Source organism: Bidens hawaiensis, unplaced genomic scaffold (genome assembly GCF_021521415.1).
Source record: "Bidens hawaiensis isolate Kalapana, Puna unplaced genomic scaffold, B.hawaiensis_p1.1 tig00001920_1, whole genome shotgun sequence".
Taxonomy (NCBI): Eukaryota; Viridiplantae; Streptophyta; class Magnoliopsida; order Asterales; family Asteraceae; genus Bidens; species Bidens hawaiensis.
In genome coordinates, this window is record NW_027491107.1 from 1,044,706 (window position 1) to 1,105,653 (window position 60,948).

A 60,948-nucleotide genomic window follows, 5' to 3' on the forward strand; every position below is an offset into this window, starting at 1 on the left:
AAAAAATTGTGAAACAATAAAGCTCGTCAAACAATCCTAAGCACACATATGCATCGAATGAATAACAATAAACCTCTTACTTGATAATAAATCGATAAACGAAAACAAGAGCCAACCCAAAATCCAAAATCAACAATAGTTAATCATAAGCCTAGGTGGTCTAAGGGGTTTAGCCAACAACCATACTCAAGAATAAAAGAAAATAAATAGGTTCAAGAAGGAAACTGAGCACCGACCCGAGGTAATGATAGTATGATATTGTATAAACCCAAACCCGCAAGATTTAGTCGCGAAACAACGAGTCGACACCCTTAAACCGTTAAAGTCATGAGATCTGGGTGGAATCAGGTATAAACCGATCAAAAGATGAGCTTAGGGGTCACCCTAGCTCAGATCTGGATCGAACGGGACGAAAAACGGTGGAAAACAAGCGAGATCTCGCTTTTTGCGAGATCCCGGTTTTTCGGCGACTACGGCACCGGAAAGGCGGCGCCGGAAAGTGGTACAAGGTTAAGAGATGTCAGAGAATGTTCTGACATTCTCTGACCTAACCCTAATTCGTTAACGAAAGAATAATGAACTAGCCTTAATTCGTTAGCTAATTCGTTAAGGGAAGAATGATGAACTAGCCTTAATTCGTTAGCTAATTCGTTAAGGAAATAAGGACGAACTAGCTCATTGGTTAAGGCCATTCGTTAAAAGAGGGACGAATGATCCCCATTCGTTATAGGGTTAATTCATTGACCAGACAAGGAGAATGAGTTCAATTCATTTAAAAGATCAGTTCGTCATAGAGGTCAGTTCGTTATGCAGATCAGTTCGTTATAAGGGTTACTTCGCTACAGTAGTCAGTTCGTTATGAGGGCTCATTCATTAAGAATCCCCATTCGTTAAGGACTGAATAACGAACTAGATGTTTGGAAGAATGACAGAAAGGTCCCTGGACTTAAGATAAAATAGATTAATTACAAAGAAGCCCTCGAACTTTATGAGTTAGCCAATAAAATAATAATTAAGAATTCTAATGAAAAATATGTTAAGACAATTAATGGAAATAAAAATTTTCCAAGCTAACCCCAGCCAGGGACTCTGCCCCTAGGACCCTGCTAGGGGCTGCTACCCCTAGAACCCCGCTGCCCCCGGACCCCGTTCGTTGTGGGTTATATAAAGATAGAAATATGATATGAGTAGTAATAGTTAATTAATACATGTAATTATTACACAGTTAGCCGTGCACAGCACAAGAAAGGAATAACTATTAACGGTGAACGTAACCGCATTCAGGTGAGTTTTTAGCCCCACTTCCTTGTTATGTTTTCGGGGCTGTGTGCATACTCAATGTGAAGTGTGAATACACTTACCTTAAGTGGTAAGTGTATGATATAATGATTGATGTGATAGTGAGTATGAATGTTATGAACGAATGTTTGTCGGTGCGTGAACGATCTTCGGATATTGCACGTACTGCCAATGGGAATGATCTCTAAGTGGTTATTAGTGTGTGTAAATGTTATTATGTAACTTGGTTATTATGTAAATGATGTAATGATAGAAAGTGTGTTGAGGTAGAGTGTGATAGAAGTGGCAAGGGTCTAGTAAGGGTGTTAGTGTCATGACGATAGTACGTGGTAGGGTAAGCCTATACGTGCCTTCGTTATTAAAGTGGCATGACGTGAGTGCGTGGTAGGGTAAGCCTATACGTGCCTTCGTTATTAAGTGGCATAACGTAAGTGCGTCGGAAGGCAAGCCTCTATGTGCTTCCGTAAAACAAGTGGCTAAGACATAGGGGACAGTTAAGTGGTCAAGCGGTAAGGTGAACATGTTAGACAGCAGACTATGTGTCTTCGGATACGTATATAATGCATGTAATGGTTGTATGGTAAGTTGCTTGATTAACTAGAACTCAATCAGCGTAGATGACTTTTAGGAGGGTGGCACATGGCATGGATTGAATGGCTGGCATCTAATGATAAAAGAATGATGTTTTAACACGATGTTTTATGTTATGATTTAAAGACAAGTTTGTAATGTTTTGTAAAGAATGATTGAAGTTTTATATTCCGCGTAAAGTTATAATTAACTCTGATATTTAGAACTATGTTTATGAGTAAATCCAACGTCCAATGTAGGGCACCGGTAACGGGGTCTTACACATACTACCACGTGAATGTCAATTTAAGTAGACAAGTAGTTTGGTAAAGTAGAAAGATTAGGATTGACAACGATTTCTCAAATATCAATCTTAACAACTTCGGGTGATTGTAATTAACTCACACAACCTTGTGATTTAATTAGGTTATCGTTACACATTCCATTAAAATATGATTTCTTTAACTAGCATGATAACCTAAGCAATCGTGTTAACAATGTTATTTTAGAATGATCAAAACTAGAGAAATAGATCATAACTTATATCTCATCATTTCTAAGTACAATATAAGTATCCATGTTTTATCTTGAATAGGTTATCAAGGTGTTCTTTTTACCATTTCTAGTTTCCAAGAATATGATTGAACATGAATGATTTTTAGTCATCAACCTTGATGTATTGAGTTAAAGTGATAAAACATTTCTTCATCAAAGGATAATTGAAAAATAACCATGTACTTTACCAAACTAAATCATAAGTTCAACATAATCATCAAGTAAAATAAAGCTTGTTCATAGATTTTAGATGGTAAATGGAGTTTAGCTCATAATGAGCATACTTATGAACATTAAAAGAGATGAAGATAACAAACACATGATCAAACTAAAACAATCTAACCAAATGTTGGATGAATCTTACCTCTTCAAAGGTGATGGATGATGATTATGATGATGGATGATGGTAATCCTTCAAACTCTTCACAAGATCTTCAATATGAGTGTAATGTGAGTGTTTTTATAAGAGAAACACGTATGGAACTTTTCTTCAAGCACACTTGATCAATGCAACATGCTCCTCTACTTATAGGAAGTCTGGAGAGGTAAGCTCGGCCTCGTGCCTCAAGAGGAACGCCCCCGTGTCCACGTGTCCAGTCGCATTAAATGCTTTGTCAGATCTTACATTCTGACTCACCACGGGAGCATGCTTCCTGAGGCACGACCCCGTTCTTTTTGGTGATCTGTTAAATTTCATTTGTCTTTTCTTAAAGGTGACCACGGCCCCATGTTTCCTGGGGCACGATCCCGTGCCTGAGTGTCCAATATTTTGTCTTTTCTTGCGGATTTTTATCTTTTATTGCATAGAGAAGCATGAGGGCGTGTTCAGAGGTTTTCTTGGATTTTCTTTCATTTTTCTTTGGGTTTTTGCTTGTGTCTTTGTTTAAGGCTTGGGTTTACCTAAAATACATTTTAAAAAGATAAGTAGCTATTTGTGTTATATTATTTGATAGAAGTTGCAGTTTTTAGAGATTATTTGATGCTAAAAAGATGTATATTTTTATTTACATCAAACATCCCCACACTTGAACCTTGCTTGTCCTCAAGCAAGCTATTTATAAATATTCTCTAAAAAATGGCAAGTTCGAACCATCGCTTAACATCCCCAAAATTGTTCCAAGATAATGGGAACAAACTAACCAACTTTAAATCATAAGAATGTATGTAGCGATTATATAAAAAGATTATTTGTTTTTATGAGCTTCCATTTATGCAAAACGTCACGTTCTCACGATGTTCATTCACACTCGGTTTTATATCTGATCATACATGTGATGTATGTATGTGAACACTCTTAGTCAAGATGTAACCTGTGATAAATAAGCTTGTAACAAGTTCAAATCTCCACCTTTGTGAAGGGTTGCATAGATCATAAGGTAATCTCGGATGGTTTTGTTTAAGTAGGGATTGGTATTTGTCGGTTCAAGGGTTTAGGTTAATGAGGATGGTAAATACAACTTCTCCTAATTGTCGGGAGTCTTAAGATGTCTTTAATGGTTGGCTCTTTTCTCCCGATTGTTTGATTTTTTTTAGAGACCTGGTGACTCTTTTAAGTTCAGATCGTCAAGACCAGTTTTGTCGAGGATGTGGATCAGTTCTTCCTTAATCCTATTCTGAACATAACTCCCAACTCTAATGGATCGTTCGGCTTTGAGCCTAATAGCCCCCACCCTTATTAGTTCGGTATATTCATGTTAAGACTGAGTTTGACTTTTTCTACATCTTTCTACGTGGGACCAATTTCTGCATCCTAAGAATCGTTCATATCTTTTTGTTCTTCTTTTTATTGCGCTTTTGGAAACCCCACAAAATAGTGGCCTTTGTTCGTCTTGGCGCCACTTTTTCCTCACCTCATTGCTAAAGAGAAATATTCTCTCCCTAAGTTCTGGAGGCAACCTAGGTTTTGTGAAATGTATGCAGCAGAGAAAATTGAAATTGAAAGAATGCATTTCCAATTCTTTAGGGTCTGCCGGTAAAAGACCAGTGTTGTATTTTACCGGTGAGAGGGATAAAGTGGTAAGGTTTTTGGATAAGGTTTTTTTCTGGGTTTTGTGATTTGAAGAATGGTTTGAGGGAATGGTGACAGTATTACCTTTTTCTTTATACAACGCTTGGTGCAGTCTTGAAATGAATATTTGCGACAAGTTCTAAATCACACGAAACATATGACTCACTCAAAGCTTCCGAAAAAATATTTATATGGCATGAGGTTTATCTTACAATAACGGAGGAATTGGGTATAAACGTCATATTTTGCATAAAGTTCTTCTCAGTATTTCAACCATCTGATCCTAGTTGATGATGGAACCAGAAGAAGAGATTCTATCCATTCTAGGGCTTGACCCCTTAGAGAGAAAGGAAAGAGTTTGAGTTTGATCTAATCTTCTAAACAGTTTTGAATTTTAAAGGTTCCGCAGATTCGTAGGAATCGAGATATATGGAAAGAGGGTATTCGTCGAGGAGACCATGAAATTGAACTGAATTTTCCACTATATGAATGGTGCTTGATTTGATTTGGAAATGTTCGATGATATCGGATGGAGCCACTCCATTGACGTAGCCTTCGAGAGTTGGCTTGGCATATTGGCTCATGTTTGGTTCATTGTTTTGTGCTTCCATCATTTCTTCGGTTTGATTTCCTCCTGATGTCGTGGCGTCTACTGACTCCTCTTTGATTGTTTAAGCGGTTTTTATAGTCCGTTTACGTGCTCGTCGACGAAAAAGTCATCCCGGTTCAGAAATTGGAGAAACAAGCTCGGGTTCGAATGTAAAGGACATACATGGGACTAAACTATTAAACTACAGGTCAGTTAAAGTTAAGCTAAAAGTTAGGCTAAGCTATTTTAAAAACTACAGTAAGGTATAAGTTAATTAAGCTCAAGTAAAGGTATTTTAAAAAAATATCTATTCTAATAGTTAGTAAAAAGGAAATAAAATAAAAGTTAAAAATGTATACATTTATAAACAATGATTAAATTAAACTTGGATTGTTCTTATATACGTACCGTGTCCCCGGCAAAGGCGCCAAAAACTTGATGCGTGCGCACACTTATAATATTATGGATGGGGTTTTAGCTTTTGCACAAGATCGTGTTTTAAATTTATAAAAGTGATTTCTAGTAAGACTAAAGACACACAAAATAGGCAAGTGTACCTATCGTATATGTAGAATAGTATTGGTAAGAACCAAGTATCGATCCATGGACACAAATGTTTCCAATAAAGAATCTTCGTTTTAGTTTAATCAGAGAGTTTTAATCATTTTGGGGTTGATTTTTAAACTTTTTATAAAATAGAAATACTTATATATAATATATAGGTGACAAGAAGAGAAATTCTAAATAAGTAATTCAATTATATGAAGGGTACCATTTAAGATCAAGAATTCACTCCATTCTTTCTTGATGATTATTAAGTAAACATGTGATAAACTTGCCTTAATAATATATGATAGAATAGTCCCTCATTTCTAAGTGAATATATTCTATGACATAAAAGAAAGTAGTATGCGTATTTTCAAGTCCATACTTTGCTTAATATCATACTACCACGAGAATGTCAATTTAAGTAGACAAGTAGTTTGGTTATAAAGTAGAAAGATTAGGATTGACTTCTATTTCTCAAATACCAATCCTAACAACTTCGGGTGATTGTAGTTAACTCACACAACCTCCCCTTGGCTGATTTAATTAGGTTATAGTTACACATTCCATTAACATATGATTTCTTTAACTAGCATGATAACGTAAGCAATCGTGTTAACAATGTTATTTTAAAATGATCAAAACTAGAGAAATAGATCATAACTTATATCTAATCATTTCTAAGTACAATATAAGTATCCATGTTTTATCTTGAATAGGTTATCAAGGTGTTCTTTTTACCATTTCTAGTTTCCAAGAACATGATTGAACATGAATGATTTTTAGTCATCAACCTTGATGTATTGAGTTAAAGTGATAAAACATTTCTTCATCAAAGGATAATTGAAAAATAACCATGTACTTTACCAAACTAAATCATATGTTCAACATAATCATCAAGTAAAATAAAGCTTGTTCATAGATTTTAGATGGTAAATGGAGTTTAGCTTATAATGAGCATACTTATGAACATTAAAAGAGATGAAGATAACAAACACATGATCAAACTAGAACAATCTAACCAAATGTTGGATGAATCTTACCTCTTCAAAGGTGATGGATGATTATTATGATGATGATGGATGATGGTAACCTCCAAGCCTTCAAACTCTTCACAAGATCTTCAATATGAGTGTTTTTATAAGAGAAACCCGTATGGAACATTTCTTCAAGCACAGTTGATCAATGCAACATGCTCCTCTATTTATAGGCAGTCTGGAAAGGTAAGCCCGGCCCCGTGCCTCAAGAGGCACGCCCCCGTGTCCACGTGTCCAGTCGATTAAATGCTTTGTCAGATTGTACATGCTGACTCACCACGGGGGCGTTTTTCCTGAGGCACGGCCCCGTGCTTTTGGTGATTTGTTAAATTTCTTTTATCTTTTCTTAAAGGTGACCACGGCCCCATGCTTCTTGAGGCAATTCCCCGTGCCTGAGTGTTCAGTATTTTGTCTTTTCTTGCAGATATTTGCTTTTCTTGCATAGAGAAGCATGAGGGCGTGTCCAGGGGAGCATGGGGGCGTGTTAAGAGGTTTTCTTGGGTTTTCTTTCACTTTTCTTTGGCTTTTTGCTTGTTTCTTTATTTAAGGCTTGGGTTTACCTAAAAATACATTTTAATAAGATAAGTAGCTATTTGTGTTATATTATTTTATAGAAGTTGCAGTTTTTAGAGATTATTTGATGCTAAAAAGATGTATATTTTTATATACATCAATATCGAATCCTTTAAATTGTTGTTTTGATGACCGGGGTCATTAGCTGGGTCGAATTCTGGGTCAGTAGTGGGTTGGGTATGCCGGATCGTATCAATGCCCTCTCCTTGAGACACGACCTTGTCCTCAAGGTCGGCGATTGTAACCCCGGATAAAACGGTGTTAGAGGTCGGGTGAAGTTATTTCAAAGTGACGTTCTTATCCTTGTGACGGGATGGAATGGAGAAGTCAGCGGTAACCGGTCTTAAGGAACGCAGCCAATCAAAACCCAAGATGAGTTCGTATCCTTAGAAAGCTAACAAGATTAATGGAACCTGAAATAAAGTGCTCTCCAAAGTCACAGGAACAACGGGACAAAATCCTAAACACTAAATGGGTTCACCGTTTCCAACGAGAACCGGAAAAGGTGAAGTGTGCTGGATAGCTAAATGCAATAACGAGGAAACATGAGGCTGAATGAGGTTGTGAGTGCTACCTGAGTCGACCAGAATGCTAACCGGGTGATTGTGGATAAATCCAACGAGGCGTAAAGACGTAGTCGGTGCCAAACCCAAAAAAGTGATGGGGTTAAGCTAAGGAAACGGGGAACCGTAGAGTTATCCACGATCAATGGCAATTGAGTAGCGGGCGGAACATCATCAAAATTATCGGTGATAAGCAGAAATTGAGGTGGGTTGCACCGATGATCGGGAACGTACTTTTCAGAACAGCGAAAACAGAGCCATGCGGTTCGTTGTTGCTGCAGTTGTTCCGGTGAGAGTATGGCAGTGGGCAGAGTCGGTGCAGTGACAGTTGGTGCGGGTAACAAGGCCGGAGGTGATGGCGTTGGGGTTTGGGTCGCGGAAGTGGTGGTCGTGAGCATAACGGGTGGCGAAAGGGAAGAAGGGTCAGGTGAACCGGCATGTTTGTCTTCAATTAGTTTGGAAAAAGCCATAGGCTTGATGAAAGGAGGTGGGCATAAGTATGTCTAGTTCGGATTGGATCTCTAGTTTAAGGCCAAAGATATAATAGTTGAGGAGGGCCTCTTTAGGTAGCCCTACGACACAATTACTGAGTTTCTCAAACTCAGATTGGTATGCGGTGACAGTAGTGGTTAGGGTAAGCTTAAAGTGTGTGGCTTGATGGTTAGCATAGGTGGAGGGGCGAAATCGGAGGTGTAATTCCAGGGAAAATTCGGTCCATGACCCTTGGAGATCGTTGTTATCTAGATACTTGTACCAACTAAGAGCCTCCCCGGTGAAATAGAACTGTGTTAGTGCAACACGTTCTTTTTCTGGTATGTTGTAATACTTGAATAAGTTGTTTGCTTGAAAGATCTGGTCCAAGGGATTTAAACCGTCAAACATGGGCAAGGTTATTTTAGGATGGCGATTGTGGGTTGTGTCAGATAGGTTTGGGCCAAACAAACCAAAGGAAATGTTTTTCGGGATCGCCTTTTTTTTTATCTTGCAATAGAGTGGCGAGAAGCTTATTAGAAAGCTCCATTTGTTGTTGGAAGGCTGCTTGCAGTGATTGAAATTGGGCATCAGCCTTAGCAGTGGTGGTTGAATTGTGGGACATGAACTGGTCGAACTTTTCGCAAAGGGTTTGAATGGCATCCTCAGATGAGGAGTCTTTTCTAGGAAGCAAGGAGTAAGAGCAATGAAAGCACCAATGATACAACCCTTAGAGTGGGTTAATCTCCAAAGAAATTAGATTAAGGAAAGAACACAAATTTGGAACAATTTTCTTCATTGCTTTCTTTTCAATGTAAAAGTACAACTTAAATAGGAAATAATATGAAGTATAATAATGGTAAACATGGGTCCTAAACTTGTGCAACAGAGGTGGAAAATGCAGGTAATGGTGGGACCATTTTCCAGCCACACGCATGCAAAATAAAACATGCAGAAAATCAATAATAGTTTTGATAATATCCAGTCCTTTAAATTGTTATTTTGTTGACCGGGTCATTAGCTGGGTCGAATTCCGGGCCAGTAGCGGGTTGGGTCTACCAGGTCGTATCACAAACTAACACCAATATGTTTTAACCAATCTCTCTAGGTGCCAAAAACAATAGTCCGAAGATAAAGTGTAACAGTGGCGGTGAAAAAGAAAACGATAACTAGAAAACTGATGTTGGGGTGGTGGCGTCCGGTAGTGTGATGATGGTGAAATAATAGGGGTTCAAATTTTATATATTAAATAATCATAGGAATGCAAATAGCAAGGGCATAAGGGTCTTTTCATAGAAAAACTAACTTGGGTTCACGAAGAGGTTCCAGTTTCTAACAAATGCTTACCATAGGGGTGATACCTGAGAAAAATCCACAATGTGGTCGATTCCTGCGTTTTGGGTCTCACCACCTAATCAAAACTGCAATTAAGGCGTGAAATTAACTTGTGACTCAATGTAGTGATTTGGATGGATCGATTAGGTGTACAATATTCTATTAAGAACTCATATAATAATAACATCAACTATTCTTCTTCTTCTTCTTTTTCTTCTTCTTATTATTATTATTATATTAGGTTTATGCGTGAAAAAACGAAATTTCCCTTCGTTTTAACGACCAACCCACTGACTGACTTAACGACTGACCCAATTGCAAAAAAAGTGCTCATAATAGGGGTGATACATGCGAAAAATCCACCTCAAGGTTGGTTCTTGCGTTTTGGGACTCACCACGGCGGTCAAAACTGCAATTCAGTCTGATATTAATCATAAAAAAGTGATGATCATTCAATTCCTACTTGGTAATCAAACACGATACAGAATAATAACGAAATATAATTTATTCTTTTTCCTATTCTATTACCATATATATTCTATTCCCTTGTTTATTCCATTACTCCTAGCTAACAAACATACCCTAATAGTTTACCTTTAGCCACTTGGATCGTGCTAGATAACATATGGCCATGGACCTCTAAAATCTTTTCCATAAAAGAGTTAGGTAGGTAAAAGAACAGGCTAACCGAACTAAAAATCCAACCAAAACTGAACCGGCATGAAACTGATTTTGTAGGAACCGATTTGAAACCGAATGAAACTGTAGGTTTGGAATTGGTTTATAATTTTCTCTAATGAAACTTATTTCAAACCGTTAAATGAATCGAAACCAGCCAAAAGCTAGCTAAAACCCGAACCAAAACCGATCAAAATTCAAACCGAAACCGACCGTGACATGTCATGAAACATGGTTCAACCTGAATTGAAACCGATCATAAACTGGTTTTGACTTTATTGGCCAAGCCGGACTGATTTCAACCCAAACCAATTTTAAGTTTAAATCGGTTTATACACCTCTATTCCACAAATGTTAGAGATGCTCATACTTAAAAAAAGAAAAGGACTAAACTAACACGCATGCGCCTAAAACTTTGGTCAAACATATGCGAATCATTCAATTAATATATTAGGTAATAAAAAAAAATCCTTCTTTAGGTTGCAGAATCAATGTCTTTATTAACGTTGAACAAAAATCCAAAAATTAATGCTGACAAATAAATGATAACTACCTTTGGTGATGTTCATAAATAACGACTAGTTACAATATATAATTCTTCAATTCATAAGGTCCCCTAAGCAGATAGGATTGAGCCAGCAACCGGGCACCTTCCTCACTTGTTATTAGTCTTTTGTCTCTGACCAGATCATAGTCTTTTGTCTTAAATTGTTATGCCTAGATCTTAGTCTTTTCTGTAGTATATGCAACTACATATTGTGAATAAAATATTTAAGTTGGTTTGATAAACTTATTATATAGTAGGTGGTGATGGTTAGGCAATGTTTTGGGTTTTCATATTGTATTTTTTTTTTTGTTGGTGTTTTTCAAGAACGAAGGTTTTTCTTATGTGTCAGCAAACTAGACATGTTTTTTATGTTTTGTTAATGTCGACATGTTCATAAGTAACCGTTGAAACTGCCACTTTTGCTTTGCAGACTCGTGGCTGGAAGCAGTGGGAAGCGGAGACATCATCCCATGACTATGAATTTTCCAATGGTAATTTCATTTTCCCTTCAAATATTATGGTGTGCAAAGTAACTTTGGTCTTTGGTTGTGTACTTGTGTATAAATCACTTCACATTTTAATTACAAATATACCACTGCTGCGTACTTAACCCGTCAAATCTAAACAATGCATGGAAAATACAGACCCTTCCCGATTCAGGCTTACTCATGAGACGTCTTTCGTGAGAGCACACACCAGCTTTTGGACCAGAATCCCGATTTTCTTTTATATTGTAAGTTGTTAAAAGACTTTATCAAATGTTTATGGTTCATAATAACTTGTAATTCAAGTACTTTCTGTCATACAGGGATGCTTCTTCCGTCAGTTTTTCAGGTCGGTTAGCAAATCTGATTATATGACCTTGCGAAACGGGTTCATAAATGTGAGACCTCTTTTCGCTAATATTTTAGTTATTTATTGCCTTCATTCATGAAGTAATGGTTAGGGGTGTGAACTTCTAGCACAGCCTGAACCAAACACAATATTCATGGCTTCGTGTCGAATAAGCCAACATGTTTAGTTAACTATGCCGTGTTCGGATTGACCTAACAGGTTCGCAAGTTGACCTGTTTAACCTTTTTATGTCATAATTTAATGGACTGGGTATTTTATGACAATTTTTAAAAGATTAAACTTAAATGGAATATGAGCATTATGTTTTTTAGCTTAAACGTAGTTACTGTATATACAATTGTATTTTTGTTGTAAAATGTAGTTTTAGAGCATTAATATGCAGAAAAAAATGAAATAAAACTAAATTTCTGGGTCAATCGGTTCGTGTTCATGTCAGACAGACAATACAAGCTCATGTTGTGTTTGGGTTCATGTGCTTGACATAATGTTCAGGTTCACGTTGGGTTTGACCTGCCAACCCATAACAGGACTCATTTAACAACACTATTGTCCTATCCTTTCAGCTTCATTTAGCTCCAGGAACTAAATTCAACTTTCAAAAGTACATCAAACGGTCACTAGAGGATGATTTCCAAGTTGTTGTTGGAGTAAGGAACAAATCATTGTCGCCAGTACTGACGATTTGCATAAGATTACTTTGTCTATATTCACCTTAACTTTTCATAATTTTAAAAACTTTCAGTCCTATTTTATGGGCATCGTTTGTGATCTTCTTGCTTCTAAATGTCAAAGGTGTGTCACTATTACCTTCCATGTCAAACCTGGTATCTTCTTAACATAGAATTCATCTGAATTTGCTACTTTCGATCTGTAAAATCTTTACTCATATTTGTAGTATAATAATAACCTGCTCAATATCATTGTAATTATCAAACACTTCACAATAAATTCATTTTGAATTTCTAATTAGTGTTGAAACCGGTTTGGCCAAAGAAGTCAGGACTGATCTTTTTTTCTGTGTGCATTGGTACTTCTCATGCAGGCTGGCAGGCGATGTTATGGGCATCGATTCTGCCGTTAGTCGTAAGTTCCATTTATATATTTCTGTAATAAAATAATAAAATAGTATCCAAGTTTCAATATTGTTCCAGTAAAGTTACTCGTTTTTTTTAATTATCGATACCACTTAAGTTTCAACATTTTTCCATTGCTGTGAAAGTTTTCATAATCTTAAATTGAATTAGCAAAACGGAGCAGTTATGAAGCTTGTTGATTATTTAGTGACATTTATTTTTCAACGCTACTAAACTTGGAAAAGATAATCACTAAACAGTAAGAGAAAGTTTCATATATAGTTGCTATTTAGGTGACATAACTATGACAGTGAACACTAAAGAAACTTGGTTAATATTAGTTGATATATTCATGTATTCGGCGTTCTCTATATATTAATTACCAAGTACATACAGATTATCTTAGCTGTTGGAACAAAACTTCAAGCCATCTTGACAAAAATGGCTCTTGAAATAACAGAAAGACATGCGGTAGTCCAAGGGATTCCTCTTGTGCAAGCCTCGGATAAATACTTTTGGTTCTCGAAGCCGAGTCTAATGCTTCATCTCATACATTTTGTTTTGTTTCAGGTATTAGCAATACCCTCAGAATTTGATAAAATATTTCTTATTCTCATTTCACTAACTGTTTTCTGCATCATTTGTGCTCACAGAATGCTTTCCAGATAACTTACTTTCTTTGGATTTGGGTAACAAAACTGCTTCAATTTCTTTTTTTTTTTTGGAGAATGTGTTTCACTTCATTGAAAGACAGTGTTTACGAATTGCTATATTTTTATATACAGAGTTCTTTTGAACCATCGATAACATGCAACTGCTTCTTGTGCAGTATGAATTTAAGATCAATTCTTGCTTCCATGACGATACGAATCTTGTGATTCTAAAACTTGTTATTGGGTAAGAATTATCGCTAAACAAAAGTTATTATGTTACTGAGCCAGGGTTGGACTATTGTTGATTGACTAATCTCTAATTGTGTTTAATGTAGAGTTGGAGTTTTATTTTTGTGCAGCTACATAACGCTTCCGCTATATGCGCTTCTGTCACAGGTTAGAATGTTCCTACCCATTTTTGCACAACTTTGAGCATCGATGTGCCATTCATCTTGGCTTCGTTTTGGACACGATCTGGGAAGCTTTAACATACGATACCGAAAACTTAAAAGTACCTACGTAAATAACTTATATATAAATATAGTTATTTGTGTCCAAAGTTGATGAAAATCATATTTTCACTAATTATTTAAACACTGATCAGCTCACATTTTGAAGTATAAACACTAATTGGTGTCTCCTTAATTGTTTTGTTTCTATATCTCTTTTCCCGATTAACAAACTTGAGTCTATATGAGATCGGAAGAAGTGACTGAAAATGATTGGAAAATGAGTTGTTAGTCAACTAATTGTTGGAGGTAAAGGAGTTAATGAAAGTATTCAAAAGGGAAATTTCAATTTTAAAAGTTAATAGTTAGAGTAAAAAATTAAAATCAAAATATTAAACTTGGATTTTAACGTTTTTTATCTCTAAAATTGAGGTTTCAACTTTTTTAAAATCACTTAAACGGGTTAAGAGGTCAACTACCTTATTAAGCGGTTCGTGTCTGGGTTTATTAAGAGGGTCGTGTTTGGGTTGACTTGTTTAGTAAACGAGTCCAGTCAGCCAACCCAAAACTTGTTTTTCTTTTTTTACCGTGCTTAGGGTTGTGTCAGTACGATATAAACATGCTAAACACTTGATGCATGCATGTGTTGCACGTGTAGATGGGGTCGAACATGAAGAAATCCATATTTGACGAACAAACTGCTCGGGCACTCAAAAATTGGCGAATGGTGGTGAAGAACAAGCACGGGGGCATTGGTGGAAAGTCACCAGCCCAGTCAATAGCGAGTAGTCTTACTGCTAGCCCCGTTCATCCAAAGGCATCGACTGTCTACCCGACAACTACAAATGCAGCAACCCTCCACCGCTTCAAAACAACTGGGCACTCCACATATTCTGTCCCCTATGAGGACACTGATGCATCAGATATTGAAGCTGAGCCACCCTCTCCTGAATCATCTACTAGACACTTGATTAGCAAGCGGGTTGATTATGACAGTGATAACGAAATTAAGTTAGATGTACCAACTGAACAAGAACTTGAAACAAGACATGATGGTGAATTTTCATTCGGGAAATCCGGAAGGCCATTAGAATAGTTGAAAAACTTCATTAAACTTGATTCAGAGCCAAGATCTGTCCTGGCGGGAGATGTATGATTGATCTTCACAGTTTTTATGATTGCATTTGTTAGTTGTCTAATTTTACCATCTTGTGTAAATGTGTATAGCACAAATTTGATAAAAACTGATACGGAGTAATCATTTGTTTATAGGCAAATAATATGTAGATCTTTGGTAGGAAAACAAGATCACGTTGATGAGTTATTTGTAACACCTTGCTTGTTTTGTCGAAGAATTGTCATAAACTTTTAACCCATGATACAAGCAAGTCCCATGTAACACCATAGGAAAATCCCACATCAACCGTGTCCATGTGAGATTCATGGTTCATAAGGAATGTTGCAACTCAAATATCACCAATGCGTTTTGGGCTTAATGTTGTGGAGAAGACGAAAACTTCATAGTCAACCGTGCTCAGGTGGAAGCTGTAATGACATCCTGTGAATTCTCCACCGAGATAATATACTAGATAATTTCTAGTATTATTATCAAAGAAATATAACTCAAAAACCTTTGATTAGAACTCTCCTACATAACCCTAAGCACGATTATGTTAAGTACAAGAAAGAATTTAACTGAAATGTTTATTGCTTATCTGTTTTACAATGAGAAATAAAGCCATAATTTACAGACATATACAAAAAGTAATACATGGAAACAATGAACGTTCATCGTTAACTACTATGGGTTGTCAATTAACTGATCCCACTAATTTCTCAATTAAAGATTGTTTCTCTGCTTTTTAAAACTCTCTCTCGAGTTGAATAGTAGGATCTCCAAAATTCAACTTAACCAACAATCGTTGAAAATTTTCTCATTAATGCCCTTTGTTATAATGTTGGCAACCTAGTCTGTTGATCGAACAAATGGCAGTTCAATGATCCTTCCTTCCAGTTTTTCTTTTATGAAATTTCTGTCAACTTCTACATGTCACTACTACATAATCGTCTATAAACACGGTGAAAAATAAATATTACAATGGTGTGAATTCCAACCGTTATAAACATGTTAAACAACGTTGTAAAATGAAGAATTTTCCAAACCCGTTACAAATTATAAGGATACTAGCGTTGTTTATTAAACAAAAGTTTATATACCGGTGTTTTACTAGTATTTAAAACGGTGAGGAGTACAGCCGTTACAATAATATGTGAAGAACCGTTTTAAATGCAGAATTTTCCAAAGCCGTTGTAACTTAAAAAACAATAAGCGTTGTAAATGAACAAAAAGTTTATAACACCAGTTTTTGGCGAGTACTTTAAAGCGGTTAACAGTTTCAACATAATGAAACATTCATGTTTACAAATAGACGGTTTCAAATATTCATACATTGTAGCAAAAATTGTAAAACTAAACGGCTAACTATACTAAATATGCATCTTTCATTTCATATAATTAAATATATGCATCTAAACATAGATAATACAAGAAAAAACAATCTCCATTTCATAGTTTATCCAGGAAATCGGTCTTCATAACTGTGATTTTTTTGACACCCATGTTAACTTCGTCCATAGCCTTGTAAATCTTCTCATCTTGTTGGATATGGGATCTGTAGTAAGCCAAATTTGGAAGGTCAACAATGTTGTTAAGTTGCACTATTGACCGATCAAGGTGTTCCTTGTAGGCATCGAGGCTTGAACAGGCGCTCTCAAAGGTGAACTTTGTAAGACTTTGTATTGCTGTTGTGGTCTTCGTATCATCGTCAACAACCCTGATGAGGTAATCCCTCATCATGTTCTTAGTTTTTGCATCAAAATTTTTTGATGAGTCATTTTTGGTAATATTATGATTTTGTGGGTAGATACATGAGATGTATTTTATATATAGACGTGCTATTTAATTCATGTCAGGCAATCGATAAGGCTACTAATAGTAAATCTTTTGAGTTGTCAAAATTAATTACAAAAATCTTTGATTCAAAAACTTAACAGAGACTATAATTGTCTTATGCTTTGACGATTAACTATTTAGCGCGAACTATTAAAAAATGTATTTTATATCGGGAGTGTAAAGTTGTTTATATATTATTTTTTATACCGGTTACATGTAAACCGTGTTTAAAAGTTCAACAATTTACACCGTTTTTTTTTAATTTACCCGTTCTATTTCCTATTTAAAGTTTACAAATACACTGGTTTTTTTATAAACCATTATACTTAGTTTTAAAAATACTCACTAAATATAGCGGTTTCTTGTAACCATTTTAAAGTTTAACATACTTACACCGGTTTTTATGTAACTCGTTGTAACTATGAATTCGATGGTTCATATTCTTTTTTTGAAAATGTTGTATTTTTCAAGTTAATTATTTAAAAGCATTTGAGACGGTGCATTTATGATATAAATATGTTATTTAGCTCTATAAAAGGATACTACCAAACCAGATCAATTTCACACTTTTCAAACTTTTCATTCAATTGAACAAAAATGCTTTCGCCCTCTTCTTCGTCGTCCTCTATTTCCAAAAAAGAAATAATTGATAAAGTGAGAGAGCAAGTTTTTAAAAATAATTTCACCCTAGATGTTCTTGACCTGAATATGAAGCAGATTTTGGAAGGGAAAGCTAAGAGGGATGGAATATATAATGAACTCAAGAAACTTCCAGAATCTGATGTCCGTGATATTTCAAAATTGTTTTGTGTTGATTCTGAGGTGGCTGATCTTGAATTGATCAAGGTCATTACCCATGCAATGCATTTAGTGCAATCCTGTATGGATCATAAGATGGATTTTATAAAATCATTTGTAGAAAAATGATTTTATGTTTCCTATAACAAGATCTGTCATCCCAATGATATGGATGGCAGATTTTTAGGTTAAATTAGTAGATACGAAGATTTGTCACCCGAGTGAATTTGGGAGGCGTACAAATCTTTGTAATCTACCCTAATTGAGGTGGTATGTAGATCTTCGTAATTCACCCTAATTGAGGTGGTATGCAGATTTTCGTAATCCATCCTAAATGAGGTGGTATGCAGATATTTGTATCTTATTTATCTACTAGTTTATGCAATGGTCATGTAATGGTTATATACTAGTTTATGCAACACTTTTAATGGTTATCTACTAGTTTATAAAATGTAATCGTTAACTACCAATGTTTATAATCTAATGGTCATATTTGTGTTATTTATGCATGTTTGTTTGTGTTTGTTGAAGCGATGTAATCGTTCATTTGTCAACTACTAGCTAGCAATAATAACAAACAAATGTGTTAGTTTAACCATAACCAAAATATCTATAAAATGTTATCCAATCTTTTCACGTCAAAATCATAACCATATACGTCAGATTAACTCCAAAACCACCTAACGGTTTGTTTTCTGAACACGTAGTACATTTTTAGGCTAAAATCATTGTTGATTTTAAAAGAAAATCACTAAGGAATGGTGATTTAACCGGTTTTCTTTACTTATTAACCGTTGTTAAGATTGATGTGTTTCATTTTAACCAATGTTTTGGTTGTCCATTTTAAAGAAGTTTTAAAAATACTCACTAAATATAGCGGTTTCTTGTAACCATTTTAAAGTTTAACATACTTACACCGGTTTTTATGTTACTCGTTGTAACTATGAATTCGATGGTTCATATTCTTTTTTTGAAAATGTTGTATTTTTCAAGTTAATTATTTAAAAGCATTTGAGACGGTGCATTTATGATATAAATATGTTATTTAGCTCTATAAAAGGATACTACCAAACCAGATCAATTTCACACTTTTCAAACTTTTCATTCAATTGAACAAAAATGCCTTCGCACTCTTCTTCGTCGTCCTTTATTTCCCAAAAAGAAATAATCGATAAAGTGAGAGAGCAAGTTTTTAAAAATAATTTCACCCTAGATGTTCTTGACCTGAATATGAAGCAGATTTTGGAAGGGAAAGCTAAGAGGGATGGAATATATAATGAACTCAAGAAACTTCCAGAATCTGATGTCCGTGATATTTCAAAATTGTTTTGTGTTGATTCTGAGGTGGCTGATCTTGAATTGATCAAGGTCATTACCCATGCAATGCATTTAGTGCAATCCTGTATGGATCATAAGATGGATTTTATAAAATCATTTGTAGAAAAATGATTTTATGTTTCCTATACCAAGATCTGTCATCACAATGATATGGATGGCAGATTTTTGGGTTAAATTAGTAGATACGAAGATTTGTCACCCGAGTGAATTTGGGAGGCGTACAAATCTTTGTAATCTACCCTAATTGAGGTGGTATGTAGATCTTCGTAATTCACCCTAATTGAGGTGGTATGCAGATTTTCGTAATCCATCCTAAATGAGGTGGTATGCAGATATTTGTATCTTATTTATCTACTAGTTTATGCAATGGTCATGTAATGGTTATATACTAGTTTATGCAACACTTTTAATGGTTATCTACTAGTTTATAAAATGTAATCGTTAACTACCAATGTTTATAATCTAATGGTCATATTTGTGTTGTTTATGCATGTTTGTTTGTGTTTGTTGAAGCGATGTAATCGTTCATTTGTCAACTACTAGCTAGCAATAATAACAAACAAATGTGTTAGTTTAACCATAACCAAAATATCTATAAAATGTTATCCAATCTTTTCACGTCAAAATCATAACCATATACGTCAGATTAACTCCAAAACCACCTAACGGTTTGTTTTCTGAAAACGTAGTACATTTTTAGGCTAAAATCATTGTTGATTTTAAAAAGAAAATCACTAAGGAATGGTGATTTAACCGGTTTTCTTTACTTGTTAACCGTTGTTAAGATTGATGTGTTTCATTTTAACCAATGTTTTGGTTTTTAATTCATTAGAACAACGGTTTGTTTTTCACCGGTGTACCAACTGATTTACACTGGTTAGTTGTCCATTTTAAAACGGTTTTGCATTGATAAAAAAACCCTATTTCACATTAGGTGTGCATACTGTACATCAAGAATTATTTTGAAGAAGCTCATTCATAGCGGTGCACCATTAATATCTAGATTGATTAGATAAATGACGCAATCTCATTTACTTCTTAGACCTACTCTGCTTCAGCCGTCAAGTAGATATTTACAAATTTGTATATATTTGTACATTTACTTCTTAGAGTTACTCTGTTTGGATCTATTACAGATTTAATAAAATTTATATGATTAGCAAAATGTTGTTTTAGTCATTCATTTATGATACAGATTTGATAAAATGTTACACTTTTGTTATAGATTACACATGGAATATTTGAAGAATGATCGTTATCGTTCAATGTATGAAGTTGGGCATTTTCATTCGGCCTTTATAAGTGTCATAAATAGTTTTATTAAGGTTGCTGAAGAGTATCGAGTAAAAAATTCTAAGGAAAAAATTACTTGTCCTTGTATGAAATGCAAAAATGTCAATGAATTAGAATTAAAAGAGGTCCGGTATCATTTGTTGTCAAGGGGTTTTATGTTAAACTACACTTGTTGGTCAACATGGTGATCCAAAACGAAGACCAACATCGACAAATATTAGAGGAGATGATGATCATCATCATCATCATCATTGTGGCGATGTCAACAATTTTACATTTCCTGATAATTTAAATGAAAATGAGATGTTCAATGATATTGAAAATGATGTTGGTGTCACTAATGATATTATTGGTGACAAATACCAAGAAAAACTAAAGCAAGTTTTGGTTCATTTGGAGAAGCCGTTATATGTTGGGTGTGGGAAATATTCTAAGCTTAGTGTTGTGCTAAAACAGTTTAACATAAAGGCAAACTTCGGATAGAGCGATAAGAGCTTTACAGTTCTATTAGTGTTTTCACATGATACGCTCCCGAATGACAATGAGCTACCTTTAACAATATACCAAGCTAAAAAGTTAACGAGATCGATGGGATTGAAAGTCGAACAAATACACGCATGTCGGAATGATTGTGTGTTGTTTAAAAAGGAGTATGAAAATATTCAAAAATGTGTCATATGCAGTGCATCAAGGTACAAGCGAGGAAGTGATCAAACCGATGATGATCAATACGATGACAATGTAAAGAAAAATGGCTCACCAGTTAAATTATTGTGGTATTTTCCCATAATACCCAGACGGAGACGTTTATTTTCCAACACTGAAGAAGCAAAACTGATGCGTTGGCATTCCGAAGAGTGTAAAGAAGATGGAAATTTAAGACGTTTGGCCGACTCACCTCAATGGAGAAATATTGATTACAAGTATAAAGACTTTAGTAAAGAGATTAGGAACATACGATTTAGTATAAGTTCAAATGGTATCAATCCCATTGGGAACATGAGTAGTCTTCATAGTACTTGGCCGGTTCAGCTATGCATGCACAATTGTCCTCCTAGGTTATGAATGAAAAGGAAATACATAATGATGACGTTGTTAACTCAGGATCCCAAATAACCTTGTAATGACATTGACATTTATTTGCAACCTCTTATTGATGACATGAAAACACTATGGAGTGAAGGTGTTGATGTTTATGATGCTTATAAACAGGAGAACTTTAACTTGAAAGTCATGATCTTTTGAACAATTAATGATTTTCCAGCGTATGGTAATCTCTCAGAGTATACTAAAAACGGTAGAAAAGCTTGTCATGTATGTGAAGAGAAAACAGATTCGATATGGTATTTAATTGCAATATAATGGTGTACATGGGACATCAAAAAATTCTGCATAAAAACACCACTTTCAGACACAACCCAAGGAGTTTAACGGAAAGACCGAGCACGATGTGGTTAGGAAAAAATTAGATCCTTTTTCAACAGTTGCAAAAATAAAACCGTGTTGTGAAAACGACTGTGGGCCGAGAAGGTGAATGACCCTTGGAAGAAGAGGTCAATATTTTGGGATTTACCTTACTAGAGATATTTGAAGGTAAAGCATTGCTTAGATGTGATGCATATTGAAAAAAAACGGATGTGATAGTTTGTTGGGTCTGTTGATAATGATATTTATATATATCTCCCTTGTATTTTTATTGTTTTATTTTATTAGTTTTTGTTTGTTTTTAGTTAAGATTTGTATACTACGAACATATTTGTGTTTTTTAGGTTCTGGAAGTTGAGCGTGGTTGAAAGGGAGAAAAACGAGTCAAAATAAGCTTAAACGAGAAGCTGGAACGAATCGGGAAGAAAACAGATGGATAGCTAGTCACACCGGCCGAAGCCGGCTCATTGAAGTACGCAACGACGCACGGCCAAGTCTCTTATCCTGGTCGCGCGACGCCTAGAAGGTGAAATTCGAGATTGTTCTCCGTTTTTGTCAGGTTTAAGGCTCAGTTTCACTATATAAACACCCTTAACCTTAACCTAAAAGATACCCTACGAACCATAACCGAATTTGGAATTTCTTGGAGCTTATGATTGCATTATTTGGCGGTTTTGAGGGCAAGGAATCATGCGGTGAAGTGCTACTTGATCGAGATCGAAGATTACGGGTTTTATCGCCTTTAATCTTTTTTTTCTACTATTTTTCACCATGTTTTCCTTATTAATTGTTTTGTTTGGTTTTAAGATGCTAGGCTAAACGTTATAGACTGTCTAGGCTATCGATGAACCTTTGTTAATGTTTGATTTTACTTGGATTATGCTTTTCGTTATGGTTTTTTGAATCAATAAACTCTTTGGTTTTATTTAATTGATGCATATGTGTTCTTGGTTTTGTTTGATTAGTTTTATTGTTCCACATTATCCTTGGTAATTGTTTCATAGAATAGGATTTTGTTAGGTCATCTACTTTGTGTTTTTTACTAGTTTGTGGTTGATTTGCAATAAAACCATAGGAATAATATTATTAGTCAAACGAATAAAAGTGTGTTTCTAACCCAAAGAGTTGTAAGGTGATAGGTTATTTGTTAGATCTTTGTTGATTAAGATTGCTAGATTTAGTTCTTTGTATGGAGTCTGTCTAGGTTTGATTTGTTAACATTGTCTATTGATTAAATTGAGTTTATTAAACTATCTTTGATTTCCGCGTTGTAAGGTCGGATTTCATTATAAAGGTACTCGTTCATAATTATTTGAATTACCGTAAGGGAGTTTAATATATAAAACCGGTGAGTCTTAAAACTTATTAGAAATCCCTAAGTGTCTTCTTGAAAAGGGTCAAGGGTCCTGTTTGGGTTTATTTTAAGTATCTATTTTATGATCTCAGTTCCATAACAAGTTTTTCCAATTAATTGATAACTGCAAACTTAGGGGATTCAAGCCTATGTGGTTTTTTCATCATCATCCGAGTCAGTCAAATTACTTTGTCTTGTGTTTTGTTTACTTGTCTTTTCTTAATTAGTTTACTTATTAGTTTAATATTAGTAATTTAAAACCCCCTTTAATATTTATAAAATAAATAGTCGTGTTGGTTTGTCGAGTTTAAATAGTTAATTTACGTAATTTAAAGATGCTCGTGGGTTCGATATCTAGACTTACTTAGCTTTACTAGAGTCGATCGGTTCACTTGCCTGTCAGTAGTTTAGTCGAGTTTTTGAGAGTCAAGAGTATTTCTTAGTGTCTAGTTTAGCGTAATTTAGTTAATAATTATATAACTAATTTTGCACATCAAATTTTTGGCGTCGTTGTCGGGGACTCTTAGCGATTACGTTATTAGCTTCGATTAGACTTACTTGCTACATACGTGCTATTTGCTTTATTTATTTTGTTTGAGTCGTAGGAGTCTAATTCAAGTTTTAGTTTATTTTTGCTTTATTTTTAAGTTTTTCAAGTCTATTTATTTGGTCTTTTGTGTTTTTCAGGTGTATGTCACATCTTCGTTCGCAATGACCACCACTGGATAATCTTGGACTTACTCCGTTGAAGTTTGAGGCTAGTTCATCATCGGAAAAACAACCTTTAGAGTCTAATTCTACATCGAAATCATCAGCGCAAAGTTCATCGTCATCAGGTCCTAGAAGTATTCCAGATAATAAATGGGTGACAATAACATAATTTTTTACCATCAAGCTTTCGATGGTTTCATCGGAAACCACTCACCCATCATCATTCCCGAGATCAATAACCCAAATTCATGGCAGATTCCATCATATATCATGGCCGCTCTTAACCAACATAACCAATTTAATGGGCTTGAAGATGAAGATGCACCGGCACACATTAGCCGTCTTAACCATGTTCTCAAAACTTTTAATTTGCTAGGTGCTACTGAAGATGCTATATTCTTACACGTGTTCCCATTTTCACTTGTGGGACGGGCCGCCATTTGGCTCGATTCGCAACCAGCAGGGGCATTTACTACTTGGGAGGCACTTCGTTCAGCATTTATTAAGAAGTATTTTTCACCTGCCAAAGCATATCGCCTTCGTGATCAAATCCACTCCTTTCACATGGAGTCGGATGAACTCTATTGTCAGGCATGGGAACATTTCAAGAATTTGCTTTCTCGTTGTTCACAACATGGTATCACTCCTTGGGCCCTTGTTGAGAAGTTTTACAATGCGTCGAGTAATGAAACTCAAGATCGTTTCGATACTGCTATCCGGGGGGATCTTATAGATAGGAAGAATGTTACAGAATGCAATGATTTATTCGAAAGTTTTGCCCAATCGGAGTACACGAAAAAGCTACGTAACGAGAATTCCACCCCCGTCATTAGTACACCCTCATCCTCTCAATGTGTGCACCAGGATAATCTGGACAATAGTGTGGCTGTTGCTTTGAAGAATTTAACTCGAGAGATGAAGGATTAAAGAAAAAGTTGCTAAATGTGAGTTGTGGAGGCGTGGTCATGGTACTTTAGAGTCTCCGTTAATGAATCAAGAGGTGGATTTTGAAGCTGGTCATAATAGGTTCCCAAATGCTTATAACGGTAACAACAATTCAAATTGGAACAACTACAAGAACCCGGATCAAATCAATTCAAATTGGCGTTCGTCTAGAGCATTGCCTAATTTCCAAGCTGTTTATAACCGGGGGCAAGATCAGTATAATAACGAGGGTCAGAATGCTCAGAGTTAGAGTAATAGGAAAGGGGTGAATAATGAGCAAGATTTGAGTGGTGGAATAGGAAGACTAGAGGAGATGTTGAAACAGATACTTGTTAGAGATCAGGTCACCCAGAAAACCTTAATTGATCATGACTTGCTTTTGAGGAATCATCAGTCCATAATCCTTGATATTCAACAGTCTGTAGGAGACATAGCCCGTCATTTAGAGGAGAGACCTCCAAGTCATTTTTCGGGTAATGCTCAACCTATTCCGGCTGCCCAATTAAAAGCCATCTCCACTTGTAGTGGTAGTGTTTTAGGTCCGTAGAGAGTTAGTAGAGAGGTTGAGATAGATGGGGGGATGATGAGTTGGTAGATGAGGAGATAGAGATGGAAGCGCCTGTAAGGGTGCAATAAGCTAGGCCCAACAAGTATCGCACCAACCAGTGAGCCTATAGTGGAAGGAAGTGTAGTGAAGAAACCAAGAGAGGTTAGGCCATCACCGCTTATTGGTCATGCTCATGTCCCGTATCCTACTCACCTTAAGCATCAAAAGTATACAAGGGAGTACGAACATTTTCTTGAGATGTTCAGACAGTTGAAAATTAATCTCCCGTTCATTGAAGCTCTCCAACATATGCTGAAGTGTGCAAAGTATATGAAAGAGTTGTTGAAAAGAAACGATCATTTGTGGGAGGTTTCATCTATTCATTTTAACGTGGATTGTTCGGTGGTTGTGTTGAATCGGATGCCGAAAATGTTGTCGGATCTTGGTGTGTTTAATTATTCCATGTTTGTTCAGTAGTGACATGATGAGTCAAGCGTTGGCGGATTTCAGGGAAAGTATTAATCTCATGCCATATTCTTTGTACGAAAATTTGGAGTTAGGCGAGTGTAAAGTTTACACTGACTCGCATAACTTTTTTGTTGGTTGATCGCTCGGTTAAGTACCCGCGAGGGATTATTGAAAATTTACTAGTGAAGGTTGACAAATTCATTTTTCTAGTAGATTTGATGGTGCTTGATATGGAGGCCGACGAGAGGGTCCCCATTATGCTTGGTCATCCGTTTTTACGTACCGTGAAGGCACTTATTGATTTGTATGACGGAAGAATTACTCTACGGGTTGGTGATGATAATGTCACATATGATGTTGCTAAATTCATGAGGCATCCGAGTGGTCAAGACGGTTTCATTAATCCATTTCATCCAGTTTACTTGATAAATTCATTTATCTCGGACATGGATCCACGTATTTATCATTTCCGTTCGGTCAGAGTTAGTGTTGAGGATGGGCGAGAGTTTTCGCGTTCTCTAGTGATGGTGAAGTATGATAGAGAAAGTGGTGGTGGTGGTAAGTGAAAGTTAAGGAGGACATGTCACACCCCGACTTAGGGCCTAGAAGTGTGACCACAAGTTGGTACCTATTTTGTAAATATATCAAAGTTGTTTATGGGTTAAATTTAATAAAAGATTTTAGGTTATTTAAAATATTAATTTACATTGAAAATTAACTCGGTAATTAAATACCTGAGTATTCGTTTACAAAATACTTGTTTTTATTACAAGGATTTCATTATCAGAAAAATTAGCCATCTTGCCGCGCGAGCTTCTATCACCATGATGACTCCTATAATTGTTATACTTAATTACCTGCAATGGGTGGGAAAAAACGCCAGCTATGTGCTGATGAACACGTATGACTCTAAAAATATTTAAACTACAGTTACAATACAAATGAAGTTTTCTTACAAGCTCAGCGTAAATGTCAACTATTCCCAGGATTTAGTAGCACTTCCATACACACACAATTCAAGAGTTCTCTGGGAGCTGTTGCCTAATTGAGAACTGGTTATGACTGATTCTAGCATGTTGCTTTGTTCAGTTATGTTTGGATCCAGACACATGTGTAATCGGTCTAATATGTTTTTATTGTCTATTTTGTATTATAATATTTTAAATCTTTGTGTGAACTTTTGACTAACTCTTTTCAATATAAGCAACCCATTCATCTTTTAAGAGTATAAATCTACTTCTGACTGAAAAGGTTTGACGTATTCACCTGAACCGTCAGAGTGCATTTGAAAACCTTCTTGATTGTGAATAAGAATGATATTAACCTATACATAAATAGGTCCATATAAATATTTGGATGGTGTTTCTTGATTAAGCTATTGCCCTTAAGGTTAATCTTGATAAAGTTTGATATAGCATGATTTGGCTTAATAGGTTCTAACACGTTGGTTAGTTTCTCCATGTAAGTAAACGGGCCCCGCAATTGATTAGGATTTATATGAATTACTTTCCTTTGGCAAGAGACTCACTACTAGTGATATCCCCCTTACAGTTACTACATGCCCGTCAAAATATAACTTTGATAACATTACTTAGTCAAGAAGTAACGTTTTTGAAAACCATTTGGGAATGTTATAAAATCTTTTCAAGGTTAAAGGCCATAGCCTTGTCTAATGCTTAAGCTATAACTTAAATAACTTAAACATAATCCCTACCTTAATTAGAGCACTCAGAATGCTAATTATAAGAAAAAGAGCAGCAATCATTGGTAGGGTTTCGATAATAAAAGCAGTTGCACTTTAACGGGGTTTTGGAACTTCGTTTCTTGCATGCTCTTCAAGAAAACGACTCGTCGGTTAGCCTGGAATGTTAGGCATGGATTTCTAGGTTAACTAAGTGAAAGTGAGTGTGTTTTTTGGGATAAAGAGGTTCAATCCCGTAGCTCCACAGATTATAGGAGAAAACGGTCTCCTTCCAGCGATGCTAAGATCTTGTTTGTGATTTTCGCGTCGCGCTAAGATTGATTTTGCCTCGTGTTGACATGAGGCCTGTATCATCGTGCCATGTGGTTAGACACGTGTCTCCGATTAATTAGCAAGGTTTCGCGTAGTTCTAAGATCTCTTTGTGTTCGTTCACGTAGCTCTAAGGAGTCCTTAAGTCGGTTACTATTTGTAGATCTTAGCGTAGCGTTAACATCCTCAAGATGAGATCTTAGCGCCGCGATAACATCACTCAGCTAAGATTTTTCATCTTCAGTCCTTGAAATTTATTGGTTTGGCATTTTTACTTAATTCTATGATGGACTTTTACGTGGTGTTATATGTTCAAGGAGTTAAAATGAAGAAAAACACAATTGATGAGTGGTCAGATCATGATTCAATATCTTGGAGGGCACCACAGTTTTACTGAGGTGGAGGAAGCTCCACTCGGACAGCCAAGTGATTCACATAGCATGTGTTCTTAAGTGAAAAATCAAGTGTTGAGTTTGTATATATTATCCTATTTTTCTTTCTATTTTCGTTCTATTTTTCTTTGAGACACTAACAATAGTTCTTCGTAGTTTTGTTTTGTGTCGTTGAGTCATTTCAAGAAATCATTATCATCATGGAGAGAGGAATTTACGAGAAGTCGAAGTTCCAGGTAAGTATTGCGCGTATAAATGACATAAAATGGGTATAGGAAGGCTAAGTAATTTTTTGAAAATTTTTCTAAGCCATTGAGGCTTCCAAATCTCGAAACTTTCTGAAAAATTAGCCTCGCGCCGCGCGACGAGGCATGGGGACCTAGCCGTGTAACACAGCCAAGTGATGGGAGAAAAGAGGACGCCGCATCACGTGGCTAGGTGGTCAGGCAAGGTCGCGCGGCGTGACCAACATGTTTGACATAACGTTTTTATTTTTTTTCCAATCTGTGCATACACAGGTACCAGGTGAAACTGAACGGTTTAGATAGGGTTCAGATCAAAGTGAAACTCCATGATTAATTTCAAGTGTGGGGAGGTTTTGGAGAGTTTGTATACTTCATCGAGTCACTAACATAGTTTTTTGTAGTTATTCTTTATTTTTGTGTCTTTTTAAGCTATGCAGGTTTGAAGAAAGACTTAGTGAGCTAGAGAGACGATCCCAAGGAAGAGTATAATGAAAAAGACAAGTGTGGGGATGGAGCAGCTGAGTCGTATACTTTATGTTTATTACTTGTTGCTAATAATTCGTGTTTTATATATTTGCCGGTTGGTGAAATACTTTGAATGCATAATATCTATCAGCTTGATAAGATATATTTATAGATATGGTTTGTTATATTTTTGTTGCTTATGTTTGTGTGTGAGAGAAAGAGGTACTGTTTGCTGAGTACGTTCAGAGTTGGATAGCAGCTATGGAAAGAAGACTTTGGCATCATATTTCACGCATATTACTAGCTAAGTCTTTTCCATTATCTAGATTATTTTCATTTTTATTTTTTTAGGTTTTTAGTTTTTGGCAGTCCGATTTTATTTTATTTTTATCTTTAATTTAAGTCATCCTTATGCTTGTATTGAGGAAAATGCAAAATTTATGTGTGGGGATAGGATATTTGAGTCGTAGTTTAAATCTAACTAAAAAAAAGTTAAAAAGTTTTGAAAAATGTCCCTTGAAAGTAGTTTTTTGCGTTAAAATGGGAGATGATGATAATTATCGGAAATTGGTTTTTCAAACTACTAATAATATGAGATAATATAAATTAAAACGCACTTAACTTGGGATGTGTCAGTAGGCTCAACCTTGAGAATGAAATGGCAGTTTGGTAAATGTGTAATGAATATATATGATTTTTAGTGGGTGATGCGTTTTGTCCTTGAAAAATAAGTAATGGAAGGTCGAGCCATACTCAAGCCTCAATTTTTTGTATGAATGTGAAAATATTATGAATTAAAAATTTTGAATACGTTATCATATGATGTTTGGGTAGGTTTAGCATTAGAGTTTGTCTAGTAGCCGGTGATATAAACTAAATCTTTCACTTCTAGCTTTAGTGTTTAACACTTCATTGGCGTATGGTTTTATAACCTTAAATCATGTATTGATGGGATGCCCCGAGTCTGGTGACTATGGGTTTGTATGTGGTTTATCATTTGGGTATTCACATTTCCTAAGTGGATTTGTAAATATTAAAAAGCTAAAAAGAGCAAACTTGTAGTGTTCTACCAAACATAAGTCATTAAACTTGATCATCGCACGTTGTTAGCCATATGGGGTCCCCTTGCTAGCGTCTCATTACCATTAAGAAACGGACCACAAGGGACACGTCATATGTAAACCCTATAGATGAATTCGTGCATACTCGCCTATGGTAATGGTTATGGGGAATTGCTTGATAACCGGGGTATGTCATGTTGTCGGAAACACTTGCTAGTTATTTGAATAGTTATACCTTAATCGTATCTAATGGTTGCTTTGGAAAAATCTGATGCTTAAATTAAAGTGGAGAAACAATACCCTTGATCGTGTTAACTATTCATGCAAATAAAAGAGCAACAAAATTTTAAATCTGCTAATTTTGAGGTTTAAGTCAAGTTGAGGTGGTCTGGTCCAGTAAAAACTGAAAACAAACAGGTCTTAACTGTGAAAACCACTGAGTTAAATAAATAAAGGAATTGTTGGATCTTATTTGTTCCGTTAAAGATCGAGGTATGGGTCGAAAACAATATCAGTGATCACAGTTCCCGAGTTTTTCTTAACTTTAAAATAATCTATATGTTTTTAAGACTACATTTTTCGATTTTAATTCCATTGCATTAAAACTTTTCACGGACGAAAAAAGAGTAAGTGTGGGGATATTTGATATATTGATATTTATATATATTTGCATTGCATTATTATTTTTTTATTTATTAGATTTTGTTCGTTTTTAGTAAAGATTTGTATACTACTAACATATTTGTGTTTTGTAGGTTCCGAAAGTTGAACATGGTTTAAAAAGGCGAAAAATGAGTCAAAATAAGCTTAAACAAGAAGCCGGAAAGAATCGGGAAGAAACCAGATGGATAGCTTGTCGCATCGGCCGAAGCCGGCTCTTTGAAGTGCGCCACGACGCACGGCCAAGTCTCTTATCCTGGTCGCTCGGTGCCTAGAAGGTGAAATTCCATATTGTTCTCCGTTTTTGTCAGGTTTAAGGCCCAGTTTCACTATATAAACACCCTTAACCTTAACCTTAACCTTAACCTTAACCTTAACCTTAACCTTAACCTTAACCTTAACCTGAAGAATACCCTACGAATCAAAGCTAAATTTGGAGTCTCTTGGAGCTTATGATTGCATTATTTTGCGGTTTTAAAGGCATGGAATCATCCGGTGAAGTGCTACTTGATCGAGATCGAAGACTACAGGTTTTATCGCCTTTAATCTTTCGTTTCTACTATTTTTCACCATGTTTTCCTTACTGATTGTTTTGTTTGATTTTAATATGCTAGGCTAAATGTTATAAACTGCCTAGGCTATCGATGAACCTTTGTTAATGTTTGATTTTACTTGGATTGTGCCTTTCGTTATGGTTTTATGAATCAGTAAACTATTTGATTATATTTAATTGATGCATATAGTGCTTGGTTTTGTTTGATGAGTTTACTGTTCCACACTATCCTTGGTGATTGTTTCATAGAATAGGATTTTGTTAGGTCATCTACTGTGTTTTTTTACTAGTTTGCGGTTGATTTGCAATAAAACCATAAGACTGGTATTATTAGTCAAACGAATAAAAGTGTGCTGCTAACCCAAAGAGCTATAAGGTGATAGCTTATTTGTTAGATCTTTGTTGATTAAGATTGCTAGATTTAGTTCTTCTTAAGGAGCTCGTCTAGGTTTGATTGGTTAACATTGTCTATCGAGTCAATTGAGTTTATTAAACTATATTTGATTTCCGCGCTGTAAGGTAAGATTTCATTATAAAGGTAGTCGTTCATAATTATTTAAATAACTGTGAGGGAGTTTAATATATAAAACTGGTGTGTCTTAAATCTTATTAAAAATCCATAGGTGTCTTCTTGAAAAGGGTCAAGTGTCTTGTTTGGGTTTTCTTTTATGTGTCTTTTATGATCCCAGTTTCATAACAAGTATTTTCCAGTTAATTGATAACTGCAAACTTAGAGAATTCAAGCCTAGGTGGATTTTTCATCATCATCTGAGTCAGTCAAATTACTTTGTCTTGTGTTGTTTACTTGTCTTTTCTACATTTGTTAATTTATTAGTTTAATATTAGTAAAATCCCCTTTAATAATTATAAAATAAATAGCAGTGTCGGTTTGTCAAGTCTAATTAGTTAATTTACGTAATTTTAAAGAGTCTCGTGTGTTCAATATCTGGACTTAGCTTTACTAGAATCGATCGATTCACTAGACGGTTAGTAGTTTAGTCGAGTTTTAGAGAGTCTAGAGTATTACTTAGTGTCTAGTTTAGTGTAATTTAGTTAATAATTATATAAATACCTTTTGCACATCATCTGTTGTTAAACATTCCGGGGAAAACTAAAGATGGAATTAAGGTGCGTAAAGACTTGAAAGAGATGAAAATTCAAAAAGAGCTTCAACCTGTTGAGAGTGAAGACTCGTTTTATATGCCACCTGCGTGCTACACAATGTAAAAAAAGGAAGAAAAAAACAGTTTTGTGGATGTTTACATGGTATTAAGGTTCCATCATCATATTCTGCAAACATTAAGAATTTGGTGTCATTGAAAGATTGTATGCTGTTTTGCATGAAGTTTCATGATTGTCATGTTCTGATGACACATATGATTCCCATTGCAATTCGTGGTTTGTAACCACCGAACCTCTGACATACAATCACTAAACTCTGTGTGTTTTTTAACCGCATTCACTCAAAGGTCATTAACGTCGAACAATTGGATATATAGGAAAAGGATGTTATTGTTACCCTATGTGAGCTAGAGATGTATTTCCCACCGTCCTTTTTTATATAATGTTCACCTATTGGTTCATATTGTATGGGAGATCAAGAGTTGTGGCTCTAAATTCCTACGCTACATGTACCCCTTTGAAAGGTATATGCGTTTCTTAAAGGTCATGTAAGAAATCGTAATCAACCCGAAGGTAGCATTGTTGAAGGTTATACAACTAAAGAGTTCATGAGTTCCGCACAATTAATGATCGATATACCATTTTGATTAATACCAATTATCTTTATGATAATATATATATATATATTAAATAATTTATTCACATGTTATTTGGAAGGTGTAAAAAGTATTGGTGCTTTGAAAACTCGTCATTCATGGCGGCTTGCGGGCGTGGGAGTAACCGGTTCAAAAGCATTCAGCCCACATCCGGAATTTCTACAACCTGCACATTTTGTTGTTATGGAGCATATGACAAGTATGACTCCATATATTGAAGAACACATGAATGTATTAAGGTCAACATGTGGAAACTTATGGACAGCCAAATGTTGATGACACTGTTGAAAGGTTGGGGTGGGTTGGGGCTAGATTTTTTAAAGTAAATTGTTACCAAGGGTATGATATTTATGGTTATACGTATTACACAAGAGATCAAGATACAAAGAGTGCAACGCAAAACATCGGAGTGACACTACTGGCCTCAAGTACCGAATTCGACCGATCGAATTATAATTCAAGACTAAGATTAGCCACAAACTCATACTATGGTGTCATAGAAGAATTTTAGGAGTTGAACTATGGAGAACATGTAATCAAAGCCTTGTTCAAATGTAAATGGTTAATAATGGTACTAGCTTTAAAGTTAACACAGATGGTTTTACGCTTGTTGACCTTAAAACAAACGGGTATAAATCAGAAACATTCGTTCTCGCTACTCAAGTCACACAAGTGTTTTATGTCAAAGACCCAAGCTCAAAAATATACCACATGGTATTGCAAGGCAAACGGCGTATTCTTGGAGTTGATCATGTAGTAAACGAGGAAGAGTATGACCAATTTGACGTGATCCCGCCATTTTTTGTCGATATTCAACCTATAAAAGAGTCTGGAACCGAGGGAACATATTTACGGTGCAACCATAATGAGGGTGAAGTGGTGGAAAAAATGGAAAAAAGTAGCATCTATCTATGTTTGTTTATATATGAGGAGTGTTAAACTGTAGTTTTTTAATCAAGATAACTAATAAAGTGTTATATTGTGTTATGTTGTAGACGAATGTAAATAGTTAGAAAGTTATGAAATTTATGAAATGCAATATTGATTCGTTACAAGCGATATTCAAGTATACAACGTATTAAACAAGTAATAATAAAATAAACGAATATAATACTATAAGACAAAATAAAAAATAATAATAACAAAATAAACTAATAAAGCTAAATTGAAAAGGTTATGATATCTTTATTATACCGGTTATTGTAACAAACCGTTTAAGTTTCATTAAAAATAAAACGGTTTCAGCTAAGTCGTTGTATATTGTAACATATTTATATATTTTACACCGGGTGTATAGCGTTAAAATTAGCGGTTTTAGTTTCGCTAGTTTAAAATATTTATTAATAAATGAACATCTTTCAGTTTAATGCTTTTTGTGTGTACAATTTGTTTTGAAATGTCACGTCCAATCAAACTTCATGTCTCAATATACACATACATGCATAAATATAACATACATACATTCATATATACATACAGACATGCATGCATGCATACACGCATACATACATATATACACGCATACATACAAACCATACATACATGCAAACCATACAAACATACATACACACAAATACATACATACATACATACATACACACACACACATACATACATAAAACAATTTATACCAGTGAAATTTAGTGCCCGTGGTTTTTTACTTTTGGCTCCAACGCCATAAAACAATTATACCGGTGCATTTTATAATATTTTTAACTGGAAACCATTGTATATACTCAATAAACATATTTAATAATCAATATATATTGGTTATATTTAATACCCGTGGTTTTTTACTTTTGGCTTCACCGCCATAAAATATTTATAGCGGCGCATTCAACTATATTTCTTACTGGAAACCGTTGTTTATACTCAATAAACACATTTAATAATCAATTTATACCGGTTAAATTTAATGTCCGTGATTTTTACTTGTGGCTCCAACGCCAATTACTAATTCTCCGCCATACTTTTTACCATTTCATCAAATGATTTGAATTTAGATTTTAGACAATCATTATCACTATCTCATGCCTGCTCGATGACCTCATTACACAATATCTAACTCGCTTACTACTATCGATGCTGTAAAACTTAAGCGGTACGTTTGCGATTGAATTTTTTAGGCTTTTATTAAACAAACAATATGTATGCACCGAAGCTCAGATTCTCTTTTAAATAATTGGTGATTCAATATTTTGTACGCACAAATAAATAGTATAAGGTTAGGGTTTTTGATGTGCTAAAAACAGTCAATTAAATATCAACTAAATTAAACAAGTAATAAAAACTAGACCTAAGATTCAACTACACAAAACACCGGCAAGTGAACCGATCAGTTGTATTAAATCTAAGTAAGTCCGGAATATCGAACCCACAGGACTCTATAAATTACGTAAATTAACTAATTAGACTCGACTTACGACACGACTATTTATTATTAATGTTTTAAGGGGGTTTTTAAACTAATATTAAACTAAGAAAGTAAATAAACAAGTAAACAAGAAATAATCAATAAATCACAAGATCGAAACCAATAAGAGAAGGAATCTACCTAGGTAAGAATCCCATGTATCAACAATCATCAAGCAATAGACAAATAACATGATATGGAAACTGATTTCTAGACATATTCATCTAACAAACCCTAAAGGACCCTTGACCGAATCAAACGAAATCCCGAAGAACAATTATCAGATTATTAAGCAATCAGTTATATTGATTTCCTCACAGTTATCAAATAGGGTTAATTAATAGTATCTTAGACAAGCAATCTCACGAAACACTAAACCCTAGATAACTTGATAAATTTATCATGACATCATGAACAAGGATCAACACGATAAGCAAGAATATTGTCACTAATCTATCCTAGCATGCGATTGACCAAGACACATGAACAACTCCTCACCTTACAGCTATTGGAATTTAGTAGAACATTATAACCCTAACCAACCATAAACAAGCTTCTATGATCTAATAGGCCTATTCAACCATAATAATCAAAACATCAAGTAATGATTAAACATGAACCTTAAATTTAAAGAACAAAATCAAGAGATAAAAGATCTATGTGAAGCAATAGTTAACAATCAATCAAGATAACAAACATTCATATGCATCATGAAAACAAAATCAAGTCTTTACTATTAAATCAACAAAACCATAATCAAAACAATAGTCCAAAGCAAAAATCAAGCATCAAACATGTTCATCAAACCTAGGTAGACATGAAGTCTAGCCTAGCATAGTCATAATTAAAGACAAATAACTAGAACAAAGAGAAACATCATGAAAAATAATGAACAAGGATAATGAAAAAGAACGAAAGAACCCTTCTTTAATCGACCCTTGAACACTTGTACGAAAGCTCTATGATCCTCCTTGATTCCTAGCCTCAAAAACACCTTCAATCTTAGCTTTTACCCTTGGAAAATCGGCTGCCCACTTCTTAAATCGTTTAGGTTTGATAAGAGATGTTTAGATAAACGAAAACCGGGCTTGGGCTTGCAAAAATCGGTTGACCAGAAGACCCAGGCCTTGCCTCCCTGGCCACGCGGTGCGGCGTGTGCTAGGGAGGGGCCCGAATTTTTGTTGTTATTTTATTACTTAAACATTATAAATCTTGATTAATTCTTTTCTTGAACTCCAAGTAACGTTGAGAACCTTTTAGAACTTCTTTTCCTTGACTCCAAAGTCACCATCTATATGTAAACAAATGAACACACTAAGTGGAATAATCATGTAATCATTAACGAGCAAAACGAACTTAAACTTCTTATGAAATGATAGAAAGAATTAGATTTAACATTCAAGACATCAAAAGATATAAAACACAGTAAACATATAAAATACTTGACTCAAAACCTTAATTAATAAAAGATAAACGAAACACGAACTAAACCGAACTCAAAACATTAAATAAGCATAACTTTACAAGGGATTCGAGATGTATAAATAGATGTATATCAGTTTTTTACATGTATAAAGTTAGGGTTTATGATTTAATTTTGTATGTATGTGGTCCATATCAATATTGTCTAAATATGCATTGAATGTTTTCATTCTAGCTTGTTTTGTGTTTCTATGGCCACTATATTCTATGTATATCGATGTGTATTGAATGTTTTTATATGTGTCAGGAGTATTTAATATGGCACCTAAAAGGAAAAACAAGTCACAAAATAGCAGTCAAAAGAAAAAAAGGAAAGGGCCTTGTAAACTAACTAAAATGATCAATGATCCATGAAAGCACGCCATTGAATTCAATTATATCGGGCAGCCAGTAGGTGAAAATCAAGCTTACTTTATGTCCTCGACCGGTATTTCTTTTAAAGAACATGTTCCCTATCATTGTTTGAAGAATCATGTAGATGATAAATGCTATGATATGGCATGGAATTACCTTAAGGCACGTACGTGGTATATTTATTTAATTTGTTTTCAAATATTTGTATATTAAACTTATAATTAATATATTTTATTTTATATTTAAGAAACATATAAATAGCATATGACGATGCCAAAGAACAAATTATCAAACAAGGGGTAAACATTATGAAACAATTTCGTCACACACTTAAAGTCCAGTTTGCTGACTTAGGTTTAGACCCAAGCAAGGAGTATGATTATATAGAATATTGGAGTCATTGGGAAGAGTTTAAGGAAAGAGTTAGATCCAATGAGTTTAGGTTAATTAATTATATATTCAAATCTTTTTTACTCATTATATTTGTATTATGCTAATAGTTTGCATGATTCTGATTTTATGAAGGAGGAAAGCAAAAAACACCATGAGTCTGTTAAGCAAAACCAAGAGCATCCTTGTGTAGGACGGAAGGGAATAGTTGGAATGGATTGGGAACCAAAATGGGAGTATATGGTTTCAAAATACCCCGACCGATGCAGGAAATATGCTGCTACTAGAGCAAAAACGGGTGATGACACTGGAGATTTTTATCTTCGTGATCGTGAATTGGAAGGCCTCATTCCAAAATTGGTCAGTGTTTTAAATCATGTGATAAATAAAGTATTAACAATTATATCACCTTTTATATGTGACGTTTTTATACAGATCGAAAAGGAGAAAGAAACAAAAGTTGATGGTACCTATTTCGAGAAGGGTTTCGATATTGTAAATCAGATAATAACGAATGGACATCCCCATAGGGGCGCACACTTTTAATTTCAGAGGTAATTGGTTTTACAAAAGGCCTAAAAGGGAGAAAAAAGAGAAAAACCAATGAGACGGGAAAGAGGTTAAGAGATGAGGTTGACGCAGCCGAGAATCCTTTTAATTCGTTCATACTCGAAATCTAAGCACTTGTTCTTAAAAATTAAAATATGTTATCTATTTATTTTCTAAAACTAAATATGCTAAAAAAATAATGAGTAACACTATCCATGTTTGCAGACATTGCAAAAATGCTTATATGGCCGTTTTGCAAAAGATTTCCCATCGTGGTCTTAGCCACGGGACACGTGTATCCTTGTCTCGATGGAATTTTACATACACGGTTGTTGGCCGTCGGGTTTGTGAAAGTCCATGTAGACATGGTGGCCGAACGATGTAAAACATACCCTGTTTTGCCCGAAACTGAAATTCCATATGAGGTATAAGGGGATATGGAAAGCACAGAAGGTAACCTTGTTCATTAGCCTTGGAGTGCAATAAGGGTATGTTTAAAACATAATCATATACTATCTAGCTACTTTATTTAATAATTTACTAAAACGAATATCTATATATTTTATTTACAGAATTTAGATTATGAGGAAACGTCTCCACATGATTCTCTTACAGGCCAAATGTAGTCTTTAATATTATATACACTTTTTATGATTATAATAATTAGTTCTGATGATGCTAACTATGAAAAACACACTAACAATTACCTAGAGGAAGTACGAGAAGGGTGAAATGAGGGTCGGGTATGACTTTGAAAGTCAAACGAGCTAGAGCCTCAAAATCTAAAGGTAGAACACAATTTGGGGAGGAATGAGAGATGGTGCAAGGTGAGCAAAGGTGAAGTCGTGTATTTATAGGCTCGAGGAGCCAATCACGGAGTAAATCGCATTAGTTGGGTCTAGACGTCAAAATCCATTTTATTGGGCAAAACCAATGAAATTGGTTTTCAATGTTTGGATTGATGATGAGAATTGAAGTTAGAAGTTGAGATAACGTCCAGGTTCATGTTTCACCGATCAATTGAGTCGAAAACACGTAATTGATTGATAAATTAATCAATCCAGTTTCTAAACTTGAAGAAAATAAATCGTCTTGGTAGCATCAAACCAATAGAACAAGGGTTAGCTCTGCAGCTGGTCTACAAGCACGTGCTCACTAGGTCTGCGTCATGACAGGCACGAAGCTTGTCCTTCGCGATGCGTGATCCAAATATGGGCGCAGCTGTTCATGAGTCCGTCGCTTGTCGCGAAGATCCTTAAAGGTAATTCTTCGAGTGTCGCGTCCCAAAGGAGAAAAAGACTGCAACCCTAAGATCGTCGCGTGTTGCGAAGGCAAGGAGAGTAGCCCTTCGCAACGCGTGACAGATTGAAAAGGCAGAAAATTTGTTATTTTGACGTTTTTAATCCCTGAACTTTGATTAAATGTAAATAAAGTATGAAAATAGGGTTTGAAATTGAGTTTGTAACGTCACTATAACATAAACAGTAAATCATAAATGAACATAGAGTTTGTAACGTCACTATAACATAAACAGTAAATCATAAATGAACATAAAGAATCAATACTTTTATTAATCAACGAGGATCCGAATTACAAAATGAATCATGAAAAAAAATAAAAAAGAATTGTCACATTTTTCCCGGCCCCTCCCCGACTTCCACTTCGTCCCTTCTTATAAAAACCAACTTATCATGATTTGGCCGCGCACACTTGTTTTAATTGTGTTTATTTTCATTATGACATTATCATTAATGTTAATATTATTAGTGTTATAATCAAATACAAACAATTTTTAATGTGAGAAATGTACAAATAACTCGAGTAAGTATTATTACTCTATAGTTTTTTAAATAGAGTAATTATTATTATCTTCATTTTTTATAATGTAATTATTCTAGTTCAAAATTGTAGAACAATAATAATTACTCTAGTTAGTTATACGTTTAGTATATTATTTCATTTGTAACGGATCTCACATCATTATTAATATTATTATTACTATTATTATTTCACGTGTTGGTTGAATATAGGATTTACTCAAACATAAAACAAAAGTTACGAGTTTGATGTTAATGTGAGATTTTAACGAAACTCAAAACAACATCAAATGATGAGTTTGATGAATAGATATTTTTAGAAATTCGAAAAGTAAGTATTTTTTTTTTGGTCAAGTTAAACGTCCATTCCCATGTTGCTTGTCATACTCATCCCCTTCCTCCTGGAAAAAACAACTTTCATATTACCCCTTAAAATCATATAATTAACAAATTAACACAAAATTAAGGATTTCAGATTATTTTTTTATAAGTTGTGTTTTCTTTATATGGTTTAGGGTTTCGGGTTTTAGGGTTCGGGTTTAGGGTTTAAGTTTTCGGGATTAGGGTTGCGGGTTTTGGGTTTAGGGTTTCGGGTTATGGTTTATTTGTAAAAGATATTAAAATTCAAAAAAAAAGATATTACGAATATTTACAATATTAATACTAAAAAAATAAATTAATATTAATACTTGATAATTTTTAATTTGATATATGTAGTGGAGATTATTAATTAAAAATTGTTGTATAGACTAATATGTATATAAATAATGTTAAGAGTTAATAGTATTTGATCTAACAAGTACAGGGGGTGTATATTTTATAAAAATAGTATATAAGGGTACGTGTAGCATCACTCTTTTTTTACACATGCTTGCTTAATACAAAAATAGTCCCCCCCCCCCCCCCCTTTTAATATGGAGATTGAAGAACTTACTAGACATTCTTAAAAGGCTTGATCATCTCACTAGCGATAACTTCTTTTTTTCTTATATATAGTACTAAACTCGTTACCGGATTTAAAAGATTTGTTTGTTTAGGACTATACGGTCTGAGCATATAATGTATATATGTGTGAACCCTCAGGTGGACTAAAGTGAAAGTGCACTAATTTTGATGTTATTTTACTAATCTCGTGAAAATAACGTTAAATGTGGCGGAAGGTTAATCAGGCATCATGTGGTAGTGTTGATTGCCAAAAGACAAGGGTACATGCACTAATCGGCCGATGTCCCAATGGTTGAGTGTTATGTGCCTTATGTCCAAGGCTTGACGCAAAACTACCATCGAGCCGGTGGTCTCACCGGAAGCAGCCTCTCTATTCCTACGGGGTAGAGCTAAGGCTGTCTACATCTTACCATCCTCAGATCATACCATAACTTTGCTATTTTTGTGATATACTGAGTACGATGATGATGATGATGATGATGATTTGTTTAGGACTATAACCATTTTTATCAGGTCGATAATTGCATTGGAGGTGAAACTTTTTATTTGTATTATTAGACTTTTGTACCGTTTCATGAGTTGGCATCGCTTACCATTACATATGCTTATGGATGTTCCACTTCCTAGTTCCTAGTACAGTTCCGACAATTTTGAAGGGAAATCTAGTCCGAATGAATAAATATGGTTTTTGGATAAACAACTAAATCAAACCGGTTGGCTTGGTTAGGTCAACCGGACATTCAACCTTTAGTTATTTAAGAAATTTACAAAAAAACATAAAGAAATAAAAACTCGACACCACATAATTGTTTAAATTAGTAATCTATTTCAACTGTTAGGTTTGCTTATATAAAAGAGTTCTTTTTTTTCATTAAATATGTATAAAAAATAATATTATTTTTATTAATATCTCAGTTGGTTCGAGGTATCAACATAAAAATTTCTTTTTTTATTTAAATTAAACCTGCATAAAAAATAATATTATTTTTATTAATATGTCGGTTGGTTTGAATTACTCGACCGACTACAAATTGTTAACCGAATGGTAACACCGGCTTTTATAAAACAGTAAACCAACCGAAATCGGTTTCAAATGAGCCAATGAGTTAGTTGTAAAATGGTAGGGAGAGGCTTAATGTTCTATGTGGTTCAGTTACGTCATCATTTAGTTTCGGAGTCACAAGGTGATGATGGGAGATGACATTTACTAATTGGGTCCTTGAATTGAGTTTGTTTTATTTCACCGCATTGTCGTACATTCAGGCGAGTGTTCATGAACGCCGACTTTAAATATTTGAAAAATTCATTGGGCGTTCAAAAAAAACATTAGTTGCAAACGATTTTTATATCCCTTTTCCTGAATATACTACTATAAAACCAAGTTCACTTTAATAAGAAAAAAGAACCTATCTACCAAAGTCCAAAGGGATTAGTGAATTTGGTACTAGAGGGGTGTGGATGGAGCTCGGGCACGGATGCCTGGGTTTGTGGGGAACACTGCCGCTTGCCCCTCCAAGTTTGTCAAAGGGTAGTTTCATGGGTGGAATTCTCCATTGAAGAGAAGATGAAATGATGTTGGGGTGTGTGCTTAACGGCTAGTTTTTTCACCGTTATTTTTTCTACACTTATAAATAACACTCTCCACTAATTTTATACACACTATTCTACAACCATTTTATCAATCTTTCCAAAACATCATTTTATTTGGAGCAACCAAATCCCGAACCGATAATTAGGATAGGGCCACAAAGATAGAGTCATGAAGAAATGATGTTAGAAAAGGCTTAGGTTCATGTTTCCGAAGACATGGACCCTGTGGACCAACGAATGTCAGGTTTTTGGCCAAGAGTTTGTTTCAAAGGAAGGATCAAGCGATCGCACATCGCACCAAGAGTGTTCGAAATGGCAAAATAAGGTCACACACAAATTAACGCTCGCGATAATGACACACTTAAAGTCATAACAAAAGTCAACAGCCAATGGAGTTTGGAAAAATATTTTTATCTATTTTTTATTGAATAAAGTGTTGTTTAATTATCTAGATTTTTTAAAATTTATAATCTATGCATTTAATTATTTTTGAGTTTTTAAATTTATAGTAACTTATTTTCAAATAAATACTAAAATTCTTTGGGTAGTTTAGGGTTGTGTCACCAACCCTTAAGCATCCACAATATGCACCACTTTCCGAGGTCCGAATGAGATGGCACTGCAGCAAACAGCATCACAAACCCCACCATTATGAAGCCAAGTCTGCCTTGAACAGTTTGTTGCAAACTTGCAACAAACTATGATATGACAACCTCCCTCACATACACACACATATATATATATATATATTATATATATATATACATGTTTAATATTATTTAATGGGGTTTGTTTTGGAAGAAAGTTGGGTTTTTAAAGAAAAAATTGGAATATGATTTGACAATAATATGGCAGTTTATATTTAGTTTATTGTTGTAAATGCTCTTAATGTAATTCAGAGTAAAAATAAGATGGCTGGGCAGGATTTGTCTTAAGGAGTGTTTAGGATTCCTTATCTTTATCAACTTATAACTTATAAACATTTTGAAAAGTTAATAAGGTGTATAAGGTGTTTGGCAAACCATAAGGCCTTATGGATTTTAACTTATGGTGAAGACAAAATAAAGGGGTTTTGAAAAGTTAGAAATATGTAACATATTAATTTAATGAGTTTGATTTACCTATTACACCCCTCTAACCCTTAAACTCCATCACACTCCTTTTAAAAAAGAGTGTCCCTTTTGGTTATTTTAGTTTTCCCCCAACAAATAAGTTAATCCAAACATTTTTTTAAGAACTTCTTTTCAAAATTTCATAAGTTTATAAGTCTTTTTAACCCAAAGTCATTTTTCACTTAAATAAGCAATCCCAAACACACCCTTGGTCTTGGGTTGCACCATACTAGTTATAGCACACCGCCATTTAATGTAATGTAATTGCAGTAGCAGTAAATGACATGCCATGATGATTAATTAAATGTCAACTAACGTATTAAGAAAAGGAAAGTCACAACAATTTTAATTTAGCTACAGTCTGACTAATTATTATACGTTTATTTTAAATTTATAAGTAAACTAATATATTCTGTGTTAGTGGACCATTATTATACAATTATACAACATATTTATACATAATTAATATAATAAGGTTAAGATACCAAGTTCACATAATAATATGAAAAGAGAAGGAAAAAGACAAAACAATATTTTGACAGCTCAAGTTCCTACTGTCTAGTTCCAAAATAATTCCTTATCAGAACCTTCCTTTCTAATCATTTGTTAATTAATTATCTATAATTCATGACAGCTCAAGTCCAACTTCTATCATCCATGTTCATATAATAAGTAAAGCCATGTTGCATGTCTATCATACCAGAAAAAACAAACAAACAAACAAACAAACAAACAAACAAATTCTAAACATAATTAACAAGTTATTTATCACCTCTTTAATATATACCAAAACCAAAATTCAACTCTTAACTACATGCTTAAGTATGAAAACTGAGGTTTAAATACTTTTACCCTTCACCGACCCGAGACGATGCAAGTTAGACCTTTACGTCATCCATGCCATTGCGCCTGCGTTTGTTAGACATCGATAAGAAGCAGATACTCGTCCAAGATTTCTTATGTTTGGCTGGTTGTGCTTTCACTTGCTTCTTCTCCTGAAGCTCTATCATATACTGAACAACGGCCTGCAATAAAAAAATAATCAGATTTTGTGTTGTCAAGTATAACCCGTTTTATAAACGGGTCATACTCGGGTTATGTATCGAATTAGCCAAAAGTTTGAAGAATCTATGAAAGAATAAAGGAAAAACAATAACTTACACGCGGGCCTTGATCGATTATGGATAGTGGTGGTATTTCCAAAGGATTCCCTTCAGCTTTAAGAACATGTAACTTTGACAGCATAGAGAAAGAATCTGGAAGGAATCTTATCTGATTATTACTAATATCTAGTTCCTCAAGATTCTCAAGGTTTCCAATGGATCTCGGGAGCGAAGTGAGGTCAGCAAAGTTGTTGCTGATGTTGATTTTCACAAGGGTGGTAGCAAAACACAAGCTTTCAGGGACCGATTCAAGCTCGTTAAAACTTACATCAAGCTCTTTGAGGTTGGTTAACGATGACATCGTCGTTGGTAACCGACCGATATTATTGTAACGAACCGACAGTCGTTCCAAGGACCCGATTTTACCTATGGCTTCGGGTAGGGCTTTAAGCTTGTTGTAGTCTGCAATAAGCTCTTTGAGTGAAGAACATTGACTGATATTGTATGGGAGTTCTTCAATATTGTTTGTTTCGATGTTGAGTTTTTGTAAACGAGTGAGTGAACATATGGGCTCGGGGACCATCGACAGGTTGTTTGAGCTCAAATCAAGTTCTTCAAGGGAGAATAATTTACTAAAAGTTGGTGGTAAAGATGTTAACTGATTTGCTCTTAGATCAAGATGAACTAACTTAATAAGATCTCCTATAGATTCTGGGAGTTCTATGATTTTGTTGGAATGCAAATCAAGGTTTGTCAATGACGAAAGGTTTCCGATCGATGATGGTAATGTAACAAGACGGTTTTCTGATAGATCGAGTGTGATTAAACCAGATAACTTTCCTATTGAATCAGGAAGCCATTCGATCTGGTCCATTAATCGGCCACTAAGATTAAGATCTTTTGCACCTTTTTTAAAAGATACTTCAAACAAACTAGCAAGCTTTATAAGACTCAATTTCTCACCATCATCACCTACAAAACATTATAAAATAAAGGTATATAAACAGAGATAATGTCACGAGTCACGGCCTAATAATATAAAGGTAAACATCATGATGATGTAATCAAGGGTTGTTAAGATAAACGTTTACCAGAACTAATGGCGGGTTTTAAAGTGGAATCCACGATCGCGGGCCGCGAAGTATCGCTTGAACGGAACATTCTTCCGATCCCATCATGAACACTACTCGACTCCGACTTGGGGACATAACTATCATCTCTAGTGAACAAATCAGAAGTTCTAACAGGCTCCTTTTCATAGTTATACAAGCTAAAAGCCGGCGATGTCGGTGTTGCAGTCACCGTACTCATAGAATAATTAGCACCAGAAACCGAAGCTGAATTCGACCAACTGCTTGACGCAGGTTGAGCATTATCATCACCACTACTCGGGTCAACACACTTGGAAGCTCTCTGAATCATCTCGTCAAACAGTTGGTGGTAATTCTCAAGCTCAAGCAATTTAAGAGCTTCGCGCTTCTGTTCCATGGTTTGAAAGCGGACGGAATGCTTTTGCATCTCTATCAACACGTTAAACAACTCATCAGGAACATCTCTACCCTTGTTCCTCCTGGAAATAGCTTCCATCCTCGCTTGTTCTTCGTCATCCGCGTTCCGGATCAGTATCTTGGCACCTTCAACATCCTCGATATCTGGCCTGGGAGGCAGAGATCTATGAAGCCTCATGATCTCTGCCACCACTTCATCTACAGAGTTTGCATCCATACCTTCCAATCTCAAAACCCTAATCAGCCACAATAATTGATAACCTAACAAAATCAAAAATCAAAGAAAAATCACTTCAAATCTCGAAACCGAAGAAACCCAGATTGCAAATCAAGAAACAAATCCAACCCAGATACGGATTGCGTTAAATCTCATTAACGCCGCAGAATAAATATTATTACAGTAATAACAGTAGCAAAAACTAAAATCTTGAATCTTGATTAACATATTAATAAATCGAACCAAATTACTACAGAATAATGTCTAAAACAGCATGAATTTCACGAGATTTGGTTCAAGAACGTAAGAAAGATAAGCAATTTGAAAGATTGAAATTGCAGGCGGTGGTGAAAGATTGAAAAAAGTAGAAATTGAAATGGGAATTGTAGAGGATATTCAAAAAAGAAAAGGGTAATTGAATTGAATTGAAGAGTAGTAAGTAGATTGAAATTGACCTGGGAATCGAGTGAGAGAGTACTTATTATTATTCAGATTCCGTTGACCGGCGGAGAGGCAGAATCGAATGATTCGACGGACAACAAACAAAACTGTGTGTGTGTTTTTATTATTACACCGTTGATGAATATGATGATAATACTGTAATGATCGATATGCCTCAAACAAAACCTATATATGTTTTATTTTTTAATGAAAGGTTAATTATTGCCACTTTTTTTACTTTATTTTATTATTATTATGCTTTTTGAAATAATAATACTAACAATAATAAGTTGAACTAAAAGCAAATAATAATCATAGGAAAACATCTTTGGTGTAATTGTTCTTTTGTAATGTCCTTAAATAACCTATAATCGAGTTTTCTAGAATTTTACTTTTATACTATATGATTTTATAGATTTTTTTTATAAATTTTAATTTATTTGGATGACGTTTTGAAGAGCTACTTTTATGGTTCATGTATAGATTTTTTTTATAAATTTTAATTTATTTGAATGACGTTTTGAAGAGCTACTTTTATGGTTCATGTAGTCATGTACAAAAAACCGTTGTTCAATAGCGTATTGTTTAGAAAGAAGAAGTTGATACTTTTAAGTATAGGTTAAGGGATGACGACTCGTATTTATATTTTAACGGCGTTTTGTTTAACGACTAAGGAACAAAGAGACATAAATGGATAAACAGTGTTTGCTGAAAGTCTGTCCATATAGTTATGGTAGAGAAGCTCATATAACGTAAATATTTATACTTTTCATATTAGAAATATGTTTGATAGTTACTTGCAATTCTGAGTATTTTAAAATAGTTAACGGCTACGTATACGTGAATTTGTTGTAAAATGATAAAGTTGTTCAGTTTTATAAGTTTTGAAAGAAATCTAATTTTTTAATAGGTTTGCATTTAATTCAGTAAAGCTTATTAACGTTATAATTAATAAAAGACTTTTATTAGAGCGAAAGTGAGTTAAAAGTTAGATGAACAAATATTTTGTTTTCAAAAGTTTAACTTTAACTAACTTCAGTTAAACTCAAATCTTGTTTTATTATGCATTGGTATATGCATCGTTTAAAACTTGAGGGTATATGGATGAGTATAGATAGGTAAAGGGGGGAAAAGTAAAGTTGTTTAAAACTTAATTAATTATTATTATACCACCATGTGGTAAATATTGAAAGAACTGTAAGAATTATGAAACCCGTTTTTTTACCGTGTGTGTATAAAAGCTTGTGTGCAACACAGATAAGTGATAACTTAATTTAAGTCTAGGAGTCTACATTGAGAAATTTATATTACTATTCTATTTTACATGGTGTTACAATTAATTAATAATATTTTGATAAAAAAAGAACATAATTCATTGCATAAATGGCTATTATTTTACAAATAAATGAATATCTAACATAAATTAAGTAACTATGAATATTGTTTATATATGCGTGTGAAATTTTATCGAATTACTTAATCTAGCACCTATATTCATAGTTGATTAAAAGTGGTTTAATTAATGAATTTTAAAAATGAATTTTAGAAAGCCTTAATTTGGAAAATTTCAGCTCTTTAATCAACGTCTGAAAATCTTTCTACATAAAATCACTGGAAAAGGTAGAGATTTCTAATCAATTACTTACCATTAAAGAATCCACAACCCTTGATTTAATTACTTCATGCACAAGAAAAAGAATAAGGAGATATTCAATTAGCACAACCAGTTAAGTAGTTGCCTAACTAGACCTTGCAAAGTTAATAGAAATATTTTAGTAACTAATGATACGCTGAAAATTAATTAAAAAACCTAGATCTATGGTTTTTCTAGAAACCAAACAAAAACAATATTTCTAAAAGTGACAGTTATGGTTGAGCAACACGTCATTTATGCCTATAAAGGGAAAACTTTATTACATCAAGATACAATACTACGACTTAGGGGTGTGTAAGAAATCGAAAAACCTAATCCGAAAAACTAAAAAACCGAACTAAAGATTCGGTTTTGGTTTTGCATATAATAAAAACCGAAAAAATCTAACCGAACCGAATTTCTAAATTTTTATTATTTTAAATGTTATATTAAGTAATTATAAAAAATTAATAAACATGTAACTCAAATATTTTTGGTAAAATGTTTAATAATCAATTATTTTACAATTAACAAAATTATTTACACATATATTAATTATTTTTTGAAAACTTTCTTTGATCTAAAATTTTCAAGATCAAATGGCAAAAACCGAAACCGAACCGAAACCAAAATAAAAACTGAAAAACCAAAACTGAAAAAGCCGAAACCGAACGGTTTCAAATACTCCAAAAACCAAAGTTTTGGTTTACGGTTTGGTTTTAACCAAAAACCACACCGAACCACATCACGCACACCGTTACTACGACTTTACACCTATAAAAATAAAAGGAAAAAGAGCAGTCATTTTCTAAATACCGTATGTTTCTCACCCCTAATATTATCTATGTTTATTTTCAAGTATTTTATATTTTTTTAATAGAATGTTAATTTAATTTTGTATTATGTTATTTTTATTTGAGAAGAATTTTATTAATTTATTTAAATAAATGTTTCAAAATAAAATGGTTGAAAGATAGGTTAGGATGAATGATGGCCATTTTCACTCTTAAAAGATTGTAAGGGACAAACTGACGTGACGTTGATATGGATGACAGAAATGATGAAAGATAGTTAGGAAAGGGATGACTCCCTTCACTTCTAGAAAAAAAAACGAGATATGAATAGTAGTAAATAAGCAAATTTGAAGGATTGGTTTGTTTTCCTATAAAAATATGGGGGGTTGCAGAGGGGACGAAATGCGGAGGTGTTTTATATGTTTTTTAGCCATTTCCTTAGATGTGAATGCTAAGGAAACATCTTTATGAATTATTTTTGTTCTTGTCTTTGTTAGATTCATTTTGGAAAGATTTAACGGAAATTATTTTTTTCGTTTATTTTTTGTGTTAACATGTAGGACCCATTTTATCTATTAAGACAATATAACTCGGGTGTATTGTTGTTTGGTTAGATAGCTTCTTGTTAGTATTTGTTTTTCAATAAAATTGGTTGTTCAAAAACAATCTAATAAGATAATATACAGCCATACAGGTTTGTCGTCTTCTAGTTTATTTACAAAATCTATAAAAATTCATTACATGTGTAGAAAAATCAAGCTTATCCATTTTTTTATATTATTACCCAAAATCTATATTTTAACATGTGTGATGTCTTCAATATAAATATTTTATACTAATACGCCGATTTAGGTGCAAACGAAAAAAATACATACACTGGTCTTCACAAAGACATTGACTTTTTAAAAAAGGACCAGCAAAGCTAAACTTCCAGTTGATCACATTAATCTGAATCCTTGAATTGCCATTTTGTATATAGTAACACATATTACCCAAAAATGAAAGCTGAAGCTGCATCTATTGAGGGTCCGTTTTTACTAACCAACCATTTACAAGTGTGATTTCTACTCTAAGTTTTGCAGCCCCTTCTAAGTCTTTTCAGTGGCTGAAGAAAATCATCCTCATGCTTACTTTCTGTTGACTTCTCCTCACTTTTTGTTGACTTCTCACTTTCTGTTGACTTCTCCTTGCAGTTGTACCCCGTTCGTTTTGAAGAAATCGTGATAACTCCACTCTCTAACTTCTGTTCTGGCATCTCACATTTCCCATTCACCGGCTTCATATAGCAAAACCTTCAGTTGAAAATTCTATCACACGCCCGCCCATATAATCATATAACTTTCATTCTTTTACAAAAAAAAATAATAAGAATATACCATTCTAGAGGAAGTGTCTTGCTATCAAAATCAACTGGTAGAGTTCTCCATTTCCCACACTTGTTGCATTGCACCCACTCGCGATCAGATTTATACCGCACACCACCTTTTTTCTGCACCATAAAACCCTGAATTTGTAAACCATCATAACAAATAAAATTAAATAATTAAAGGTATGAGACTTACCACATTGACCTTGTCGATAGTGTTATCCAAGTACTCGTCTACTTTTTTACTGAGCCAGTCTTCTAGAAAAGCATAAGGTTCACAATCCACAAAACTTTGTTTGTTGTTATGCACCCAAACCTTTCCATTACAATCATCCTGCATAATAATAACCATGCCAACAAATGTGGCATCAGAAGCCTTAACAAATATATGTTTTTAAGAAGCATACCATCACATTGGTCACGTCAATGACTCCAACAATGCCATGACTCTTTTCGCCATTGTGTATCATGCATCCAACTCTTTTGTATGCCTGTAAGAAGCATTAGGGATTTAAAACAAACATTAAGAAAACTAACACAAAAAGGTAAAACGCACCTCGATCAATCGACCATGCCAATATAAGAAAATTCCACAATTACCCTGCTCCAGGTCTAGCTGAGAGTGTCCAAGAATGAGTTCAACTGGTTTTCCCAAAACAAAGCCATTTTCTATGCTGGTTTTGTGTAGAAATTTTGCTAATGGGCGGCTTTTAACCTGTTGCACGTTAAGTTAAGCGATCATATTGATAACACAAAACCAACTTGAAAAGGCGATTTACATACCAATGAACTTTGGACTTTTATCTTCATTCGTGGATCTAGAAAGATGACTTCTAAATAGGATCTGAGTGAGTAATCTAATGGAACCTGAAGATCACATTTAATTATATGCTTGCAGACTTTATATGGATTTATATGACAGAATATTTCATACAGACACCTGTTTGGTCATTTGACCAAGACAAGATCTGGGCCTACGTGAGCGAATATAAATGTCACCTTGGTCAAAAGAACTACCACCATTGATCCCGTTGACCCATTCAAGAGAATATGTTGACCCCCATTCATCCAAATTCCATATGTATATTTGTGTCCCGGTACCTTGTCTGTTAAATAAGCCTGCCTTCTCACCAATTAAAAATTTGTCCAACGGTGAGAATTCCCTTATGGCTTTCAAGTTGTTCTTTGATGAAGTTCCAGTCTGGACATTGGTATCAACTTCCATATATTGCCCTTTCCGAGAATACGTTACAATCGGGATCTCAATATTCTGTAGCAGCAAAGAACATAACTAATCGTTGGGAAAAAAACATAACTTTATAATGAAAATAATGATTTGTATTTCATACATCTTTTCCTTCATTTAGTGATTGGGAAAGAAAAGCAATTGATCTGGAATTTGTAGTCTGAGTAAGAACCAATGCATCTCTGCCAAGTCTCATTGTTCCGGTCTGGAAATAGTGTCAAAGATCACAATACAAACAGCACCATGAGAACGTAAACTTAAGAATGTATGTCAATGCACTTAAAGATAGACATAATACTAATCAAGCATTAAAAAGAAAAGAAGTTGATTCATGCCTAATTATATAGATTACAATTTCAAGGGTCGGTGTCTCATTTTGTGCAATTATAGTTGTACACTTTGCTTCAGTTGTTGTAAGTCATCATCTTTTTGAATCCACCGCCATCAACACAACACTAACACCATCCTCCACCACCGCCACGTCTCTCTCTACCACCGGTTACAAACAACACCAGTCTCCACCTTCGGCCTCTGCTGTCGCTTTGTTGTTGTAATACTGTATGATATCATATGAGAGCCAAGAAAGAAATACCTTAAATCCAACACCATATCTACCAATATAATTAGGATCGCTTGAATCAGGTTGCTTACGACCAAAAGACACCATTTTCATAATCTCCTCATGGCTCATCCCATGACCATCATCTACAATTGCCAGCATTGGAATTTCCTTATCGACAATGCTAAAGTATATCATGTCAATAGATATATCAAACCTGCTCAACATGGCCAAATAAGTAATGATAGACAAACAAAAAAAAAATCATAGATATTCATGGAAAAGTACATTGTTGCTTTGGCATCTCTTGAATTGTCCACAAATTCAGCAATAGCATCAAAAATCCAGTCAGAATGGCTTTGACCAAGGGTTTTCAAATAACTAGGATGCGCACACGCATAGTTCTTCCTTGGACCATTGAAACTTGTTGCACTACATTCAGATCTGATACGTTCAGATTTGCAATTAGCCAGCTCACCTGTGCGACTATCTTTAGCATCTCTTTTAACATGTTCTAATTGAATTCCATCATTAGCATTTTTCGAATCTGAACAAAAACAAAGCAAATAAAATGAACTGTTCCTCTGTGACATCATGAACGCATCACAATCCATGTTTCCCAATTATAGTGATAGATATTCTAATGTGTCATGATAATGGCTAGTTTTACTTTTATGTTTTTGCATTCAATTCAAATATTAAAGGGGTCACTAGAAATCGTAGTTAACATTGTAAACCATATGGAAAAGAACACATGGTATCAATTTAAAAGCAGCCTGTATGCATTATATGAAAAAGAAAATTTGGCATCTGAACAATCTTCAGACACCCAAATAATGATGATGGATAAAACAATGAATATAAACAAAAGGATAATGATATTGCACATTGAAAGCAAACTAACCAGATTTGACATGGCTTTGACTTCTGTTGACACCATGTTCATGCATTAGATAGTGGACCACTGCATGACTGTATTCTTCATCCAGCCTGGATGGAAGAATATAAACCTGACCACTCTCAGTGCATGCAGAAGCAGCCTTCAAAAGCATGTTCAACCAGTAAGAACATACTGAAATAATGAATATAATTCCATTTTTTGCGATATTATCTAGAAAACATGATAGCAATTTAAATAATGCTTCATCTTGTAGGGATTATAGAGCGCTATGAATGCATTACGGTAAATGATTTTAAACTATAAAAACTAGAAATTTAAGAGGAGAACAACCTCAGATGGAAAAACTGTAAAACACTTCCAACTTTATTTTTAGACTTGACCTCTAGATATTATAAATAACAGCTTTATCACCATAAGACAAGATAGATCAGGAACAAGAAGCACTAATTTAACAGTTTTAGAAATAGTAGAATTAAATACTAATTTAAACTTGTCTTTATTTTTTATGTTTTATCATATTAGGGAGTCTATTATTCAATCTCATTACAAATGTAAACAAACCAAGCCGGCTTGTGTGCTATTCAAGATCAGCTTGTTTAAAGCTCAAATCAAGCCTAGCTTTAACAAGCATGAGCCTTAAAATAAGCTTGTTTAATAAATGAGCCCTAGCCTAAACGAGCCGGTTAATTTTATAAACTTTTAAATTTATTATTATTATTATTATTATTATTATTATTATATAAAATAACGAAATAATATATATTACGCGGCATATAAAACTTATAACAAAAAAACATAAAAATAATTAATAAATGTATAAAAATTAAAGGGCGCATGTGCGATGCACCGAGGAACACAAACACTAGTAATCACGCAACATGTTAACTTTTTAATTAAAAAACCTAAAGGAATACCATATATTCAAATCAAAGAGAATAAAATGCTCCTTTTTTATGATATAGTTTTTTTAAACTATATTAACATATGAAAAAGTTATGGACGTTCAAGCATGCCGAGCTCAAACTTAAAAAACAATTCACAAGCTGAGATATGCCCATGGGTCAAGCATTAAAATATAGTATATATATAGATTATTATATAATAAACAAACTGAGCTCGAACTTGAGAAAATGACGCTTTGCAAGTAAACTACAAATTAAAACATACATGGGAAGAACAATTTAACACCTTTGTAGATTGTTGGAGGAAATTCAAGAACTTTTGCCACTCATTATTTTGTCGCGGGTCCTGATAAGCTGGGTAGATATTAGTGCAATGTAATCCGGAGGGAACATCTTCTTCCTTTATGTATTTAATAATATCCCAATTCCTAAGACTATAATACATTCATCAGCGATTCAATAAACAAAAACAATTAGCATGGACAAATGTAGAACACTTTCACACAAAAAAAAAAATGAATGATAAAACAGCCCTGTAGGCATTCAATATGAAGCTTTCATGCAAAAACACTCTAAATGCAGCGTGTGCAAGTTATTCTTATATCTTCAAGCAAAGGGGGTAGATATAAAAGCTATAAGAAGAAATCTTATCTAAAAGATTTCAATAGATCAAAAAGAAAGAAAGGAAGTAGTGAGCCTACTCTGCAATTGATGGTTCCGAGCATTCAACCCGGCATATACTTTTTCGGTCGGCCTTTAGCATGACATATTGAAATCCAACTGTAATACAAAATTTATTAAGATATTAAGATATAAGTATGTACATCACATCCAACTCAACCTCATTGTATTGAATTCTAATTTATTCTCAAAAAGTCATACCATAATTTGAAAGTGGTGGCGAAGAAAATAAAGATAAAAATAAACATTTTTAACTCAAATTTAAGTTTGTGTTCATTGCGTTTAAACAACAAAATTTTCTTTTTCAAATATGATGCCCAAAAGGTAAAGAAAATGTGCATCATAATAAAAAAAAATAGTTTTTTTAAATTTTTCTGAAAGTCTTGAACAAACATAGTAATCAAGACAACACTATTAACAACCTAACATGTTACTAAATAAAAGTGGGTGATGGGGAATAGAAAAAAATGGATATAGACTTGAGAGTTGTCTTATTTTTTTATTTATGCGTTTACTAAATAAAAGTGGGTGACGGAGAATAGAAAAAAAAATCGATGTAGACTTGAGAGTTGTCTTATTTTTTTGTTATTATACTTGCTCTAATAATCATAAACAAGTATATAATAATGAACGTTTTGCAATCCATAGTATTAGATTTACTTATCTAGGCTATGAATCAGATACAAATGAAATTAATGTGCTAAATGTGATAATCAAGTAGAGTAATTATATATACAAGTAGAGTAATTATGTAATTACTCTATAATAATTACTCTATGATGTAATCACATAATTACTCTACTTGTATGTATAATTACTCTACTTGATTCTCACGTTTAGCACGTTAATTTCATTTGTACGTTAACCTTCCCCTACTTATCTATATGTAAACAATGTAATGCCACAACCTAATTAATGGTAACCTCATAACCAAAACACATGTGATCTAACATATAGAAAGTCCCTAATTTAAATGCATATCCTTATAATATTTAAAGAAACAATTGCTTATCAAATCCATGTGCCTACTTCCGTACCTGTTCCCTTAATTTTCATTTTACACATAGGAGAAACCTTAATATGTGTAAACACCTTTTATCTTCCTAATAAACCACCATGCCCTCCATATGGAAGTCTGAAATTTGCTTCGCCCATGTGAAGGCTCTCATACTTTACACGTGAGCTCATTCCAATGACACAACACTTCCTTGTCTTCCAAACCATGCCACCATTGTTGGTTCCTCCTACATCTATAACAACAAACTTCATTGAGTTTGTTGTATGAATGCTAACACCATGGCAAAACTGAGCGTATCGGTGTTGTGGATGATAATGATAAAGTCAATATAACACCTTTCTAAATTATTTTACAACCACATAATGTCTAAAGTAACAATGTATGAGTTTCTTCATTCTGTGCACAACTATAATGTCAAATATTACAAGCCTTCGAATTCGAATGTGTCTTTTAAATTTATAACTAGATTTATCCTTTCATCTCTAATATAACATTCTCTTCGTGAGCATGGCATACACACACAATACATACACGCACATACATGTATACAACACTGGGATCACACTCATGCACCAACAGCATGCACGAATGTCATATAAGGATGATAACACCAAAATACCTTGTTCATGAGGGACCAAAATGTTGAAGAAGTCATGAAACGAAGGGCAATACGTATTTAAAGCACCTTTCATAAGTGCAGAAAGCAATTTTTCTATATACTCTCCATACTCAAGTATCACCTCAAGCATCTACTAAACTAAAAGCTTAATCGCATCTTTTAAAGATCGTGCGTATGATTATATGCTTTAAGTCTAAAAGTCGACATGCTAAAAACGTTCATAATCTTGCCTATACGACTTAATGAAATAGCGACAAAACTTTATGCTCATCTATCTCGAGTTTAGTGTTGTCTTACTCAACTAAGGAAATCATGGCATGACTTTATTCGGCACTGATATACAGTACCTTTAGGTCATGGCATGACTTTATTTAGCACTGATTTTTCTATATATTATTTGAAAAGTTCCTATAGCACTCTATAATTTTTTTAATATTTTTTTGAAAGTTGTTGTGAGTAGAGGAAAGAGAATATGTAATGATAAATGTATAAAAATATTATTTTATTGAACATAAAAAAGAAAATGCAATGATTTTTAGTGTGATTTTGGATTTAGAGAGAGGGGAATGAACGAGAATGCTCTAACATCCTTTAAACCCATTTTCTCAAAGGGTATAATCATCATAAGCTTGTTTTCCATTGCTCTCTAATGGCATTCCTTGATTATGGTTTTTTACAATATTCATTGATCGCATCATAATTTTATGTATAAGTCGGTTTCTCTAACGAGTAGTGCTCCTAGACCATAGTTATTGATATTTATAGGGATTGTTTGTCCAATGAATGTTGTTCCCGGTTCATAGTTACTAATGTATTTATCACATTTATACCTATACCCCAAACTAGCATAAAGCATAAGAGAGCCACCTACAAAATTCTTAAATACTATTTTTTTCCTTGGATAGCACTTGATAAGCAGAAATGACAGGTGGATGGTGGTGGTGGTGGTGGTGGTGAACGGTGGGTAAAGGTGGTGGTGGACAATGAGTGTGGTGTTTTAACCCCTATACATACCTTAAAAGATCTCAGAAGTGGATGAGCCAAGTATGCACCAAGAAGAGCTTACGCAAATGTTTTTTAATGAAACGTCTCCGAGAAAACAAACAGTCTGCAGATAGCATTGTCTTTTCATGTACGCTCTTCATGAACTTTGTCGTGCATCCTTGTTAAAATTGATGCTAATTACAAAACAATAAAATACCATGGCTCACATTCCTTATATTGCAATTCACGCGCATATAATGTATATATGTGCGAACCCTCGGGTGGCAAAAGTGAAATTGCACTATTTTGATGTTATTTTACTAATCTCGTGAAAATAACGTTAAAAGTGACGGAAGGTTAACCAGGCATCATGGTGGTGGCGTTGATAGCCGAAAGACAAGGGTGCATGCACCAATAGGCGGTGTCCCGATGGTTGAGTGTTATGTGTCTTATGTCCAAGGCTTGATGCAAAACTACGAGCGAGCCGGGGGTCTCACCGGAAGCAGCCTCTCTATTCCTATAGGGTAGAGGTAAGGCTGTCTACATCTTACCTCCTCAGACCCTACCATAGCTTTGCTATTGGTGGGATATACTGAGTACGATGATGATGATCTCTATTTTAAATTTTTCAAGTTTATATATACAAACTATACAACATTTACATAAATAATAGAAATACCTAAAATCATGACAAATCATGTCATAATATAAAACCAAGTAATAAATTAACCATTTAATAAAAAATTCTAAAATATTTTAAGTTATATGTTTCCCTAAAAAGTCTCATGTTCCCCTAAAAAGTCTTAATGTCAAGGCAAGTCTTATGCAAAGCTAAGGCTAAAGCAAAACGAAAGGGTAGAAACAAGCTAATTGTATGCAAAACAAGGAACTCAAAACAAAACTAAGACACAAGTGTAAACTCCCCTTAAATCCATAACCTTAATTCTACACGTCTACACTCTTACGCCCGCTCATGTCCTCTAATATGTGCAAATCTACAAAATCCTTCTTCATTTACTTATTCATGTCAGTTTAGGTCTTCATCTTTCTTCCCTCCACTTGTAAGGTTTCCATAATTATCATAAACATTGTCATTCGTTTACATTTCACATGAACATACTATCTCAACCACCCCTCCCTTGTCTTATCCAAACTATATGAACGTATCCACCCATCCACCTCAACATCATTATCTCTCGAACTTGTATTTTCTTGATGTCAAATGCCCTTAAACACTTTATGTCAAATTACCCTAAATACTTTATGTCAAATTTGAACTTGGTACTTAGCATTACAACTTGGCGTCAGTAGTATTTTAGGCGTTCTCATCGACATGGTTCCATAAAGGTACTCGAATTTAGAGTGTTTATCCTAAGACTGCTTGTCACCCCAACCTATTATCCAGCCCCGTTTTGCTCTCCACAACTAGCACAATATCAACTACAAAAGACACGCATCTCAAAATTGCCACCTAAACAGACTTTAACAACTCATCCATGATACTGCTGATAAATGAGCTCGACACATTTATTTAGTGAAAGCCTATCTCCAAAAAAATGAGGTGGTCCTAGAACACGAATGTGAGTTTTACCTATCATACGTTGTTCTAATTATGTCTATATATCCTTATAAAAAAACCCTCCTTCCTCCTAACAATCACATATCACTCGACAAGGCACACCATATGCAAATCTCGTTTCTTTTACTTATACCTTTTCATCAGTCTCTTTAATGTGTGTATCGTCTCTACAGTTTATCCTTAACAGTTAACTCTTTCATCAATTTTTTTCATTGTCCTTTACCAATATTTCATGTTATCCAATTCACATTTCAAACGGTTTCCACGCAACAAACATCATAAGCGGTGATTATTTAAAGTTACCAACTACTAGTACATCAACAGCAAATAGGATCATGAACTAAAAGGGAACCTTTGTGTGGCTTTTGCAACTTACGACATGATTCTTCCATCAAGACAGTGCTACCTGGTAGATGAAAAAATAATTAGAGAGTATTCTAGCGTATTATGCTTAACAATAAAAATTACACCCACTCAAAAACCAGCATGATGTTACATTTACCAAACTAAATATCATAATATCAAATTTAAGGCATTTATGCATGCTTTTCAAATCAATGCTAGTTTTGTTCACTTTAGTTTAGTCCTCTTTACCTATCTTTTGTATGTGGTTTAACACCTCACTAATCAAAAGAATTAACATAACATGTTATGACATAAATTACTAGAAAATGCATGGAGTGAATTAAAAAAAGTGCATACAAAGTCTTCAAGGAATAGCGTATACACTAGCCTCCTAAGTATTCACATGATTAAATCTTCAATTTTGCACTAGGCGAAGATGATGTAGTTAGCGTTAAGAGTTCTATAAAGTATTTTGAATGTAGTTCCAAATCTGAAGAAACACAATTACCCTAACTTGAATGACATATAACATTATTTTTCCATTAAAAACTAACCGGGATTAATAGTGAGGGCTAAACGTGCAACCATCTCATAAATGTGTGGACTAAATTTGAAATTTTTTTAAGATCTAGGGATCAAGCTCGCTATATAATCAAACTAGGGGTGAGCTTTTTTTTCCGAATACCCGTACCCGTTCAGTACTGGTACCTGTACTTGTACCCATACTTGTCTATTCGGTACGGGTAACCGGATTTACTGATTTTAGGTACGAGTACTTACGGGTATAGGTACGGGTATTACGGGTACTCGGTACCCGTTTGAAATATGTAGCCTTTTTTTATATATCGGGCAAAAAAAATTTAGTTCATAATCCAATTGATAAAAATTTAGGTTATTGGACCTAAATCATTAAACCTAAATCATTAACTAAAAACAATAATAAACACTTTGTATGTTTTGGTATTCATTACTTGATTTTGAATGGATTTAATATTATGGTTGATCTGTTTCATTTTTAGTTTTGGTATTATGTTTTGGTTGCGGTATTACAATTTTGGTTGCGGTATTACAATTTTGGTTGTGGTATTATAGATAATTGATTGTTGGTATCGTACCCTTACTAATTCCTAGTTTAGTGGAGATGTTTAAAAAAAGAACAAGGGGATACCAAAGCGAGTACCGTACCCAAAGCACTTGTACCCGTGCCTGTACCGGTACTCGTACCATACAATTCGGGTACGGTTATGGGTACCAAGATTTACTTATTTTAGGTATGGGTATGGTCTACATCTCATCCCCAAATCAAGCCACATGAACCATTTATGCAACTTCCTCAGAAAATAATCACCGAATAGTAACAAGTATGGATGTAAACAAGTCAAGCCGCTCATGAGCTACTCAAGACTGGCTAGCCCACGCTTCACTTAACGTACTTAAGATGCGTTGTGGACCTAAATAAGCATAATATTATTTATATAAACTTCTTTAAATTATTAACATATAATTATATTAGATGGGTCTTTTATATATAAAATTATAATAAAAAGAACTAAATTGTATATACCATATATCATAGTTGAAATATATTTATAACAAATAAT

At 34.3% G+C, this 60,948-nt stretch overlaps 3 protein-coding genes across 4 annotated transcripts; 1 reads left to right on the forward strand and 2 right to left on the reverse strand.

Moving 5' to 3' along the window:
• Positions 1 to 8,037: 8,037 nt before the first annotated feature.
• On the forward strand, positions 8,038 to 15,233 carry LOC143599892 (MLO-like protein 10). The gene is made up of 12 exons (XM_077077735.1): positions 8,038 to 8,167; positions 11,170 to 11,262; positions 11,416 to 11,504; positions 11,580 to 11,654; positions 12,190 to 12,290; positions 12,369 to 12,418; positions 12,669 to 12,709; positions 13,096 to 13,269; positions 13,353 to 13,388; positions 13,529 to 13,596; positions 13,688 to 13,748; positions 14,460 to 15,233. Exons 1-12 carry the CDS (start codon positions 8,038 to 8,040, stop codon positions 14,895 to 14,897), a joined length of 1,356 nt encoding a protein of 451 aa, XP_076933850.1. The 3' UTR covers positions 14,898 to 15,233.
• Positions 15,234 to 44,086: 28,853 nt separating this feature from the next.
• LOC143599639 (plant intracellular Ras-group-related LRR protein 4-like) lies at positions 44,087 to 46,868 on the reverse strand. Of its 2 annotated transcripts, none has more exons than XM_077077556.1 (4): positions 46,735 to 46,868; positions 45,646 to 46,298; positions 44,613 to 45,526; positions 44,087 to 44,476 (listed from the first exon to the last, which is right to left on the reverse strand). In XM_077077556.1, the coding sequence occupies exons 2-4, from the start codon at positions 46,277 to 46,279 to the stop codon at positions 44,330 to 44,332; spliced, it is 1,695 nt and encodes a 564-aa protein (XP_076933671.1). In that variant the 5' UTR covers positions 46,280 to 46,298; positions 46,735 to 46,868; the 3' UTR covers positions 44,087 to 44,329. The 2 variants fall into 2 exon arrangements, with proteins under 2 accessions (XP_076933671.1, XP_076933666.1); XM_077077551.1 differs by having other exon boundaries at positions 45,646 to 46,323; positions 46,735 to 46,862.
• Positions 46,869 to 50,090: 3,222 nt separating this feature from the next.
• On the reverse strand, positions 50,091 to 59,619 carry LOC143599654 (uncharacterized). Its single transcript, XM_077077565.1, has 14 exons — positions 59,355 to 59,619; positions 54,823 to 54,901; positions 54,408 to 54,555; positions 53,223 to 53,358; positions 52,607 to 52,865; positions 52,352 to 52,535; positions 51,863 to 51,964; positions 51,454 to 51,783; positions 51,297 to 51,380; positions 51,070 to 51,228; positions 50,921 to 51,004; positions 50,710 to 50,847; positions 50,524 to 50,636; positions 50,091 to 50,439 (listed from the first exon to the last, which is right to left on the reverse strand). Exons 1-14 carry the CDS (start codon positions 59,392 to 59,394, stop codon positions 50,217 to 50,219), a joined length of 2,079 nt encoding a protein of 692 aa, XP_076933680.1. The 5' UTR covers positions 59,395 to 59,619; the 3' UTR covers positions 50,091 to 50,216.
• Positions 59,620 to 60,948: the final 1,329 nt, after the last annotated feature.

Excerpts from the sequence above, each read along its gene's own strand:
- LOC143599654 (XM_077077565.1), bottom strand. The coding sequence starts at position 59,394 with ATGGAAGAATCATGTCGTAAGTTGCAAAAGCCACACAAAG. Across the intron at positions 51,229-51,296 it reads TAAAAGTCCAAAGTTCATTG|GTTAAAAGCCGCCCATTAGC; the intron begins GTATGTAAATCG and ends AACGTGCAACAG. Across the intron at positions 50,637-50,709 it reads CTATCGACAAGGTCAATGTG|AAAAAAGGTGGTGTGCGGTA; the intron begins GTAAGTCTCATA and ends TTTATGGTGCAG.
- LOC143599639 (XM_077077556.1), bottom strand. The coding sequence starts at position 46,279 with ATGGATGCAAACTCTGTAGATGAAGTGGTGGCAGAGATCATGAGGCTT. Across the intron at positions 45,527-45,645 it reads AAAACCCGCCATTAGTTCTG|GTGATGATGGTGAGAAATTG; the intron begins GTAAACGTTTAT and ends AATGTTTTGTAG. Across the intron at positions 44,477-44,612 it reads TAATCGATCAAGGCCCGCGT|GCCGTTGTTCAGTATATGAT; the intron begins GTAAGTTATTGT and ends TTTTTATTGCAG.
- LOC143599892 (XM_077077735.1), top strand. The coding sequence starts at position 8,038 with ATGGCAGTGGGCAGAGTCGGTGCAGTGACAGTTGGTGCGGGTAACAAG. Across the intron at positions 12,291-12,368 it reads GGAGTAAGGAACAAATCATT|TCCTATTTTATGGGCATCGT; the intron begins GTCGCCAGTACT and ends AAAAACTTTCAG. Across the intron at positions 13,389-13,528 it reads CTTACTTTCTTTGGATTTGG|TATGAATTTAAGATCAATTC; the intron begins GTAACAAAACTG and ends CTTCTTGTGCAG.